Here is a 61,919-nt window from a genome sequence, read left to right as displayed (position 1 = left end):
TGTAATGGAAACTTTTGAATAGTTGGAAACCAAACAATATGGTTCTACGTCAATCTTGAAAAAAAAACAAACCGATCGATCTAAGCATACTTACTACCACGTTTCGTTCATAAAACATGAATAGTTTGCGCGGACAGTTTCAAAACGAGCATCTTCTGTCTATTTTGTTCGAGTTAAGCACGGGATCATTGAAATTCGTAAACAGTATGCAAAAATGGCGAAGCGTGTACGGATGGAGAAAGATTTTCGAAATTTCGTTTTACATTTTCTTTATCACTGTCTACTATCTCGTTCCAGTATAAGTTACGTATGTCGACGTTCTTATGATATTCTTTATTTCTTTTCCACTCGTGATAGCGGTAAATTTAACGAGATAACGGTCCCTGGCGGATCAATTTTCGGGACACATATAGAAAACGAAAGAACACGTGCAAACTATAGAATTCGAATAATTTTATCTTTTCTTAAATACAATAATACTATAAATAATACAATGTGAACAAGTACAGTGTTTCGAGGTCTGCTAACAAATTCTGTACAGTGATTTTTTCAAAAGCAGTACCGCCGACCAAATACCGCTACAAAATCTCGTGTTTGTATACAATGAACTATCGATATCGTTGTTATCGGTTGATCGATGATAACGCTACTACACCAGAAACGGAATAAAATGCACACGTATAGAGAGAGAGAGGGAGAGACAAATTTTGTCTTCAAAATGCTTTTTCCAATTGTGGAGTTTTGTAATTTTTTTTTTTTTCATTTAGGTGACAGCCACCAGCAAGAATAATCTTGATTCGTTTGTTTATGATGACCAGAATAAGAATTATCGTACCAACCATGGACATATATAAATTCTATTGTACAGATTCTTTTGTAAGATGTATTGCTTCGTAGAAATCAACTATTCATGTATAAAAAGATTCTCACAATTTGACAAAGCGTGTATAAATGTACGTATAAAGTTTGAAACTGTTACATCCAATAGTTTCCTTGATTAATATTTCCTTGATAAAAAAAAGAAAAATATCGAATTTCATTCAACCTTTAGGGCTGGTAACGAGGCAGTATACGTAACTTTTGCATAAAACAACGCCACGGGAAGTTGATTCAACGATATCGATTTTCGTGCTGTTCGACACGATAACGTAAGGAAACTTAACGATTATCTCTCGGAATCAAACACCATAGAACACGAAAACTGGACGCGTTAATGTCCGAAGCAAAGTATGTTATGATAGATTGACACAGTTCCGATTCGTCGAACGACCTCGTTACGATATTCGATTTCGAACCATCGCGTATCCCCAGCGGAAAACTTCCATTATCGATAAAGTTGTGGTACCAAATGAGCACGATGTAGCACGTAACTCACCTTCGAGTTTAGTTTCAAACATTAGCGTTTTGGAACGCGTTATCGCGAGCTGTGGTCGCTTATAAAATTTGATCTTTCGACATTGCACATTCTGCTTCTATCTACGATACGTAGCGTCACGTATGATTAAATTTGTTGAATTCAATCATGTGGATCACGAAGTAAAGCGATGTTGCTGATGTTGATGTAATCGGGGTATTTAAACGAGCTTCGTTTCTACGAGATACTAGATTCGAGATACTATCGTTCGATAAAACTTATTGAACAGTACTAGGTTGTTCAATAAGTTTTATCGAACGACAAAGCTTATTGAGCAACCTATTACGTCAGTGCTCGACTGTATGCAAAAATTTTGGTCGAATATAAACGATGGAATCATCTCTACCACTGTTTATATTTAAATATATATTTCTTCAGTTCGACGAGACTTCGACCCAAAGAATAAAGATTATATGTCGACAGGATGATTTTCTTTCCCTAATGAAAATTTGAATTTTTCATATTTCACCTTGTATCTTTGTGAAAATGTTGTCAATATTGATTGCTGACGTGTTCTCGCTGAAAATGAACCCAAACACGGCTCCTGATTCGAACTATAATTATATGTAACTAAAAGATTTTCAGAAATAATTCGCGTAGAAATAAAACTACAGCTGATCCAATGAGACGAGTCGGTAAAGAAAAACAGAGCACGTGATCGATGCTGCGGTTGCAATTATTCGTTGCCAAACGATATTCAATTGTTTAAAATGAATTTGTAGCTGACACTTGCTGGAAGCCCTTGCGTGCAAGGTCAGACAGAAATCTTAATATTTTGTATATCTGTAAAATGTCTGTAAATGGTCGTTTGGAATAAATCTCGTTCCATTGTTAACTCCCAAGTTTGTACTTTTAAATCAAATAAAATATATGAAGATTACTTAAACCGTTTGAGTTTTATTCAAAAAGTAAATCGACCGGTGATAATTGGAACACACTTTAGACAATTGAACGAAAACTCGTGTTAAATTAAATTGATTTGTGTTTGCATTATAATCGATTTGTGCTTTATTTATAGAATACATACCTGTTTGACATTTAAAGAAACAGTCTCTTTGGACACTCGTTTAAAACGAAAGAAAAGAAATTCTGCATGCCGTTTAAAATGGAAAGAAAAATTTCTACCTGTAATAACATTTCTGTATTTCGTTATGTTTGCTGAAACCATTTCGAGATACGAAGTAAATAAAATGCTCGGAGCAGCATCGTTTAAAATCTTTTATTATACGCTTAACATAATTTTACGATTTACATTAGGCATTAGAAAAATAGTAAAATACTGCGCGGGTTTTAATACTTGCTGACTATCGCTTAAAATACGATTTTCGAGCCACGCGAAATGAATGAAATTTGGCAAACAACTCGATACTTGATCAACGTGTTCGAACATATAGTATGTATCTGTATGAATTTCAAGTAAGCACCGGCGAGTATTCGTATTCATTGGAGAGAAATGACCAACAAGTCGATTCGTCCAAAAATGATTAGTGTTTGTCGAATCTCGCTCATCGATATCCAGCATGTGCGATATGTGTTACAATTAGCTTTTCGTGGATGCAAAACGGTTGTACGATGTAATTGAATTATTTCTTGGCCATGTATTAATGCACACTTGTTCACGTGCAGTTACATCAAACTGGTAGTATCTTTGCAACACTTTGGGTTCATATCAGGTGATACGCACTTCAATGTATCGCAATCGAATAACAAATTCGAATCGCAATATTCGAGAAATTCTTTTTGTCCATCCTCAGAACACCTATAATATTGGTTGCATTGACACTCGTGGTGTCTAGCTTCTCCCGGAACGCATATCTCTTTATTGCTCCAACAGTGAGCATACTGACGCTCGACGCACTTCTTCAGTATGTAATCGTATAACAAATTATCGCGGCACCTTTTAAGTTCTTTCTTTCCATACTCGTTACATTCGTAGTATAAATGACAATTACACGGATGATACGTTGTATCTCCCACGGGACACTTTGTCTGGTTGCAGTCCACGTATTGTGGCAAATCGCACATTTGCTTGTTCACGTTGTACAAAAGACCCGGAGAGCAGCTCATTCGCGTTTTATAACCATTTACACACCGATAATAATGAGAACAGCTTTCCGTATCGGGCAAAAGTGTTGTACAATCGGATATAGGGCATTCGTTACCGTGTCCTGTTGTGCAGTTCGTGTTCCTGGGCAAATCGCAGATTTGCAACAGATCGTTGAAGTAATGACCTTCCAAACATTTGGCCAGTTCCTTTACACCGTTTTTGCATTCGTAGTAACGTGAACAGTCGTATTCGTGAGGATATTTCACAGTGCCCCAAGATGGACATACTCTTCCAATTGGGAACCCCGTGTAATCGGGGCGATTTGTAGTCGTCGATAGAGAGTACGTGAATTTCGAAGTGGTCGATGATGTGTACGTTGATTTTGGTGTCGTCGATGGCGAGTACGTTGATTTTGGAGTCATCGGTGGTGGTATGGGCCTGACACAGTGAACCGTTTCCGGTTCGCCGCAAACCTGATGGATGTAATCGAATTCTTGACCTTCCGGACAGAACCTTCGATAGGTAACCCCGTCTACGAAACGGTAGTACAAGTTACAAACGCAAGGGTGCGGCAAACGTAAAATTTCGTTAGAACTCTCCGGTGTGTAAATCTCGTCGATTGTACTAGCAGCGTTCTCTGTCGGTGACGTTTGCCTCGTGGATCTTGAGCCGCAATCGACGTCCTTCCACCAAGCGCACATACCCATTATCTCGTCGAAGAAGAGCCCGGTTGTACATCTTTGTACGGTTTTCACACCATCCTTGCAATTGTAATACAGGCTGCAGTTTCTCTTGTGCGGTAAACGCACAGTACCGGTCGCCGGGCAAACCGTGTTCGACGGTCTAGTGGAATTACACACCGCCTTTTCACTCGGTACGCATTTACCGAGATTATGGTCGAACAGCTCGACGGAGTTGCAAACCTTTAGGATCAGTTCACCGTTCGAACATTTGTAATATTCGTGACAGTTGCACTCGTGCGGGAATAGTACACCGTTTGTATCCGATGTGCACTCGTTGTTGTTCAAAGGTTTGTCGCAGTTCACGTCCTCCTCGGGTTTACAGGACAACCGTTCGGGATCGAACAACGATCCTTTGTCGCAGCGCACGAGGCGTTTCTTACCTTTGTCGCAACGATAATACAAACTGCAATCGAACGTGTGGGACCACACGAATCCATCGTGACTAGAGACACACTCCGGATCCGGTACGTTGTTGCACGTTACGTTCCACCTCCAATCGCAAACCTGCGTTTCCGGATTAAAGTATAATCTATCGCCGTTAACATCGAGGGCGCAGTCTATTTCGTATTTCTTGCCCATGAAGTATTTGTAGAACTTGGTGCAATCGGTTTCGTGAGCAATGTGAACAGCACCGGACACAGGGTTACCGTTCGGTGGGCATACCGTTGGAATTTCGACGGAAAGTACACCGACCGCCATTGCTGCGATGACAACGGCCATTGGATACGACTCTAGAACGAATTAAACGAGATTAGTCGTTCGAACGAACGGTATCTTATACAGCGTGTTTGTACACTTTCTCAATTTCGATTCTCCGAACAGACATCGAACGATCACGAATTCCAATTTGGTCACGGTCGAATTGTTTATTCGATGAATGAACTTTATTGTGCAACGATAATCAAGAAACTGGTAGGGGGTCAGAAATCTAATAACGAACACCGTATCTCTGATCGTTCTCGTGTTTTTCTACAGAGAAGAGGAACAACGTTCAACAATTTATCCGACTCGTGGGATCGATCGTTCTTTAATTCGGTTAAATTAAGAGTTTATTGGTTAAGAGATTTGTATGCGTTCGAGAAACGAACGATCAGAACGATGATTTTAGTAAATTGTTTTTATTAAAATCTGAACTATTTATTCCTAGGTAGCCCCTTGTTTACCACGCGTCTCTCCTTTTAAAGATATTGTTCAACTATTCGGATATGCACTTACTTTTCATGATGTATAAGGTATTTCCTATGTTTATGAACAATGCACGTTACTCTCGGTTATTTAATACGTACTGACAAATCAATGCACAAAACGACTTTTATATGCGATATAGACCTTATCACCGAACGACTGCGCCGGTTATCATATCTAGCTAACATTTCTCATGCTGAAAGATACCCCCTTTGATTCTTTTAAATCATTTCTGGACACCTTACTTTCTCGCGATTAATGCGTTTAGTATGTTCTTATTAATGTTCCATATTTCCACTAGCGCGTGTATTTAAACGACGCTAATAAATAAATCTGATTCCTTTCTCGATTAATAAATATTTTATATATATATATATCTACACAGACACACATATATATATAAGTTAATTGTCAATTTATTGCAATAAGGCTGACTGTAATTTTTAATTGTTAATTCAATCATGTTTTATCATATATATATACAAAAAATTATGTCGATACTAATTCCTACGGCTTGTACGGTACAAGTATAAAACTGATAAGAGATTTGCTGATCCGTCACCTTTGTTACCTCCAAAATTGGCGATAAACCATACTATGTATTACATATTTTAACGTGGTTGTAAAAATTTGATACCACATCTGTTATAATGCAATCCGATAAAGGTCTGTTTCGATCTTGATAAAAACATGATTGAATTAACAATCGAGAATTACAGTCAGACTTATTGCAATAAATTGACAATTAACTCTTCTAATTCCGGTTACGGTTCCGATACAATTGTTGTTAATTGCGATAGAACGGTTTTGAAAATTATTTGTTCAATTGTTTCAAAATGTAATCCATTAATGCCGATTTTCAGTAAAACGTAACTGACAAAGGGTATTGTTATTTTTAAAAAATCATTTTATTATTCTTCGTGTATATATGATTTCATATATAATATTGTGACCTTGCGTTGCAGATCTTATGTTGCGAATTGCACAGTGGTGATTATCGAATTTTATTTAAAATTACCTTGCCCCCTTTACACAAAGATGCCCCCCATGTACCCTACATGGATATTAAATACACGATAATTTTTAAGAATTAAAGTTTTAGAACAATGTGCTTGATGTTTTACCCTCGTATCCATGCTTAAATAAAACAGTACGGTTAAAGAAATTAGGAAATTTTTAGAATGCTACATCGATAAATATCTACGTGAGTCTATGGAGAATCTACATCGTAGAATAAATCTTATTGATTATCGAAACTTCAAGTGTATCACAAATATTGGGAAACGTTGTCAAAATCGTATCGATCGAGTTTTATTAATAAGTACTTATTAATAAAGTATATCGCACTTATTAATAAGAGTACATCGTATATGGTTTATATAATCGTTAAAAATATACCTTTCTCTTGTGCGAAAATAATCTGACTTCACACGATTTAGATTACATTAGTTAGATTATCTTTTAATAAGGTGACGCGAAATCCAAATCACGAGCTTTGTAATTGACCGACAATAAAATAAATGGTACTCGTTCGTAGCAGATAAAAAAGATCATTAAAAGTATTGTTCGACATTAAGAGCTATCGTAATTTTCCATTGAAATTTGTCACATATATACAGTCATTCGAAACAGTTTTCGTACACTGCCTTGGAATTTCTTCAACGTTGAATAACTTTAACGGAAATGCTAATAAATAAATAATTTTCACGTTATTATATTCATAAGCGTAACAGGAAAACAACCATAACGAAAATGGGATCGAAGAAGTCTCTACCCACGTAACATTATTATTTATAATTTTGTAAACTAATCGTCAGTCGAACCTTCTTTTAATTTTATAATTTTCTACATTCTCTTTTGTATTGTTTGAACTAATTTTTTAATCGCACTTGGTTGAATATTGTTCTATTCGAACAATATTTTAGATTTTAAGTCCTCTTTATTCTTAATAGTGTATTTTTACAACTACCTTTTTATTTCATTCCATAGATGCTCAATTGTATCGATTTCGGAATACTATGGAAGATTATGCAGTTGTCTCGAGACGTTGTATTTCAAAATGTCATTTTCTGACACGTATCCTCAATCGAAATATTAGGATAAATATTTCGATCCATAATACTATCGATGAATACTAAATTTCTAACTCCACCATGCTGTCGTCTCTGTGTGAAAATGTTTCTCCACACTTTTGTATTTACGTCCTTAATTAAAAATATTATATAAACGTATACTTTCGCAAATTCGAGACGTTCATTTTCGAATACGTTAGTCAAGTTTGGTGCACTTGTTTGTAAATCACAACTAATTGTTCGTAAGATTGCTCGTACATGATTCGAATTTAATTTTTTACAGTCAACCTACACATTATTAATTTTGTATATATTTAATTTTATCGTATTTTTCGATAATGTATCGTACAAAAGAATGTGGATTTTGCTCTATTTGCGTAATTTTTCTAATTGTTAACCGATCGTTTAAAACATCTGTTCTTTTGCTGACAGCAACTAAGTTAAACTCACTTTCGTTCTGTTCACCTATTTCTATAGTTTATTCGTTAATAAATGGATGTGACGTTTGTTTCTTTGCACCATTAATAAATGTTACGTTTCCGAATATAAGAACGTGAAAATTATTTATTTATCGATGGTTATTTAATGGTGATACCATTCTCGTTGAAATTGTGTAACATTAAGTAAATATTACTGCTTTTTTAACCGACTGTATATCCGATAAAGTTTTACATGTCCGATAATGTGCCAGAAACTGTTAAATTAGCGAAAAATATATAATTGCGTGGTGATATAAAAATATGCCGAAAAGAACGTGAAATATGATGTTCGTAGATTAGTAGATAGATAATCATCGACGTACTTAAACCTGATATTACGTAAGACGATTTTCCAAAGGTACGTACGTTACACATTTACTGTTTGTATTCTTATTATCGAATTTATTTACGCATATTGACGTCAATAATTTGATTCGATTATTTGCGTATCTGGCTACTGAAATATATACATACCTGTTGTCATTGCATTATAATCGGTACGGTCCAAGTATTTCAAATGAATTCGAATATATTTACTGACACACTTAATTGCGTATTCGAGACCTAAAAAAAACTTGTTCCCTTAAATTCTTTGACAAAACTTTTGAGCAAAAACATTATAAATGAAAAAGGTACTATTACAAATGATCAAATTACATAAAAAGTAAATGAATTCAAATATATTTACTGACACACTTAATTGCGTATTCGAGACCTAAAAAAAACTTGTTCCCTTAAATTCTTTGATAAAACTTTTGAGCAAAAACATTATAAATGAAAAAGGTACTATTACAAATGATCAAATTACATAAAAAGTAAATGAATTCAAATATATTTACTGACACACTTAATTGCGTAATGGAGACCTAAAAAAAACTTGTTCCCTTAAATTCTTTGATAAAACTTTTGAGCAAAAACATTATAAATGAAAAAGGTACTATTACAAATGATCAAATTACATAAAAAGTAAATGAATTCAAATATATTTACTGACACACTTAATTGCGTATTCGAGACCTAAAAAGAACTTGTTCCCTTAAATTCTTTGACAAAACTTTTGAGCAAAAACATTATAAATGAAAAAGGTACTATTACAAATGATCAAATTACATCAAAAGTAAATGAATTCAAATATATTTACTGACACACTTAATTGCGTAATGGAGACCTAAAAAAAAATAGTTCCCTTAAATTCTTTGATAAAACTTTTGAGCAAAAACATTATAAATGAAAAAGGTACTATTACAAATGATCAAATTACATCAAAAGTAAATAAATTCAAATATATTTACTGACACACTTAATTACGTATTCGAGACCTAAAATAAACTTGTTCCCTTAAATTCTTTGATAAAACTTTTGAGCAAAAACATTATAAATGAAAAAGGTACTATTACAAATGATCAAATTACATCAAAAGTAAATAAATTCAAATATATTTACTGACACACTTAATTACGTATTCGAGACCTAAAATAAACTTGTTCCCTTAAATTCTTTGATAAAACTTTTGAGCAAAAACATTATAAATGAAAAAGGTACTATTACAAATGATCAAATTACATAAAAAGTAAATGAATTCAAATATATTTACTGACACACTTAATTGCGTATTCGAGACCTAAAAAAAACTTGTTCCCTTAAATTCTTTGATAAAACTTTTGAGCAAAAACATTATAAATGAAAAACGTACTATTACAAATGATCAAATTACATAAAAAGTGAATGAATTCAAATATATTTACTGACACACTTAATTGCGTATTCGAGACCTAAAATAAACTTGTTCCCTTAAATTCTTTGATAAAACTTTTGAGCAAAAACATTATAAATGAAAAAGGTACTATTACAAATGATCAAATTACATGAAAAGTGAATAATAAATAATCCTTAACGAAACTCGAATCTATTTGCGTGGAAAACTATTAGCACTTAGTATCGCTCGAATCAACGTCGGTGTAACACTGGGTCTTTCCTCTATCCTTTACACGAAGATATATAGAAATTATCAGAGCGTCAACTCAAAGATCAAACGAACAATATGGTAAAGCCACCAATTTAACGACGATTGTTTTGATACCGGTAGCGAAGTACTGAATAGTTATAGAACTGATGAGACCGATACGATTAGAAATTAATAATACTTCTATGATTCGTAGCTCAAGTATATTTCAACGCGTTTAATGCGAACGAGTAACAGAGACGAAATCAAACGATCGGTTGATGTCTAGTATGATCAACGAGTGTCATCTAACACTACTTGAGATAAGTAAGAATTGTAGAAGCTCGCAGTGAATGAAACGTTTAATTAGAAAAGTAGATATAGCCAAGTTTAGATGTTAGTTTAGTTTTAAATTGATTACGAAAACTACGAACGAAGATGTATCTTCTTCCATGGGGTAGAGTTAGCTTTAACCTTAGTCTAAATCGGTTTCGTTACTCTTTGTACTCTGTACTTCGCTTTATAGTTATTAAATAAGCAGCTTCTTTGGTTACTCGGATTTTCATGTTTCTCGCTACGATCGTCACTGCTTGTTGCAAAAATCAAACGACTTTTGCGGAAGTCGCCAATTCAGGAGGACCCTCTCTGCTGTTAGGCGTTCTAAGCCGTGTTCGCGTAAGCGTGAACCAGATAAGTCTGGACCGTGGCTGAACGAACCAGTGAAACATAATATTTGAACATAGAAAACTGTTGCAACGCGTAAGCGTAGATTGAATTTGAAATATTTAACGAAACGTAAGAACGTGGATGTACAAATTTGATAAGGTCGTTTCCAGTATCTATTCTTTCTGTTCTTCTTTGAACGAAACTTGTTGTTACAGTACTTTCTGAATCAGATTGAACCACAAACGATCTACAAGGTGTATAAAAATATTGCGTCTTGAATATCAGGGAATGGTTCCAAACCTCATCGAACAAATTGTTTCGCAACATTGGCCTTTATTGATTTCTTTAAGATCAAATTTCTCTACAATTGCATAGTATTCTACTCATCGAGAGGTATAAACTTGCAAAAGGAACCTAATCGTTTTCGTGAAAAATGTTTAACAAGTTTTATTATAAGTTGAACCGATCTTATCCGGGTAATTGCATTTCGAATAAATCACGTGACTTATGTTATCGTGCCATTGCCTCTTAACACAAATTAATATTGCAATTACGACGAAATCGAATGTTTCGGCTTAAGTAATAACGAAACTTTTTTAACATTTTCCACGAGAACGATTTGGTTGCGACCTATGGTTTCCTTTTACAAGTTTGCTCCTCTCGGTGAGGGAAATACGATACAATCGTACAAAAATTTGAATTTAAAAAATCAATGCAGGTCAATTTTGGGGCAAGGTTTTTTGACAGATCTTCACCCACCAAGAGGTACAGAATACCCCCTGGATGGTCGAAACATTTTTATAAATCTTGTACAGAGTTGAGTTTTCTACGTTTACTACCTTTACCGACTTCGATGGTTCGTTTGTTCTAGTTTCAGGAATGATCGTTCTGAAACGAAGAGGTCGCTCCAAAACTATTCACATCTTACCAGGTCGGTATTTCAGATTCTGTGACACCTATTTTCGTGAGACGAACGTTTATCTATATCTCGCTTTATTAGTCTTATCGTGAATTATAGACACCGACGTTTGAATACCGAAGAGTAATAGAGCCGATCCGATCGTGATAAGTTAAATTTATAAGTTATTGTACAACGATACGGGCACGTTGTACAATAAACGTGAACTCGAGAGAACTCGTCCCAACTTTTGATCGTTAGTCGGTAAAAATTCGAATTACGAACGGGAACTGATCACGGCGTTGCAACGATTGTCGGTGGTGCAGTTGCATTTGCGAGACGTTTCGCGGGTGCAACACCAGTGCCTCTGGTGTCGTTGCATCGGCGGTGCACGATTTCCGTGTCGTTGTCGCGCTCCCTCAAAAATAACGATCCAATGAGAAGCGTGTAAACAATGGTTGAACGGCGCCGGATTGGCGGCGCTGTCGCCAAGTCGGCTAGGTGCGGCCAATAAGTGGCCAGGAATTTCAGTTCCAGTGGAATGTGCATCGGTCGTCCTTTCCCCCCACTACTAGTGACGGCGGCACGGCTCATGTTCAGTAGACTCGGCCATTTCTCTTGCGAAGCGTAGCAACTCGTTCGGCCGCGACATTTTTTTTCCCCTGACGACCGTGCGGGTATTCCCGGAAGCTTTGCAAAATAACGCGACGCAAAAGGATGATACACTCCGGGCGCACCAGGCTCGAGGTAAGTCAATGCATCATCTGACAGTAAAGACGGGGCTGGCTGACTGTGGAAACGCGCGTCAAAGTCACCACACAGGGGGGGTCGTGCGTGTGTCCAATGTTGTCATTGCCGAGGCGAACAGCTGATCCGCTCCCCTGGCCACCGTGATGCCTGGCAACGATTTCTCGCCCGTATCTCGGCCTCCTGTCGCGACAACGATCCACGAAAGCCGACGGTGAATATGGTTTGGACGGTCTCTTGTCCTCGGGACAGTTATAAAGGCTTCTTACATTTTGATCGCTACCATTCCGTGTATATCTCCCTCTCGCACTCTTTCCCTCTATCTGTGTCTCTATCGCTGCGCGTTCTCGCACACTCTGTCCCTCTCTATGTCTCCGGTCTCTGTTCCTCTGATCGACCAACCAACCAGCCAACTCCATCCTTTGTTCTTTCATTCTTTGTTTCTGTCTGCCTTCTTTCGTTCTCTGTTTTCGTTCCCTCGTCTCCGGTAACACACCATCGTCGTCGGCATCGTTGTGTCGTCATCCTCGTCCTCGTCCTCGTCCTCGTCATCGTCGTCATCATCATCATCATCATCGTCGTCGTCGTCGTCGTCGTCGTCGTCGTCGTCGACGTCATCATCGTCGTCGTTGTCGTCGTCGTCATCATCGTCTTCGTAGTATTGTCGTCGTGATCGTCTTCCTAGTGTCATTGTAGTCATTGTCGTAGACGTCGTCGTAATCGTGGTCGTTGTCGTCGGCGTCGTCGTCGTCGTTGTCATCGTCGTCGTCGTTGTTATTGTCGTCGTCCTTGTCATGATCGTTGTCGTTGTTATTGTAGTCGTCGTGTTATCATCGTTATCATTGTTATCATCATTATTGGTGTAGTTGTCATCGTCGTTGTAGTTATCTTTGTCTTTGTCGTCATTATCGTTGTTGTTGTCGTCATTGTCGTCATTGTCGTCATTGTCCTTGTCGTTGTCGTCGTAAGCGTCCCTGCAACTTGTGCGTTGTCCTTTTCTTTGTTCAATTCATCGTTGAGTAATGTTCCGAACAACGGATTACGGTCTCATGGTATCGTTTCGATGGCTGACGTGACGTAGTGCTTCTATCAGTCTTCGACGGATTGATATATATACCTGCACAAACTTGTCCCGACGAACCATCTTCATTGTTGTCGTCGTCGTCGTCGTTGTCGTCGTTGTCGTCGTTGTCGTCGTTGTCGTCGTTATCGTCATTGTCGTTGTCGTTGTCGTTGCCGTTGTCGACGTCATTGTCGTCATTGTCGTCATTGTCGTCGTCATCAACGGGATCCACGTCTCCCGTTCTCTCTCCCTCGGTCTCTCGTCTCTGTCTATCTTGATTTATCTGTCTGTACCTCTTGCGCTCTCTGTCTTTCGCCTTTCTTCGTTTCTACATCTCTATCCTGCCTCTATCTCGCTTTCTCGTTTCGCGATCGTTACACGCTATTAGAATGTCAATGAGCATCGTCCTCGCCGGTTAACAGTCGAACGTCACACGAAAATCGACTCTTTTCGAACTCGTTTCGTCTTTTTGTCTCCCTTCCCGTCTCCTCCGCCTTCTCCGCTGTCTGTATGCCCCCCTCACCCTCCTCTCCTCTTCCTTCTTAGTTGCATGTGGGTGCTTCAACGTACACGGACCCTTGCTCCGTGTCAAAGTCGTGGCTCGCGGTTCGACGAATCGTAGTGTCGGGATGCTCGTCGCAGGACATTGCCGCGCGGCTACGTACTCAATAGCGAACGCGAATTGCAGCCGATTTGGAGGGAAAACTGACTCTCCAGGCTGACTAAGGCTGTTCACGGTCGCGTGTAAACAGAAACTGCGCGCGCCGTGGATCGCGATCTACGAGCCCGCGTTTTCCTCCCGATCCCGACCAATGTTTTCATTGGACGAATTTGACGGAGAACGACTCTCTCGGTTTCGTATTTCACCGTCTTTAATTTTCGGTTAATACTGTTCAACAAGGAATTAATATTTCTTATCAAACAGTATTAGAAAGTTCTCTTTATTTGGACCGCAGATAGAAGTATTTTTATTCGAAACGAATAAGTTTTATTACTGTTTACAGAATCGAAGTAAAAAGCAAAGAATATTTTATTAGTACAAAACAATGTTGACGCGATCATACGAAACAATTTCAACCATCCGAACGTTTGGGCTTTTTATTTTCCAGTTTCTTGATTTCTGTGACAGCGGGAAGTCATCTATCGAGTGTTTTTTATTTTAGTATCTAAATGAAAATTTCGAATAACGTATAAAAGGTACACTTTCGATGTGTCGATTCTTTATGTAAAAATTACAATCGAACTGCGTTTTAATGAAATTCTTATACGTCATCGATTTATTCGAATTAAATTCTATAAATTCATCGTTTCGCTTCAAAGGGGGATTTTTCCTACGAGAAAGTTTACGCGTTTCGAGTTTGCGCCGGTATTATCGTTACGAATTACGTAAACAGAGAAATTATGTCGTCGATCGAGTGAAATTGTTCGCGTCGAGTATCGAACTTCCGTTTCATCGAACGCGATACGACGAAAGGCAACCCCGTTTGTGGACGAAAATTCAAATTGGTTAACTACGGAGTAGTTAATTACACGAGAACGATAAAAAGAAAAATAGACGTATGGCGACGCTGCAAAAAAAAGAAGAAAAGAAATACCTCGGAATACTTATACTATTAGGTTGTTCGGAAAGTGATTTCGTTTTCCAAAATGGAGAATGTATAGTTTAATAAAATGTTTATACGCTTTAAAAAAATCGTTTCATTTTCACCAAAAAAAAAAAAAAAAAAAAAAACGAAATGACTTTCCGAACAACCCAATATTTTCGATTCAGATCATTTCTCGGATGAAGTATCTGCGTATGTTTACCTAAATCTCCCTGTGATCATATATCGTGTTCAACGTTAAACGCAAAATGCCGCCCATAATTGCGTCGATCTCTCGAACACTGGAGCGGAAGTGAAGGACTCTAAATCTTCGGCTGGGCTCGTTTTATCAGTCGTGGAACAAAGCAACGCCGCGTTTTCGAAAATCACGGCGATGATACTTGCACGCTGCAATTTAACATGCGAATTACGTTAATCGTTTTATCGTTTGAAATTGTTGAAACGTTAACAGAATTGACTCCAGATTAACCACAGAGTGGTCTGGTTGAAAACTTGTAACGTTGGTCTACTTGATCTTGAATACAATTTTTATAATTACTTTTTTTTATCATTTTTTTTTTTTTATTGGAATTTTCCAATTACCGTACGTCCAGATCTCGCAGATACAAGGTGTCCCGATCATTACCGGTCGATTTGAATTTCGCGCTATTTTGAAAACGTTGAACCGATTAACTTGAAACTTGACAAATATCGTCTAGACAGATGGGAAATTAATTATGGATTAAGTATCCAGTAGTATTACGAAAAATTGGGATCTTCAATGCTAACGATTCGGGTGAAAAGTAAACCGGCGATGATTGTACATCTACATTACAAGTGGAAAAAATGCACTACGCATATTTATTAGTCGTTTTACACCTCATTTTATGATAGAATGTCATATCTATGTACCTATTGACGTTGCATCTGTGCATATTTGTTTGAATTATCGATAAATTTTTCACGTTACGAAATCATGGTCATAGGTGACATGATAAAGTAAACGAAACAAGATTTCGATTTATACGCAATAGCTTTCCACTAGGAATAAATAAGTACAAAATAATGAATGCAAATTATATGAAAATAGAGAAAAATTACTGGCGTAGAGTTACATGAAATAAGGTGAACGTATCAATAAGTCTAACGAACGTAACATATCTATACATTTTTATATTGCACAGCCATAATTGAAAAATTCTTCTTTATTTTAGTATCTAGATGAAAATTTCGAATAACGTATGAATTCTTTATCGAATATCCTTGTACTGAGAATACACAATAACATTTTATAGAGTAATTTATAAGAATCGTGACAATACTTCTTAATGAAATTTTAAACACGTCAAAATATTTCATAATTATTAAACAATCTATGATACTGTGAATGCGTTCACACCTGCATAATGAGTCAATTGAAGAACAGACGAGAGGTAGTGCATTAGGTGTTAACTATATTTTTATTGGTCGTAGATCAATATTTAACGATTGGGATCCGTCAGACCCCGTCAAATTACTCTAGAGTTAACACTAAATTTACCAACCGGTAAAAATTACTAATTTCAACTGCTTTTATAGTAAAATTTATATTAAATTGCACGGCATGTTTCCTAAAGACATTTTATGATTTTTCTATTCTACGCATGTGATCAATTATATAAATTCTTCTGTTTCCTCATCGATTGATTTTCTTTTAGATATATATAGGGTATACCTTGATATTACGAAATCTGTCGATAGTTCTAGTGTTGATGAGACATCGTAAATAAGTGTATGGGAATAGCAGTGAACAAACACAATCCATCGAATTATTCATTTGCGAATACCTTTTACACTCGAATTATACAAGGTAAATAATTTTAGTGAGAACTTTCAATATTTATTTTTCAATTACATACTAACATGCCATAGATCTTTTAGAGAAGAACAACGGTATTATTTTAAATAAGGCAGCAAAGGGTTAATATAATAACAATAATATTCGTGTCTATTATTGCGATAATAATCTTTATCGCACAGAAATATTCACAAGTAAAAGGAAAAAGTAAGCTGGAAGACAAATCTTGAATAATGTGAAAAGTTAGCGTTAAATATAACGTAAAGGACAAATTCAGTAATGAAAATATTGCATTATTGTTACAAAGTATACAAAAAAAACAACGATAAAATTATAGTAGAATAAATGAACAGTTATGACGGCTATTTCAATGTTTTTCATAAAATATGTAACGTGTAGAGTACATTTTAATATTACAGTTTATAAATATAACTTTCCATAACTGTCGTCGAGCTATTATAACTCAAATCATTAATTACAAAAAACTGTAACTGTCTGAGATTCACGATAATTTGATAAATTTCAATGAGAACTATACGTAGGAAAATATTCAATAACTGATTTCATTTAAATTGTTTTCATCTTTCTCGTGCTTAAATTGTACCTGTGATAAGATATCAAATACGTATATCTTATATACGATTATAGTATTGTTGTTGTTGTTTCTTTTTTTATATACAGACATCATATTTTATATTCAGAAAATAAAAATTAAAAACGTTGTTCCTAATTGTTCTTTTTGTAACGTTATCATAGTATAGATCTAAAATTTTAAGGGAACAGTCCGTTCGTGCAACACGAGTGGCTGGAATTTCTTTTTTAAACATACCTCGTTTTGATTCTGAGAAAATAAGTTTCGAAAATAATTTACGTAATACAATCATCTTAAATCGACCAGACGGTTGGAAAAATATCCAGTAAGGAATTCCGTTAATTTTTCTGCACACTAGGATTGTTATCGATGTAATAAATTATCAAAGAAAACAAATCTTTGAATGTAACCAACCTCTAGAAACAATATCGTTCTTTATCGAATTTTACTTGAAATCACTAGACAAATACTTTCGTTGCACTGCAAACGTTTACTTGCCAAAAGTTGCATTTTCATAAATCGACGCCTATGCTATGAAATGTTAGATTATAAACTGGGAACAAATAAGAACAACACGAACCTTTGGAAAGAAAACATTCGCCAATAAATAAAAATAATTCACATCGAGTAGTTTCTAAGCATTTATTTACAGTTTAACGTTTTCGTTCGACATAAAGATTTTTTAACGTTCTCGGATGAAAATAATTAAAGAAATATAAATTTCATTTCCGAAGACAACCTTATCATTGGCTGAATTAATTGGTGGTAGGAATAAGTCACTTTATCGAATTAATTTCACAATCTCTTTTTAAATAATTATACCTAAAAATACGTTTGAAAATTATATAAAGAATTAAAAACTCTTACAAAATTATTCACCGAATCCAAGAAGTTTATATCACCGGTGGTAAGAATAAGTCACTTTATCGAATTAATTTCACAATCTCTTTTTAAATAATTATACCTAGAAATACGTTTGAAAATTAAATAAAGAATTAAAAACTCTGACAAAATTATTCACCGAATCCAAGAAGTTTATATCACCGGTGGTAAGAATAAGTCACTTTATCGAATTAATTTCACAATCTCTTTTTAAATAATTATACCTAAAAATACGTTTGAAAATTAAATAAAGAATTAAAAACTGTTACAAAATTATTCACCGAATCCAAGAAGTTTATATCACCGGTGTTTTCTTTAACTTGAGCGTTTCGAGTAATATTGTGACCTGCCCTCGAGTATACCAGACTGCAACAGTTAAAAGGTTAATCCTAGAGTAGTCTGGTGGGGTCTGGCAGACCCCAATCGACAAACATTGATCTACGACTAATAAAAATATAGCGCCTGGTATACTGTACCTTTTGTCTATCTTCCAACTGATTTATTACGCAGGTGTCAATGCATTGTCAATCTCCTACGAGCCGATATATAGTATTGTATTCTATCCAAAAGTAATGAGATAGTTACTAACATTTATACATATACATATATATATATATATATTATTGTTATGTTACTTGGAACTATTCTATAAAATATTGGGTTGTTCGGAAAGTCATTTCGTTTTTTTTTTTTTTTTTTTTTTTTTTTGGTGAAAATAAAACAATTTTTTTAGAGTGTATAAACATTTGATTAAATTATACATTCTCCATTTTGGAAAACAAAATATTATTGTACATTTTTGCGACGAATCTGTTCGACAAGAAACCAGTCAAAAACAACTATGACGATGCAACATAAAAATTTGTATACCTTACGCTCGTCATTGTCCGCATTACTTTATGCAACTGTACTCTCTGCCCCGTAGATTGCCATATCCTCTATCCGAATTATTGCGGCGTTTCTTTATATCGAGTGTAAAAGCTATGCATACCAATCGGAATCTCGTTTCACCTACTTGATCGTAACGCGATCACAATTTCGTAAAAATGGAAACAAAAACCGTGTAAAAAGGCCAATAAATTTCCTTTTCGCTTGTTGTGCGTTCACGAGAGTTGTACAGTCGGCAATTAAAAAGTTACAACATAGATACCCACACACGTGTAGAAACGTTAGATACAACGTTTTACGTTAGGAATTTTACCCGATCAACCAGATCGGCACGGTTGAAGAAGTTTCGTATCCGGTTCTCTTTCTCCGCGAAATCGATCGATCGTTTTTTCAGGTTTCGCGAGTAAATTCTGGCCCGATCGCGTGGGGGCGACGTGTACGTAACACGGATCGAAAACACGGCCTCGAGGTTGGAATCTTCGTTCCGCGAACACGAATCGAACAGTTTTCCTTCCGATAATGAAGAACGGCGCCGAGGCGCGATTACCAAATCCCGTTTTATTGTGCGCGACTCAACGGCGCGATCACGCTAATTGCGCCGATCCCGAACGCTCGGCGGCCGCGTTGCGCGAGAAATCGCTGAAAATCGATCGCGGAGCGTTTCGCGTTGCTTCGTGCTCGTGTGTAACCGCTTTCGCCCCGAAAACGTATGAAAAAAACACCAACGGGATCAATCGTTGCTTATCGCGCGAACAAACGATTATTATTTATCATCGTCGTTCGACCGCCATTGTTTAGAAATCGTCACGTTCGAAACGATCTCTCTATACGTTGATCCTGTCGCGAGTATGCGTATTGCGTGTAACGCGGTTGGTATTATTCGTGCGATAACGTGGATCTTCTTGTCGAGTTCATTGAACCGATTGCAAACTGTACTCCCGGCTGTCTTAAATCATTATCCTTGGAAATTTATTCGTGCACGCACTTCTTTATTGTGCACACATTTCCTCGTTGATGTTTGTTTATCCTGAATGTACAGTTACCACGAACGACGTTCGAATGTACAGTTACACCACGAATGATCTCCGAATGTACGGTTACTATAAACGACGTCCGAATGCGGAGTCGCTGTAAACTCGTTTATCTGTTAATTAATTTCTTACCGCGTTCACATTTACCACGACGATTTTAATAATGGTAACGATAATAGTAAACATAATAATACTAATAATAATAATAATAATAACAACAACAATAATAATAATGATAATAACCCAGACCTATAATAATAACAACAATAATAATAATAATAATAATGATAATAACCCAGACCTATAATAATAACAACAATAATAATAATAATAATAATAATAATGATAATAATAACAACAATAATAATAATAATAATAATGATAATAATAACAACAATAATAATAATAATGATAATAACCCAGACCTATAATAATAACAACAATAATAATAACAATAATAATAATGATGATGATAATAATAACAACAATAATAATAATAATAATAGTAATAATAACGATGGTGACGATAAGAACACGCAACTGGATTTACGCATACTTGTGTACAATCGGAGTGAAAAGAATTGATCGCACACGCATACACAGACATCGTAATTATATTAACCGAGCGATAAAAGTGATACGGTGTTCGCTCGCATTTGTTGATCGTACGGACTTCCTCTAAACAAAGAAACGATTTCGGAGAAAAATATCTCCGGAACGACCGATTGGGAACGTTGCTGCAAGCGTGTTCGAACGAATCGACGAACACTAAAACCAGATTTTCGCAGCCCGATTCTTGGAAATTGGGCGGATGCGATCATCTTCGAATTACGAGGATCTATGGACGAAAAATACACGTACACAGGTGTTTCGTACGGTATAAAAACAATCGATTCGTAGCAGATCATCTTTAACCCTGTTCTCGAAATTATTTAAAGAATACGGAAAAAATATTTCTTCGCGCTATTGCGCGCTATTGCGCGGGATACAATCGATTCGCGAAAAGATTTCGACAATTTGACGTTACTTTCGCGCTTCTTTGTTTATGTCAATTTTATTGCGAATATACGCGCGCATCGTTTGCTTAGCTAAGAACTCTTATCAACCAAGTGTAACGCCATCCGTATGACCGATAATAACGCGTTGTATTTTCCCGTGAAAGTTGTAAATATATTTCAAAATGTATATCAACAACGTCTGAGAGTACGAAGTAAAATCAACCGATATGTACACTCGCGAATATGAAAATACAGATAGCAGTGGTATTCTATTCCAGAATTCGGAGATCAAAATAGATCGACAAGGGTCGAAAAAATTTCAAAACGAGTTGAACGACCTACGGCACAAGGTCGCAGTCATTCAAGGTCCCGAGCGTTACAATACAATGATTTCGAACGTTCGATGTGCGAGTACACTTGAAATCGACGATTTTATCGCCCGTTACGAAAAATGACGGATGTGTGTACGCGTGTATTTACGTTTCAATGACTTGGAACAACCTTGTATCTTGAAAATTGACGTCGCGTCTACAAATTAGTCCCTCTGCGAATCGAACGTTTCTCGAACCTCATTTTGAATTGTTCAATGTTCAGCGATCTTTAAAATACTCGATTTGTAAATTCCCTTGTACACCGAGTATACTTTATCTATTTCTCTCTCTCTCTCTTCTTTAATCTCTATTCTCTGTCTCTCTCTATAATTTTACATGCTTCTTTCGTCCGTTTTGCGAAATCTCTCATTATCCCTATCGAAAGATATATCTCGTCGAGGAAATAAATGAAATGAAATTGAACCTTCGTGGATGGATCGTATCGACCCGTTTAAGAATCACCTAGTATGGAACATTTCGTCCAAGGACTCGGTGAACTCTCTCTTAGAGGGGTGATAAAAATGTTAGCGAGAAATTGAAACATAGCTTACGCCGACGAGGGTGCAAGTAAAGGGTCGACTCGATTGGCTGAACGATAGCGTAATTACTCGGTCCAAGGAGCGTTGTCGAAAAATCGACGCCACGAATCGCGAAGCTGCATCAATCCCGAAGCTGCGAAAGGGTATTTATAGAGAAGATCGATACGAGGACCGCGCGTTGCGATTACTTTTTAAATACCCCCGCTCGTGGCCGTTCCATTTTTTTTTTTTTCATGCGCTTTTAGCAAATCCACGATGGAAACATACTTTTAAATCTGCTCCGACGGGTGCAATTTACTTTTATTTAAACCTGCATCGCGAATCGATCCATCGAAGGTTCACCGTGTCGTTTCGATTCGCGTTCGACGCCACTTCGTTGACCGGAAACTCGTGTCGTTCGATTTTCGTGAATCCTTTTCTTTTCTTTCTTCTCTCTCTTTTTCTTTTTTCCTTTTTTTTTTTTCAAATATCGTCTAGCGAGAGGTATCTCCTCGCTGGAGAAATTCACGATTTCCACGGGCTGAAAATTATTCGAGCGCGTCGTTGAAAAAGGAAAGGGAGGAAAAGAAAAAGAAATGAAACATTTTCTACGGCTTTACGCTTTCGAGCACCGCGTGCTCTTCCAGCGACATGTTTACACATTTTCGGGGAAAAAGGGAAGGGGGAAAGAAACAAGAAGAGAATCTTGTTGTTTCCTGTAGTTTGTCTTCGGCGCAAGATCGTTCCCTTTTGGCGAGTCTTGAACTTATTTCGTCACGGGGGATGCTCGTAAACAAATTCGGGCTGCTTCGTTTCGAAGATACGCAAGGGCGGTGGCCGGAAATGCAAATCCATATAATTCGATTAATAATGTAATTCGATCCACAGAGTCGATCCCTTGTTAATACGTAATTCTGAAAGGTACGTGGTATCTTTGTTTTCTTACTGATATTTGTTTCCCCTTCACGAGGGAAGATAACAAAAAAGAAATTATTCGTAAACGACACAGTCCTCCGTTTCAGTGTTACGTTCGGTCTACCGCGCTGGACTTCGTAACGCAATCGGTTGGATCATTTTTGAAACAATTATAACGATAGAACAAGACGAAAGATCGTCTTTGGAAATTTTACGTAGTTAAAGAACCAATCGGCGAGATTGAAACAGTTAACAATCGTATCGAACGGAGACGTATGAGGGTAATGTTAAAATTATCCAATAACAATATCTTCGTTACGCTGTAAAAAAAGAAAAGAACGTATCTACCGAACGATACTATGCTTAATCTGCGGTTACGTAGAGAAAAGGGGGATAAAAGTGCGCGTTGTCGGTTCTGGAATAGATGTGTGCGAAGAAAATTGCATTAAAATAATGTATTTGAAATCGACGGCCGACAGTTGTGAAAATCCGTGGCGCGCGCAATGTGTCGTGTAATTAAAAATACTCAGAATCGGGTCGTGTTTGGATTCATTTTTATCGGGAAAACATCGCCGATACGTAGATAACGCTCCCGACAAGACGGAAGAACGACAAACACGAAAACATTTATCTTTGCCGGTGGATGAGGTTTACGCTACCGGTCCGCGTAGCTTCACTCCCGATAACAACGATCGAGAGTAAAACTCTCCAAAGAACGCGTAACGTTACTCTCGGCAGCCGTGCTAGTCGAGAGGTCGCTCTACGTCGAATAAACAGAAAGAGACCGGGGAAAGGGAAGGGTTTCATCAATGCGGGGCGAACGCGATTGCATACAAGCGGGGTTACCGCAGTCGTAACGTCTAAATGTCGTCTCGGTGTACACCGTTGATTCCTCGAACGCTCGTAATTGTTCGTACGTTCAACGTTCGCGTTTATTACGCATTGCTCTCGCGTCTGTAACAGACGCAACGAAACAAATAATGGGTTGTTCGATAAGTTTCGTCGTTCGATAAAACTTATTGAACAGTACTGTTCAATGTAGTACTATTCAATGTAGTACTGTTCAATGTAGTTCTGGTCAATATAGTACTATTCAATGTAGTACTGTTCAATGTAGTTCTGGTCAATGTAGTACTGTTCAATGTAGTTCTGGTCAATGTAGTACTGTTCAATGTAGTTCTGGTCAATGTAGTACTGTTCAATGTAGTTCTGGTCAATGTAGTACTGTTCAATTTAGTACCCTTCAATGTAATACTCTTCAATATAGTACTATTCAATGTAGTACTGTTCAATGTAGTACTCTTCAATGTAATACTCTTCAATATAGTACTATTCAATATAGTACTGTTCAATGTAGTACTCTTCAATGTAATACTCTTCAATATAGTACTGTTCTATGTAGTACTCTTCAATGTAATACTCTTCAATATAGTACTATTCAATGTAGTACCCTTCAATGTAATACTCTTCAATATAGTACTATTCAATGTAGTACTGTTCAATGTAGTACTCTCCAATGTAGTACTGTTCAATGTAGTACTATTCAATGAGGTTTTTCGAACGACAAAACTTATCGAGCAACCTAGTACTACACTGTTCAATAAGTTTTATCCAATAATAACCTAGTACTGTTCAATAAGTTTTATCTAACGACAACCTAGTACTGTTCGATAAGTTTGATCTAACGACAACCTAGTACTGTTAAATAAGTTTTATCGAACGACAAATCTTATTGAACAACCCAGTAAACGAATAATCTTCGTTCCGTAAAATTGTCGAGAGTATCGGCTTCTACGGTCGCATAGACCGAAAATTTTGGCAGATCGACGTTGCTCTCGTCGATGGTAGCGAGTAACTCGGTTGTTCGATCGACGAGGATCGGATCTAACGATCAACGACGACGCGCGAGGAATACAATCGCGCGCGAAACAAAAACAAAAGTATCTCGTTTCGATCGCGAGGAATAATTTCGTCGTGATCGGGGAGAGCTCGTTTGTCGGGATTTTTTCACGAAATGGGAAAGGCGTTGCCTTTGTTGTAAGAACCTTAGAAATCGGTCCCGTGAACGACGATGATGGTTGTTTTAGAAAAAAGTAAGTCGCGTGGGCGTAGGAGGAGGGGGCCAGGTCGGGCAAGGGGTGCAACCGGTCGAGGAGTCCGGTGCGAGTGGTCAGTGGTGGAGGCAACAACATCCATCGTATCATCATCATCATCATCACCAACACCATCACCATTATCACCATCAGGCCGGTTATTACACGTCGCAATCGCACACTCACAACAACCCTGTCACTACCATGAAGCAGTCTTACATGCAGGTGGGTCATCTTGTACTCTCACGCATGCCATTTCTCTCGTTTCGCGTAATCATCGAACCGAGAGTTCCCGTCATTCGAACGCTTGACCCACGATTCGTGTTTCTCGCGACTTACGTCGCATCGTACGGTATCCTCCCTGTTCATTCGTCTCTGTTTCGATTTTTGGTTGCAGCTAACATGGGTATTTCATGACGACGAGGCGCAGATTAATAAGAAACTGCCAAAAGAATTGCTGCTTAGGTACCGTAAGCAAACACGTACAACTTATTAGTTTCTTTTCTACGTTTCCTGCGTTTCAACGATCGTTTCGGTCTTCTTTTGCGCGACGCTAACGAAAGAATCGCGCGAAGTGATAACTCTTGTATCGTAACGGAACTCCGTAAGTGAATCGGGAAACGAAAAATGTGTGATCGATATACGAGCGTAATTATCGAAGACCAATCAATGGTTTACAAGATATTTGACAGTCAAGCTTGCTGAAGTAACTATACTCGAGGCTTCGCGATAGCGTTGCTTCAACGACTATCAAAGTCACTGATTCTTCGCGCGTTCAACAGTGATCGTAATCTTTATTATTAAATATCTCGTCAACTATCGACCGTTGATATAATTACGATCGAATATGAATCAAATGTTATCCGTCCACTGAAGAAGGACAAACGTTTTATCTGGATAAAAGTTACGAGTAACGAATAAAAGACGAACAATTTCATATATATATTTGTTCTTAATCGAATCACAGAATTGGATATCTCGCAACGAACGAATAAAAATGTAACCGCAAAATCGAATACACGCCGCGAATAAATCGTTGTTCGGTTTCATTCGTTAGCTTTTACTCGAATAAAATTTTACTCGTCTCCGGCTATCCACCTACGAAGTTCCATTAACCTTTTAACTGCTGTTCTCGAGTATACTCGAGCGTGGTTAACAATATCATTCTAGACGCTCGAGTTAAAGAAAACATCGGGTATATCGACCTTTTGGTTTCCATGCTCTGGAAGACATTTTTCATCGTTACTTCATTTCTTCGCGTATTCACGAGTACTCGTTACTGGTAAATAATTCAACGTTGAGACTCTTCCCATCGATTCGACGACGAAACGATTAACCCTTTGCACTCGAGGATTCTATCGGAAACCGACGTCTCGAGGCAATTCCTTGACTCGCAAAATTAATCTAAAATGGAACATTTTCGCATACTTCGCGTACGTGCGTTTGCACACCACGAGAACGTGATGCTTCAATTCCAATTTGAATTCCAAAACCACGTTTCCCCGGATCGAAAACAGTACACTGAATTAGGCGGTGATGATCTCCACTCGAGTCCAAAGGGTTAACAATCCGTGGGTTACATTTCGCGCGATTCTCCGTTAAATAGTCGCGCGCGTTATTTATCGTTTTTCTTTTTCTTTCGTGTGTCGTGACCCGAGTAGATTTTTAAACGGGTCGTTCGACGAAAGCGAAGTAACACGATTGCCGTACAATTGATAGAATTCTCTCGTATCTGGACGTGGTGTCGCTATGCCGGTGCGCGCAAGTGAGCAAAGCCTGGAACGTGTTGGCGCTAGACGGATCCAATTGGCAGAGAATCGATCTCTTCGATTTCCAACGAGACGTGGAGGTAAATCGAACCTAACCCAGAACCGTTAACGCATTGCTTGCCGCGAATAATTCGCAGGAATCACAACGGATCCTCGAGTTCTCGCTTTGTCCGATTCTCATTCTCGAATCGGGACTCGAGTTTACCAGCGTTTCGGTGAACAATCGGGAATAAATTGTAAAAATTGCGATATACACGTTACAAACCCATCGGGTTGTCCGGAAAGTCGTTTCGTTTTCTAAAATGGAAAATGTATCATTTAGTAAAATGTTTACACGCTCTAAGAGAATCGTGTTTCATTTTCACCCTAAAAAAAAAAAAACGAAACGACTTGTCGAACAACCACGATGTTCAATCCTTTCGCTACGATGGAACTGACCGACTGTACGCCATCGTTCGTCGAGACTATAAGCGGTACTCGAGTATTCGAAATCATCGATACATTTTCGAGCGAATACTTTCTACCGGGAACGTACGAGTGCTACATATCGAGCGTATACAGAGCGAATCGCGTAAATGATTGCAAACACTTTTTTCGAGAATCATCGAGTTTGAACGATACCGACGTATAACTTTTGTTTAACGTCGCGAGGATCGATGTGTCATTTTATGTAATATATAGAGTACAGTTGATAAACCCCAGGAGGGGTTATACACCCCACTCTGCACCCTCGTTTTCAAACGAAACGTTACGTAAACTCTCGCGGTTGGTGCTTCGAACAACGAATAATATACCGAACAATTTGATTACATTTCGAATAATCGACGAGATACAACGAAGAATACCACTCGTTGGTAGAACTTTGACTCGAGGTTCAAGTTTCAAGGGTATTTCGTCGTTTCGTTGATTCTTTGAAATGCTCTCCGCGTACTTGTGAACGTTTATCAATTTTTCCAACGAACGTACTACCGAATATTTGAAAAACAAAGTATCGACGCAGAAACGGCACGAGTTTGTCTTTTACCGTAGCTTCTTTCACGGAGTACTTAACGATCTCGTTACTCGGTTCTTCGGATATCTCTGTAAAAAGAAAATCCACCGGTGACTTAACAAGGTCGTTATCTACAACGATACTTTTGCTAATATATTCAGAGATAGAAAATACTTATCGGTAAATTGTTCGTCGTATCGCGCCAAATATTCCAAAACCGTGAATAAACGATCCAAGTAGATGTTCTAATTTATTATTAGAAGCACTCTGTCCAAAGCTGGAAAAATTTCTGTGATATTCGTACCCTGGTGGTTCTCGGTGGGGCTCCCCAGGGTTACTCTATACATCGCATAAAGGGACCCATCGATCTTCGTGATAATAAAAAAAAATTTATATCGCTATCGCCAATGGTATAAGAGAAGTGTTTGCAGTCGAGTGTATATTGGTATACACGGTTTCGTAGTGTAAGAGCGTTTCGTAGCAGGAGCGTGTATATACGCTCGTAGTGACAAAAGGGTTGAACGTGTAACAGCCCCGCGGCAAGGGATGCGTTAATCGCGGAACGATCGCTACCGACGATAGTTCGCAATAGAGCTGTTCGAGATCCCGGAAAAGAAAACAACGCGAGAGAGAATCCCGTCCCGAGTAACCGGGATTTTGCTTCTTTCGGGAGTCTCGTTTCTCGCGAGGCTACGGAATGTAAACCGGGTGGACCTCGTTCCTTCCAAGGTTCTCGATTCTACGGAGCCGCTCGTGTACGATCGGAGTGCTTCGGGTTCTCTCGCGCGGACCGCGCGCGCTCCTTTCGAATCTCCCGAACGCGTTTCGAGGTTTCGCCGTATTTCGAACGACGCGAACGTTACTCGGACAAATTTCGCTCTTCGAGACTCGTTTCTTGTTATCTGTCCAGAGTTCCGTTTCCCTTGCGCGTAAATGTTACGTTCCGTAAAACGAACCGGAATTTAAAAAAAAAAGACGATCGAAACGCGAACAGAGACCGAGATTGACGCGACGATTCATTCTTTATCGTATTTGACGAACCGAAATTTCAAAAACAAAAGAGACGATCGAAACGCGAACAGAGACCGAGATTCACGCGACGAATCATTTTTTATCGTATTTGACCTTCAGGGAATAAGTATAAAAAGAAAGTGACGCGTAATAACGGTAGGCAAAAGACATAATTCTTGTTCGGTTTGAAAATACGGGAAACGTGTGGATACTATTTGCCGTTAACCGTGTAAAAACAAAGGATCTCGGAGCACGTTCCGATGAAAATCGAGTTTCGCGGGTGTTCCGCGAAATACGCGCGTTGCTCGGAACGCTCGAATCGCAGATCGGAACGCGTCGTGGCGGCCGAGGAGGAATCGCGTTTCTCCAAAGATACCCGAGATATATCCCGATTACGCGCGAGAGCGGCTCGGAAAAATCGAGAATCTCGGAGAAAGCTAGACACCGGTTTACGTCCCGTTTTATTTTTCTTTTTTTTTCTCCGTACGGTTTTCGTTCCCGTTCTCGAACGTTCTCCCGATCGATCTCGAACGCGTTGGCGTTTCGTTAACGCCGATTCCCCGTTTCTGAAACTCGTCTCTAACCGAACACCATTCCAAAACGCAGGGACCAGTTATAGAAAATATATCGAGACGATGCGGCGGTTTCCTGAGACAGCTCTCTCTCAGGGGTTGCCAGAGCATCGGGAATAATTCCATGTGCACCCTGGCGCAAGCCTGTCCCAATGTCGAGGAGCTGAACCTGAACCAGTGCAAAAAGATCTCAGACGCCACCTGCGCGGCTCTCAGCCACTACTGTCCGAAACTCCAACGACTGAACTTGGACTCGTGCCCCGAGATAACGGACATCTCTCTGAAGAATCTCTCCGATGGTTGTCCGCTTCTCACTCACATCAACCTGTCCTGGTGCGAGTTACTTACCGACAACGGAGTCGAGGCACTGGCGAAAGGCTGCAAGCAACTCCGTAGCTTTCTGTGCAAAGGCTGCCGTCAGTTGACGGACAAGGCTGTCAAATGTCTGGCTCGTAGCTGCTCCCAGTTGGAGGCGATCAATCTACACGAATGCAGGGTACTTACGGAACGAAATTGCCGCGACTTAAATCTTTGCGCTCGTACGACTTTCAACCCAGTATCTCCGCTGCGCGCGATTCCGACGAGAGGAACGTTTATTTTCACTTCGAGTCGTATACGCAAATTGGTACAATACGCATTTAGTTACGACGACCGTGCCATACACTGGGTGTCCCGCGGGAAACGGGACACCGGTGTTCCTCTCGTTCACTTTTTCAAATACGAAACGAACACTTCGGCCATTATATTCGATCGGTGAAGGGTTCCGAGGGAATACAAGCCGGGTAATTACTCGGTTTCTGTACTTTTCAAGGTTATTGGCTTCTCTTTGATTTTTTTTTTTTTTTTTTTTTTTTTTTTTTTAACACGAAAGTATATGTACGTTTCGTTCTCTCGTGACAGACGTTAATGTGTACTTAGCCACGCGTAGAGCGCAACTTTGAACTCGAAAGAAGAAAGAAAAATTATTCGAGCTACGAAACAACGTCAGTTGTAACGGGAGACAAGTCGCATTTTTAGTTTTTTCGTAACGATGTTTCGAAGCAATTATTCCGTTGGAAAAGTCGAATCGTCCTTTCAATGATTTCTGTAAATATTCGGTAAAGAAGACTCGGTATATTGCTTTGCAAAATTTAGATCACGGAAAGCCAACGATCGTGTACGTTTTCTCAATAATTGTACTCCTGTAACTTAAATCTCGCCATGTGTATCCCCGTGGCTTCAATTTCGTCAAAGATGTTACAAGAAATTCGTTCGTCAGCTCGCGTACGCGCAATTTGCCGACAGATACACGTTACGTGAGTTTAGCGATATCGTTGCTCGCCGATGGAAAATTTATCGGTAAATTTTGGAGTTCAAGGTCGAGATTCGTTTGTTTACGTCGTCGTTCCGATACTCGAGCGACGTAAACGTTCGACTGGGGATGACAAAGAGACGAGCGCAGAGTCGACAGGTTGAGCGTCGCGATAAACACCAGAGTCTGGTCACGATACTTGTCTTCTTCGGCATCGCGGCTGCTGCGACGTTTGCCCTTCGAGGCGTCGCGTCATCGACGACTCGATTAACATCGACGCGATTTCAACATTTCACATCCGTACGATATCGCGAACACGCGTGCTTCGATTCGATAAGATGCATCCGTAAGATAGACGCACGGTAATCGTTTCGATAAAAGAGGCCCACCGTTGGGTCCTGTGCTTGTAAAGGGGGACGGTGGCGAATTTGTTCCCGAAGTCGAGCTTTCGTATCGCGCGTACATCACTCGACGATACGTGGAAGAAATAATGCGTATGTAAATTACAAATTAGCCTACTATCGGGTTGTCCGGAAAGTCGTTTCGTTTTCCAAAATGGAGAATACACGATTTAATAAAATGTTTGTACACTTTCAAAAAATCGTGTTTCATTTTCACCAAAAGAAAAACGAAACGACTTTTCAAAGAATATATTTGTAGCGATCGACGTATTGTCTGTGATGCTCGTTTAAATTAAAATAAATCGGGAATCGAAATAATCAGCGAAACTGGTAGCGATTTTGTCCCAAGAAATCGTCTCGAGCTCGAGGGCCCCGAATCTCGCGAATAAACGAGAACAACCGAGAAATAAATAGCGCGTGATCGATCTCGAGCATTGGAAACATTAAAATTTTTATTACTTTTACAATAACGGTAAAATGCAATATGCAATAATGTGTCGAGCGAAAAGAACAGAGTAACGGTAAAGTGTCTCGAATTTACATCGTATTTGGATTCATTTTGATCGTGAGAACCTCGCCGATCCATCAACACCGTTATTACAAAGATAAAGCGAACAATGTAGGAATTGAATTTTTCTAATCGAATGATTCATCGTAACGCGCGCCGCGGTGTTTCTTTCAAGTGCTCGAGCTCGTCGTCCCTGATTGGCACGTTATTTCCTTCTCGCTTATTTTCACCGTATCTGGTCACTGTCTCTGTTCGCAGGATCAGATTGCGTTCAGCTCGTGACATCGAACAGTGGGGGGAACGGTGGGGACGGATCGTTGAAATTTAGGCGAGACACCTTTATTGAAACTTAAACGAGCATTACTGCGTTTACCGAAGAAGTCGCACATGTTAATTGGAACGAACGACGAAGGAAATGAACTAATCGATAACGGAAACAGGTGGAGTGAACGAGGTACTCCTCTTGTCCCTGTACAGTCACTCGTACCGTCGAGCGATGTACGCATAGTACGATCGGGCCGAGATTATGCTACGCGCGAACGCGGCTCGTGTTACGAGCGCTCGGTCACCGATCTTCGAACCGACCACGCTAACGCGCACTAACAACCTAAGTATCTCTCGTTGCATCTTCGCGAGACTATTATCGATGGATCGGCGAGGTTCTCCCGATAGAACCGAGACGAAATTTTTCGAGTACGTAGAATCGAAAAGTACGGTTGCGTTTCGATAGATTTACGTCGCGAGAGTCGCGCCATTAATCGATCGAAAATACTTCCACGAATATCGGAACGAGAAATATAAGAATTTTCAGTTCGCGTTTCGGGTCCATCGAAACCGATACACGGTTTTGCCGCGAAGGAACGTAAGCAACGGTGGGGATGACTCGATGCGTTTTACAGAGGGCAAACGGCGGCCATTTATCGAGGGGTTTTCCGTAATTGAAAAATCCGTATCGCGGATCGGAAAAATCGGCGCAACTGTTTGGACTCGGGTCTTTGTCGATGTCGAGCGATCGATGTCGCGCGTCGTTGGTAATAGTTGTTCGAGAAACGCGTCGACTATACCGAGTAAAGTGAAGATCGTCGATTGTAAGTTAGTCGCGGCGCTGAATCTGTCGATGGGACCGTTTAATGGCAAGGTTCACGAGAACGAGACTCGTTGCAGAATATAACGGACGACGCGGTCAGGGAACTCAGCGAGCAGTGTCCACGGCTGCACTACGTCTGCCTGTCGAATTGTCCCAACCTGACGGACGCGTCCCTGGTCACGTTGGCGCAACACTGTCCACTCCTCAGCGTCCTCGAGTGCGTCGCCTGCACACACTTCACCGACGCGGGCTTCCAGGCTCTCGCGAAAGTGAGTTCTCGATCCGTCGACGATCACCGAGATCTAAACGTCGCTGGTCCGTTCAACGCCTCGCTTTCGACTTTCAGTACTGCAGACTGCTCGAGAAGATGGACCTGGAAGAGTGCCTTTTAATAACGGACACCACCCTGATTCACCTGGGCATGGGCTGTCCCAGATTGGAGAAACTGGTAAGGCTGGTTGGCCCCGATGATTTCACGTTCAAACTAATTCTTCGTTGGTTACAGAAATGATTACGTTTAGATGTTCGTTACGAACGATACACGATAACGGACGATAAAGCCACGGGCTGTATACGATGCAGCGAAATAAACACGAACGAACTTCAAGCTCCAAATATCGAACGAACGTACCGATAAGACGGCGAACGGTGTGCAATACGCTTAGACGTGGACAATTCAACGCGGGTAGAAGCGTACGGAACGTTTCCCAAACGCGTCGAATCTGTCGTTACTGTACGAAGTGTTATCTCGAACCTCGAAACAACAGTTTCGTCCGTACACGGAAATCAACCACACGGAAAGTACTGTCCAAAGATATTGCGTCTCGCGAACCGTTTCCCGTTGACCATTCTTTGGTCATCGCATCGTTTCTTATCGCTAAGCGATTACACGTTGCAGCGTTATTTCGAGTCGTAGGTGTACATTAACGAGTCTGCAACACCGACGGTATTCCGAGACAATACTCGAGTACGAAATTGCCGCGATAAAGCTGAACGTTTAAAACAAACGTGGAATAACTTGGTTCATCGTTCACGCAACTGTGTAGCCTGTTACGACCATCGTTCAAGAATCATAATACACGATATACCATATGCTTCGATAGTCGTCGTTCAAGAATCATGATACACGATAATACTGTACGCTTCGATAGTTTCCTAGATTCGAGTGTTATTTACAATTCGGTACTTGGACGATTACGGTCGTTTGAAATTCGTTCGATTGTTTCGTTACGTTCCGTATTAGAAACTCGTTGTACCTAGGGAACACGATACGAGGGAAAAGAATTTTCGTATTTTCGGAGCATTTCCTGGATACGTGACCACGCGTTTACAGTTCCGTTTACTTTGCGTCACGGATCCGGTAATTTGGATCCATCGGTAAGGTTTTTTTGCGCAACAGATCCTATCTTGTACGTTAAACTAACTTCATTCGCTGCTCACGAGGCACCGATAATGCACACATTCGCGACGAATAAATCGATGTGCACGTTACATCGTTTTATTTTATCGATGTTCAGCGTACATCGATAAACGACGGATACACGAAAGCTAATCTCGTGAATCGATGCTTTGCACATACAGAGTCTGTCGCATTGCGAGCTGATCACCGACGAGGGTATCCGACATTTGGCCCTTTCGTCCTGCGCGGCGGAAAATCTGGCGGTGCTGGAACTGGACAACTGCCCCCTCATCACAGATGCCAGCCTCGATCACCTTCTACAGGCCTGCCACAATCTCGAGCGCATCGAATTATACGATTGTCAATTGATCACCAGAGCTGGCATACGTAGACTCAGAGTACTGTGTCATTAGTTCTTAATTATTACCGTTCGTCTACGGTGGAGTTTACGAAACGATCGAATTCACTGACGAGGGGGAATCAGAATTGAGATTTACGATTAAAAGTATTTCGTTATCGACGAATTGCACCGAAATTCATCCATCCGATACCATCTGCTAACGCTTTCAGATGTACAGGATGTCCCTAAAGATTGGTGTCAAACTTTGGGGGACATGCACTCGTTGCGATAAACAAAGAAACCTTAATGGGTCATAACACTACAGTGTGTCTGTCCGTAACTTAACCAGTAAGTCGTTAAGCCGAACAAAGTAAACATAATACGCACGAGTACGAGTACTACGTAGTTGTACTCCAATGTCATTCAGCAACGGTAACAGTCACTTTAGTATTACAATGTAATCTAGTTCGTGAACGTGTAGAGTTTCAAATTTCCCGATTTATCTTTACCTTGTGCAATAATGGTTCGTTATGCAAATTCGGAAATGACGGACACACGTTTCATTTACGGTATAGTAAAAGGCAATATTAAGCGAGCAGAAATTAGTGTGTAATTTTAACTTAGAAAAAATGAACAAATTGAACTCGTAACTTTCAAACTAATGATATTTGTACAGAGCTTTTTGCTCGGTTCGATGAACACTGAATGCCTCCAAAGTTGGATACCAATTTTCAGAGACACTCTGTATATACAGTAGATGTATATACATAACATAGATAAAATTATGGATACATATATTTACATCTGTATAAAGGTTGTACAAATTAAACGGATAAAACCGTTTATACAAATTAGATGGATGAAAAGTTTCTTAGACGTAACCGAGGAATGTTTATATAATATCGGTATTTCGTGTTTCGTTGTAAATCTTTACTCGCAAGAAAGTATTCGAAACCTTTTACAGTTTCTAACGATTAATTCTGTCCACCTTTTCGTTGATAGTATAATAATACTACCACTTACGAAGTAAGTTGAAACATCAATAGCCAAGCTTTGTTTCGTTAGAATAGTGTTTACAACGATACGCAGAGATACCGATATAGTGCAGTAATGCTTGCTTAAATTTCGATAAAGGTGTCTCGTCTAAATTTCGACGACCCATCTCCACCATTTCCCCACTACTCAGTGTCTCGAACTGAACGTAATCTGATCCTATGAACAAAGACATTGAATAGATATGATAAAAATAAGCGAGAAAGAAATAACGCGTCAAGCAGAGATGATCAAGCTCGAACACTTGAAAGAGACATTACGGCGCGCAATACGATGAATCATCCAATTAGAAAAATTTAATTCCTACATTGTTCGCTTTATCTTCGCAACAACGATGTTGATAGATCGGCAAGGTTCTCCCGATTAAAATGAGTCCAAATACGATGCAAATTGAAGAAATTTGACTATTATTCTATTCTTTTCACTATGTGACATATTTAAATTCATCGTGAATAAAGTTTATCCGATTTACGTCGTGTACGAACACATTTTTATCGGAAGGATCTCATCGATTCATGGATACCATTGTTACAAAAATAAAGGGGAGAAAGTGAACAATTTTTATTTTTGTAATTGAACGATTCATCGCAGTGGATACAACGTTTCTTTGAATTGCTGGATATCGATCACCTCCACTCCGTACACTATTTCTTTTTCATTTACTTTCGCTACGTTTGTTCTCTTTTTTTATCGAGATGATCCCTGGAATAAAATCTCTATCTTCTCTGCGATAATTTCAGCGAGAATCTCCGGTGTGTTTGAATTTAAGCGAGCATTACTATGTACAATGAAAATCATCGGCCAAGGTAGCAAATGGTGTTTCTTAAAATGGGACCAAAGGTCTCCCAAGTCGATTCTTTCGTTGACTCCATCATAGGTCTGTCTACCCTCCACAGAGTAATTCTTAACACTTTAACGCCCGCTTGTTTTAGCCAAAGCTCAATTCTGAGAGCCGCGTTCAACCAGGGATTGTAACCATTGTCTAACCCGAGTGAAAAAACTGGGTTACCAATGTAAGGTTAGTGTGACCCGTGGTAATCACGAACCAACATTCTCAAATAGTATACAGAGCAGGGTAACCCGCTCAGTACTGGTTACAAGCGATACGATACGTAATCTGATTATACATTAACCATTTTCTCGAGAAAGGCAGTAAGTATATTTTAAATTAACATATGTTGTAAAATAAAATAGGCACATCCACCGATATACACTGTAGAAGTGTTGTACGAGATTCTTAGAAGATTTACATATTCGAGGAATTAATTACATGTGTACAAAATGTACAAAATACTAGTACACTCTTCGAAACTGATCCAAAATCATCGTTTCGTTCGTTCTGGTGTACTTTTCGTTTACATTTGTTTCACAAGAATTTAACTCCCTTACATGTAATTAATTAATCTCACTTGTTCTTGGAACTACGATTCCGTCTAAAATATTAAAACTCGATCTTGTTTGCCGATCGTAATGCATAAATTTTGATACGGAAAGCAACAGTTAAACCAATGTTCGTTCAGTTAGCGCGCAATTTAAAATATTTGTAAGAAATAGATAAACGATGGAGAAAAAGAAAACAATGTAACCTATAGATTGCAGGTATTGACGCACAGATACGATCGGCTGTAATAACGATTTAATCGGGTTACTGCATAACACGATCTAAGTATAATTTACTTATTTGGATTAATGAACATTAACAGCCGAATTTGGTTTTGGTTACGGTTACAATCCCTGGGTTCAACTACGTAAAACCCAACGCTGGGAGTCGGGGAATACGATCGTTAGAAATAGAATTAAAACTGGACGATTGTTTAATTTTCAAATACCTTTTATTCGAAGTAGGTGACTGACTAGATACTTATTACATATCAATGATCTGAAAATGAATAGACATAGTATTAATTTTCAAATTTCTTTCTTGCATTAATTCCTTCGCGACATCGAAAACTCAACCGTGACCATTGTACACCACCTTTCACATTCTACGCTAATTAACGTTCAATACTTACAATCACAATTAGTACACACTTATAATTATACTAGAAATTGATCTTTGCAATCTTTGTAAGTTTGTTTCGCTTTCTTTCGCGTACACGACTTCACATTCCACAGCCGTGGATGGTTAAGATTAACGAAAAAAGTTCGGCGGGCAGGGTAGAAAATTTGTCTCCGTTATCGTAAAAAAAAAAACAAAAAACAAAATCCGATATCGTTGTGCGAACAAAATCCCCCAGCCTCGCGTTACAATATCTCTGTTTACACGTATTAAGTCCCGTTTATATTATCGACGAGTGGAACTCGGATACACCGCACTATCGAAACACGAGTCGATAATGTGTTGTTATTGCATATTTACACCGGACGTGGACTAATCGAATTCGTTGAAAATTCTTCCTAAAGAATCTTACCCGAGACTTGTCCGGAATAAATACACCACGGGCCGAAATTCGTGGCACGAACTGGACCAGAGAAATTCTACGGCCCCGAACAAGACGAAACCATGGAATAAGAAAATTAAATATGGGAGTACTGCGTTAGAAGAACGCATTTCGAAGCCTCGATCTTGTTTCAAGCCGTAGAATCTCCGTGACTCGATTCACATCAGAAATTTCTGATGAAATTTCTCGATACGCAATCGAAAAAAAACGACGAAACATTATCGACTCGTATCTCGACGGTGCAATCTCGTCGAGGTCGAGAACTAGGTAGTACAAACGGACCTTAAAGTGTAAACCGATCGTTTGCACAGACGTCCGCGCGTCTCTTACCGACGCCTGACCGGACGAATAAAAGCAACGCTCGGTACGAGATGCACGGTGCTCTGTCGTCCAGGTTGTTAATTATTTCGAAGAATCGGTGCTTCACCAGTCCCGTATCGCTAACGAGGTGTTCGTTGATTCGTTTCAGACGCATTTGCCGAACATCAAGGTTCACGCGTACTTTGCTCCCGTGACACCACCGCCGAGCGCTGGAGCGTCCCGGCAACGATACTGCCGGTGCTGCGTCGTTCTGTGATTCCGCATTCAAGTGACTCTGATGTAAATCGTCCGACGTACCACGCTAACGGTGGACATTGTTTCGGTGATCGCTGCGTTGCGGCGATTGTGGGACCCTCTTCTCTTCTCTGGCTCGCCAGGCCGAGACTACTACGGCTGGCCGCCTGCGTCGTCAACAGTGAGAGAACGAGCCTCGTCGTGAATAATCGCGAATTCTTCGAGAAATCCGTTCGTGCTACACACGCAACGAGTACAGTACGTCACCGTCACCTAACACACACACACGCATACACATACACATATACACGCATACGCGTAAATCACGCGGAAGACAGATGCGTACACACACACACACACATACAGGTATACACGCGCGCGCATACACAAAGAAACAGCCACAGCCGCTACTGCAATTAACTACTAACTATTATTGCTGCTACTTTACCCACTAGCCCCACTACCTATATTCGCCGTTGTTTCGCGGTCGTTTATCGTTTCTACTCGATGACCCACACGTTGTTTTTCGATAGTCACGGACGATCGCCGCGGCGCTCCCCGTGCATTAATCGCGCGCGAAACATTCGCGAAGGAAAGAAATTCACGGGTCTCGTTGAACGATCGCTTGCTAATTTTTCCTCGATCGCTCGTTACACCCAACGGCGATAGATGCACGCACGATCGAGCGCCGTCGCGCGCGCGTCTACGTAAAGAAATGCATCCGCTCCTATCCAGATCGGGGCGACGACGACGACGACGTCGATCGAACGTCCCGATTTTCTTCGCGGTTGGATGTTCCACGTGAAACGAAAACAGATGAGAACACACAAATGAAAACGATAAGCATACGTGTATATAAATATATATTATATATATATATATTTTTTTAGTACGACCGACGCATCGTCTCTTCTGCTATAGACGCTATTATCGAAGAGAAACGCGCGCGATCCGTTCCGAACGACGACGGGGGCGTCGTGCACGCGTCCAACAACGTCATACTTCTCGAACATCCCGGGGAACGATAATCCCGTTCCGTACGTGTTTCGAGTTACGTAGACAACTTGGTTTCTAATCGAAGATTCATTGTGTATGTGCTTTTGCGTGTACGTGTGCGTGTGCGTGTACGTTTGTGTCCGTCTGTCTGAGCGCGTTCCAGTAGCAGTTTCTCAACGAACACTGCCTGTTATAACGTTATTCGTATAAAGAAGCAAAGAAGAAGAAAAAAAAAATAAGAAATACCGAAAAACAAAATAGAAAAAAAAAGAGAAAATAAAAGAGGAACACGAAGAGAATACACGAGCGTACGTAGAAATCGCAGATTTTTTTGAATCTCGTCGTGGAACCTAGTAGACATTGTCGTTCGTTAGAGTACATTGTACACCGTGTCTTCGACAAAATGGAGAACAGAGAACGTTTCCTGGCCGCGTCTAAGCAAGCTCGACTATCTCGTACGCGTGACTTGTAAGCGACACTCGGGAGTTTCTTTCCTAATCGCGTGACGCGAACGACACACTTAACGAGAACAAACGCGGGCACGCTGATCGAAACATTTAGCGCACCTGTCGACTTCTCGAAAGAGAGAGAGAGAGAGAGAGAGAGAGAGAGAGAGAGAGAGAGAGAGAGAGAGAGAGAGAGAGAGAGAGAGAGAGAGAGAGAGAGGAGGGCAGGGACGCTACGGTCGTTCTCGAAACTCGCGTTTAGTTGCTGCTGGCGTTTAGGCGGTGGCACGTTTCAGATGATGCATTTTACAGCGATTCGCGAACAGTCGTTCTGCCCGTGAATCCAGGCCCTTCTACTCCTATCCTCAGGCCCCTTTCCGAATGGGAAGAAAAAAAAACAAAAGAAGGCGAAACCGTATTTCTCCTCGACGGCCCGGCATCTCGATACTTGTTCTCATTAATTTTTATCTCGTTTACTTTTTTTCCCCCCCACGCTTTATTTCTGTTTGCTTTTTCTAATTATTTTTGTTTCAATTTGTTGTTTTCTTTTTAACTCGTCATGGACTAGGAGAGCACAGACTGACCAAACGAATCAAAGCGTTAATACGTCGTACCGATTCACTTCGGCCCAGCGATCGACTCGCCGGCCCTCTCTTTTACTTTTTAAGCCTAGGTTTACGGAACGGTGGCGGTACGAGGACCGCGAACGCGGATCGACGAACCTTCGAGTTCTAGTTACCCTTATCGAGGGACGTTCGCGAACGTTCGACGATTGGCGACCACGAGTCGACCAAACAACGAGGAATTTCGTTCGTCTCGCCCTCCCTAGACCACTACCCTCCATCCATACTCTGTTCCCCGTGTGAACGTGGGTGTACACGATGCGCAAATGAAAAAGTGTAGCGGATAGGGAAACGATTCGCGTGACAGGGACGCGACCACCTTTCGTCGTGTAACCCAATAGGTGAGGTTCCTTCGGGGAAGAATTCAATTCCAAGAACGATACCGGGTAACCGGAAAGTCTAGACCGCTCGTGGTAGCGTACTCTGTGACGAATCATACCAGCTACGACCTAACCTCATCTCTCTACACTTTTACGCGTCTGTACGTCGCGCGTTGCATTTCTAATCGCATACAGATCATACGTGAACGTTGACGATGACTGCTAAAAGCGTTTCGAATGTTCTCTGCGTTCGAAATGAGTGGAATTTTTGTTGGACATTGTTGGATTTTGTTAGACACGCGACATTTTGCGAGCGTGTAACGGGGTTGGAGAGAAAGCATGAAACGCGTTCTCAATTTCCAATCGGCGTGTAATTAGCCGTGACTCCCGGCAATACGTTTGTACAGTATGAGCAAGTTTTTTTTTTTTTTTTTGCTTCGAGTGTTTCAGCGCGAGATACTACGGTAATAGGTGAGAATTATGCGAAGAGAGAGAGAGAGAATGTGTGGTGAATTGGATCTTCGAAACGGAATGAATTCAGAATGCAACGATCGACTGTCATCGAGAGAAACTTAACCGAATCATGGTGATACTCGTTTGCGGATCGTAAGATTCTTAAAACAAAGTCTGTTCAATTTGTCTGTACGTTATTCCTACGATACACGATACGTGGTACCTCGTACCGTAGAACCTCTATAGTTGCAAGAAAACGGGGCCGAACGTTTCTCCGAGTATCTCGAATTCGTGCAATTATCGGTGTAACCAATTTCATGAGTAGATACCCTCCTTGCACAGTATACCCCCACTATTTACGATCCGTGCTTAACTTCTCGTGTAATCTGCTTTCCTCTAAAATTTCATTGTTCGTTGAGCGTCCATACGTTTCACTTGGCATCGCGATGCAATGGACGAGATTTTCACCTATCGAGGTTCTACCGTAACTAGTTCCTTTAACGCGGAGAAGAGGCGGCGAAAATGAACCGGTGAGCTGGCCAAACGGTGTAGTGGGGATAGTGACCTTCAGGTCGACATTTTTTGTCCCGATTGTAACAAGAGCGAACCGCGCGATGTTCGAGTGTGTTCATAACAATTGTTATTGAGCTCGTATTCTGCGTACAATTAGCAGACACCGTGATACGTACAATACGTCGTAAATCTAACGATCGGAGATGGACAGAAATTCGTTCGGGTAGAAAGTACCATAAATCGAGGTCTCGTCGATCGAACGGTTACACGGATCAGTTTTTGCTCGTCTGACGCGAGATACAATATCGTTCCAATTCTAATTGTGTTCGTCCGGTAACGAATCAAGGGTCGTTTTATCTCTTGTTCGTTACTCGTGATTTTTATCCGGACAAGAATTTTGTCCATCTCTGCCAACCGGTGCTCGAATGATTGTATTTGTCGTGTACAGAAATCGTCTTGTCTAGAAACTCGTGTCACGAAATTCCTTATCCGAGCGTATGTGAAAAATGTTGGATAAAATAGCTCGGTCAATAGAACGAGAAAGAATCGGAATTCGATCCATTTGTGGATTCGAATCCACAATCAAGATTCGCGCGATGCTGGCCCAAACGACCAGACAATGTCTCGTTCTAAATTATTGGCTACAAGTCGCTCGAGACGCATGGAATTCTTTCCTCGACTGCAATCGTACATATACGGTCTTCACGAGCGATACTCGACGTTCGAGACCGTATATACACGACGTCCCCGGTCAAAGGGTCAAGTACCGATACGAACCGATGATAAGAACCTCGCGATACACGGCGCCTGTTAATTGTACGCAAATCGAGGGGAGGAGACACCAAACTGTCGCGCGGTCCACTCGTAAACGTTTGTAACTAACAGTCGCGAGATAGTAAGAATTGTTTGCGGCGGGCGAGAGGAAACGCAAACAAGAATCTTCGACTGTGAGAAAGTTCTCATGACAGAACGTTCGTTCGAGTTCGCGATCTATGTGCGATTTATTTCCACCGATACGAACCATGTCGGCTGTACATATATGCGGGGTGTCCCATTTTGTCACGTACACCGCACACAACACGTCGACTGCCGCGCCCGCTTTCCGTGTCGAAGGATGCCCTTGACGTTTGTTCAAATTACAGCGTGAAAAAAAAAAAAATATAAATGTTCAATAGTTCAACGAACGTATGTACCTTATTGTTTTACAGTATTCCTGTGCCAGTTGTGTTATTCGAAAGTGTACAAGTATTAGGGGTTCGTTGTAAGTAGTTTTAACCGAAGTATCGCAGTATCATCGTAACCAGCATCGCAGTCAACGCGTTTAAGCGTCTCCGTCGCTGCGAAAGATAACAGAAAAAAAAAGAAAAGAAGAAAAAAAATTGACTTGCCTCCAAGGTCGACAAGTTTTTACACACACGGTAACGCCGATACGTTTTTCGTTGCGCGGCGTTGTGATCGACATCGGAGACGAGTTCGACGACGCGCGACATCCACAGCGACGGAGATGTTTTCAGGTGCTGGCGATAAATGGCTCACCCTGTGTACGCATACGTGCATACGTATATATTTTTCTTGTCGTAGCCAGGATACTCGACGAGGAAGGGCGCCTTTTTTTCCCCCCTCGACAAAGGCGAAAATTATCCGATACGGTCGACCGAGAGACCGTAAATAGGACGCACCGAAAGAATTTTTATCAAAACGGTCCATCCCGAAAGTGCAATAGTCGCGACACGCACTAACGTTTCTATATCCTTCCCGTTGTTTCGACGATGTTCCCGCGTAAGCCAGCCCACGCGCGCAACGACGACCACGGGGTGTTGTCGCGTCGAAGAAAAGTATCGATCGTTAATTCTTTGCTAGCGCGTAATGAACGTGCACTGCGTATATTTAATATATACATATATAGCGTGTAAACCAGAATACCGGATGAAGCAACTAGATATATATTAAAAAACAAAACAAAACAAAAAAAATACAAAAAAAAAAAGGAAGGAATTATATGTACGATGTGTATATATATACGTCTGTCTGCGGTACACGTATCCGCACACGCGCGTATATGTACATATCGACGAAAAAAAGGAGAAAAAAGCAGTAAAAAAAAAAAATAAATATATAGATAAGATATGTTTTATACGCTGCATGTCATCCCTAGAGGACTAACGTGATCGTCGTAACGTGTCGTTTCGGAGTCGAGTTTTGTTCTAGCGATTTAAGCGATACTCGTTTGTATGCACGATCGTAATTAAGCGACGCAAAATGGCGAACCAGGAGAAGGGTGAACGGTTTCCCGATCCAAGCGGGAGAAACGTACGGTACGTCACCGTTGCATTCGTCCGCGCTCTTCCTTCCGATGTTCCCCCCGTCGCGCGTGCTTTTTCGCGCGTAAATCGCCGGGCAGGACCGTGTCCAGGTATCTCGACGCCCTGGGCACAAATGGAAACCAATCCTTCGCCTATTCGCTTTTGCGGTAGACACGTCACACGTGCAAACCGTTAGTTTGCGTTGCGTCGTTAAAAAAGAATTTGATCTCGAATTTTTCTTTTTCTGAAAATACCCCGAGAAGTACTGTGCAGGGATCGTAAAATTGCCAACGAGTCGGATTTGTCGCCTACCCCCGCCACCTTGAATTACACGCGTTTTCGTTATTGGCCAAGACGATCGCACGTGTAACTATGCAAGTCTGTCGTGTGTCTCGAAGAAGAGGCGGAGCGAGTCGAAGCGATAACGAGCGACGATTGGAACGCATTGGCGTAGACACAAACCCAGAACATTAACTATCCTGTACCGTACAATTGTATTACCTTCCGTAATATAATTACGATAGATCGCTACCGAGAAGTTACTTCTTAAATAACTCATCTATCGCGTTTACGATAAATAATCGTTGGTTTGCAATTCCTTGGAAACTGTGAAACGATACATTATCGATGTTTTAAGACCCCGAGCCATGCACCTTTAATTACACGCGTTTTCGTTATTGGCCAAGACGATCGCACGTGTAACTATACAAGTCTGTCGTGTGTCTCAAAGAAGAGGCGGAGCGAGTCGAAGCGATAACGAGCGACGATTGGAACGCATTGGCGTAGACACAAACCCAGAACATTAACTATCCTGTACCGTACAATTGTATTACCTTCCGTAATATAATTACGATAGATCGCTACCGAGAAGTTACTTCTTAAATAACTTATCTATCGTGTTTACGGTAAATAATCGTTGGTTTGCAATTCCTTTGCAAATTCGAATCGTTCCTCAACATCCTTCTTCAGAGTGTGCTCAACTTTTCTTCGAATCCGTATCAACGATACCTTTACTTATATAAATAGACACGAAGAATTCTGTTACGCAATAAAATCCCCGTATCTGCGATTTTGTAATTTCTTACGGATACGGAGATTCTAACCTCTGCGATGTAACCGCTTAACACTTGTATACGAGAATTCCCGGTGGAGTTTGGTCTGGGTAAATGTCTGTCTAGTTCCCTGGTCCCTTTCTCGTTGAATTCTTCGGGCGATTCACGATCTCTGTACAGTAGATGTAAATGACGAATAGTTGATTTAATTTTGTCCAATTCCATGGGCGCCTGTGTGCTGTCCTGCCTAGTCACGGCGTTGATCGCGGGCCCACGGCTGTCGCGCACCGTACGACCGGACCTCGGCCCGAAAAATATGAAGTCAATCGCAGTGCCTGAACCGCCGCAAAAGTTGTAATATACACGTAGTCGAAATTACACACGGATCGCCGCCGTGCAGAGAAACGTACAAGATTTAGAGAAAAAATAAAAGAAAAAAAAGAAAAGAAAAAGAACACCGAGGAGACTCCCTCTGCGTCAGCCGTTTGGGACTCACCGAGTGTCTCTGGCTAAAAGGAAGCTTGGTCTCGTCGAACGAGCGACAGCCGTGTACGTTCACGAGCGATCGGCCGATTGTTCGGCGACGACGGACATTCGATACTCCAACGAGTCGGTCGGGGCATCGAATCTCTACGAGCACTTAGGACAAATCCGAAAAGGGACTTAATGTGTGTCGAGAGAGCGTCGAAGAACCACGGAAAGCTCGAATTTCGTCGAGAGCCCGAAGTGCGTAACGATACGGGCACGAAAGAGCGTTGAACTGTTATCGAGGTTATCCTTCGCGAACGTTTTTCGTGTAATCGAAACGTCGATCGTTCAGTCGAGAGATTTTATTAACGTTTCACGACCAATCGAGACACTTGGGGTTCGTTGATTGCAACCACCAGAAGTCTCTAACTTCGAGCAATATTCGAGCTTTCGCCGTATCGACGGTAATACTGTAACGAGAATCGAGTGTCTCTCGTACGATGAAACGTTGAACGTTCCTCGCGTCTTGAACAAACACGGCACGAGAAGTGTGGTTTCGGCGCCGGTTCGAGCTATTTTAACGAACATTCGACGACTGTCCACCGTGTGCGGGGAACGCGCCTAGGCGTTCGAACGTCACGATCAACGAGCCACTGTTCTTCGATCCCGCGCACGGCGCGGAGAGGTTTTAAAATTTTTAAAGTTTTAGAAGCGTAGCATTTTTTAAAACGTTCAAGACGCGGCGTCCGCTTTGGCATCGACAACGTTTCAATGTCGATCTACTTGCGTATGTGTATTTTATCGAATTACTCCCGTTTCCCTTCAGTTGAAACAGAGACTCGGTCTCGGCGCGGCGAGACCGCTGAATTAACTGTGGACATTTTTGAACCGTTCGAAAACAAAAGAAAAAAAAACAAACGAATAAATAAAAATGTTGAACCGTTCGTTCTATAGAATCGCTGAACACGGAAGAAAGGAAATTGAACGTCCATCGCTGTTGCGAGAATGTTGTTAGATCGATGCATAAGACACGTTGTTTCTCGAAATTGAACGTTAAAAGTACACGGACTCTTTCGAGGAAGAAAAAAACCCCTAAAAAAAACCGCGAAACTTTCGACGAGACGAGAAATTAAAACTTGGCGCGTTCAATGCGGAGAACTTTTACGATATTTTTTACACTTTCGACGACTATCTGTCAGCTTCGTGCGCCATTATCGAAGCAAGAAATTTTTGAACCACGAACCGGGATATCGGTGTTAAAAATAAGTACGCGCTGAAAATTAACGATAAAATATCACGACGGTGAAGAGTTCGGTATTCAACGAGAGAAACGACGTTTCGTGTGCATCAACCTTATTTTAGTAAGCCCTCTGATAATCGATTAACGAAGATCTTCGATGGTTTCTTTAACCTCTTAACTGCGGAGCGCGCGCAGCACGCGATTGTAAAACGACAAGCAATCGCGAAAAATACCGTGCGATGGATGTTTCGGTTGTCTCGATCATTTACAAAACGTACCGAATGGAATTTATTCGATTCGCGGCCACGTTTATATTTCTACGATAATGTATTACTTGTAACGGTGTTTATAATTGCATAGACATTGTAATAAATACAAACGGAGTGAATATTTTCAGCACCGAAAAGAACGCAGCTAAGGGGTGAACGATCGATTATCAACGACCGAACGAGATCGGTGAATCGACGTTGATCGCTACTGCGACGAATCGCGGTTCGAGTGTAACGAGAAATGTCGTCAGACCCGTTACGTCGAAATCTACGAGACGCCAAGAGCCTGTCGGGAGTCCCGTTGATCGGGCGTACTAGAGAAAATCGCGACGTGCACGGGTTGAAAATTTCGCGAAAGAAACGAAGGAAGCATCGTTGATAACAGAAGAGAAGAACCGTACGAGGGGAAACAATCGTTCCGCCGATCGCAGCGTTTGTAGTTTAATGGTAATGGTCGCGTCGTTGGAAGGCCCGATACCGCGAAGAAACGAATAGGTGAGGGGGAATGGCAATTGGAGATACGAGGCGAAAGGAATAACGAAGCTTCGAAGCCGAGCGATCGAGCAAGTGTTTGGCTGTGCAGTAGAATAGGAAAGAGACAGAGAAAGAACGTGAGTTAGCGAGAGTATGAGCGAAAGAGGGTGTGTGAAAGAGAGACAAAGATTCATATGTTAATCGAAGCCAGCGAAAGTACAGATACAGAAAACAGACACACAGACGTATTCTTTGCTCGTTTATTCGTTTTCGATTTACGAAAACGTCCGGCCGTAATTTGTTTTTATTTTTCGAAAATAAAAAGGGAAACAAAAATTGGACGAGTGAAAAATTAAATTCGATTCGATTCGATTCGATTCGATTCGAATGGGTGATATTCATCGATCGCGAGTAGTCGAAAAACTTCATTAAAACGTGCAACACACACGGCAAATGGTCTACGCGTGTCGGCCTACATTGTGCATCCCTGAATCGCGACGATCTCTCCGACGATCGGGAGAGGACGTCGTGTCCGCGATAAGTAACACAAAATATCGCACAGATCGGTTCGCGTACGAATACTGTGGCTGATTACATTGACAATTTCGCTGCTTCGACAAGCTGCAGTCTACCATGTATATATTTTCATTAATGTATGTATAATAAAAAGTATATTCGAGACAACGATCGGCTTTGTGTTTAGTGCGTGCTCTGCCGCTCTACGTGGACTTAGGATCGGAGACATTGACCGTGGGGGATCGATCGAACATTCGCGTTCCGGAGAATATTTTTGGCTTCTGAACAGTATATATATACATATATATATATATACATTTATATATATATATATATATATATATATATATATATATATATATATATATATCGCAACGACGTGTTTCTCTTAGAAATAAACCTTAATGAAGAAACTCCCCGTGAACTTCTTTGTATTGTGTAATAAAGGCACCTAATCGCGTACCACCTTCCTCGCTGGAAGGTTCTGTGTTGATGTCAATAAATTTTCAATGATTTTTAAGTCGTTCACCCCGTCTCGAATTTCATTCTACCGTGTTTATCACGGACTGGCGTGCACGCTACTTTTTCGGATAATTGTACTTTTAGTTCTACTTTCATATAGGGAACATTACGAACGAATTGCAGACAACATGGAACTAACCCACTCGGCTTAAATTACGAGTCGGACTCGTAATGCACGACCTGGACCAAAACGCACGACTACGAATTAAACTCACAGCGCACGTCTCGGATCGAAACGCGTCACTAAGAATCGAACTACTAGTTATTGATCTCGAACGATTTTCGATCATAGTTTCCATTTATATGTACCAAGTGGAAAATATTATAGTTACAACTGTAATATGTATTACTCTTATCTCGCAAACATTGAAGTAAAATACTGTAAAGAGTCATTTAGTCGATGTTTCGGTTCATTCGTGCGAAACACGGAGAAACTAAAGGCTACATGAGTTGAATCATGGTATTGTCATTAAGAAGTAAGCATGATTTAAGTTGAGTCGATTACGCGAACATTTCATTGCATTGAATTCGGATTACTATTTAATAAAATAGATCCGCAGAACCAAGTTTCCATATTAAAAACCGAAGGTGTCCGCTTCAATTAAATTATACTGAGAGCGTAAGTAATAGTAATGATGAATAAGCAACTCGGTTTATCCTGTATATACTTCCTGAATAAAGTTCTTGTTCCTTAATTCCGAAAGTAATGAGGAATTTTATGTCGATTGTCAACATAAAGAAGAATATCATCGTAGGGAGAAATTAAACGATGAACGTAATGGCACTTATTTTTTCTTATTGAATGAATTTGAATAAGTGCAATCTTTTCGCATCAGGCTAAGCACATTGCCTAGCAACGCTAGATTCGTTTACCGCATAACTGAGCTGATTCAGTATCGCAGCTGAAACTGATTTGCTTCTATTATGAAATAAGTGTTTTTGTTATTTTTATATGACATCGTTTATATTATTTCTATCATCCGATATTTTCGAAACATATGCAGTAAAATTATTGTCAATTAAACAGTACATTGAATTCCGTTTGCAATAAATACTAAAGAGGTTAGGTGAAGTTAACCTCAAATAGTCTTACCTTGTGTGTTTATGCTATTTATCGCTGAAATAGGACAAACGGTATAATTTCCTATAGATTCAGAATGATTTGTGATTCTAAATTTAAAAGAAAGAAATATTAAGATTGAATTTTTCTACACTATTCCCGTTGTTTGAGAAGAAGTAAATATAACCTGTCGTCAATAGTAAATACATTATGAGTAAATATAGGAGAAAAGAATCCTCGAGCGAGGATAGTGATAGCGAAGAAGAGAGACGTAAGAAGGATATCAAGGAAAGAGATGAATTTGCTATTCGTCTTAAAGCAAAAGATGAAAGCAGAATACGGAAGGTTGCTATGCCAGCTGGTTCGGGAGCAGGTAAACCAAATTCTACTATATATATGCTACTCCTTGAAGAACTAAAATGAAATAAATGCTATTGCATTCTTATTCATCTTGCCCCATTATTTTTAACATATTGATGTATTGCTTTTAAAGATTCTCTTAGATGGTGCAACTTATTACTATAAATGTTATTTTTTCGCATAGCCGAAGCAGCAAAGAGACTCAAAATTATGGAAACGGATATGCGGGAGAAATTGGTACCAAAGCTGCGAGTCGAATCTCGCAGAAAATATTTGGAAAAACGTAAAGAAGATAAAGTGGCCGAATTAGAAGCTGATATTATCGACGATGAATATTTATTCGAAGAAGAAATGTAATTTTTCTTCGACGTAACATAAGACAAAGTTGTATTACAAAAGTCAGTACTGGATTAACATTATTTTTAATGCATTAGATTGACGGATCGGGAAAGGAAAGAAAGGGAACATAAGAAACAGTTACTGCAATTAGCGAAAGAACATGAGAAAGCTAGGGAGCTTGAAAGAGTGCAACGATACCACATGCCTCTAGAAAAAGGAAAAGCCGAACCGGAACAAGATGTACATGACAACGAGCCACCGCAATCTGAACAAAGTAAATGGGAATCCGATCAAATGTCGTCTGCTGTTTTTCGTTTTGGTGCCAAAGATAGGAAAGGTATGCACTTTCTTACTTAATATATTGGAAGAAAACTTTATTTATACGTTGTAGTTAATATTCAAAATACTTTTTAATTTTTTCTTAGCTCAACAAGATTACGATCTCCTCTTGGAGGACGAGGTAGAATTCGTTCAAGCGCTGCGTATGCCTGGCAGCGAGAAGGATCGAAAACGCGAGGCGAGTCCACCACCGCAAGTGAAAGCACTGCAAACCATACAGGAAACAAAAAAAAGTTTACCAATTTACCCCTTCAGAAATGACTTGATCCAGGCCATCAAAGACCATCAGGTATTTTATATAATTACAAGAAGTAAGACGTTTCGCAATTATATGTTTAAGACTTTTCGTAAATATTGCAACCTCGTTGTAGGTGTTGATAATAGAAGGAGAAACAGGTTCTGGAAAAACCACGCAAATCCCGCAATATTTGTACGAGGCCGGGTTCGCAGAAGATAATAAAATTATTGGCTGTACTCAGCCGAGAAGAGTGGCCGCCATGTCCGTGGCAGCGAGAGTTGCTCACGAAATGGCTGTAAAATTGGGAAACGAAGTAGGTTACGCGATTCGTTTCGAAGATTGCACTTCCCACCGCACTCGAATTAAATATATGACCGACGGTACGTTGCACCGAGAATTTCTCAGCGAACCAGATTTAGCTTCGTACAGGTACCGAAAGTTTCAAAGTTTTACCGAAGTTTCGATAAAACCTCAAGCATAGAATCAAGGATTGCAAAGGTATTATGAAAAACGATATTCTTTACAGCGTCATGATCATCGACGAAGCTCACGAGCGTACTTTACACACCGACATATTATTCGGATTAGTAAAAGATATCACGAGATTTCGGCAGGACTTGAAGTTGTTGATTTCGTCGGCCACGTTGGATGCAACAAAGTTCAGCGAGTTCTTTGATGACACTCCCATTTTCCGAATACCCGGTCGACGATTCCCCGTCGATATTTATTACACCAAAGCGCCCGAGGCTGATTACATCGACGCTTCCGTTGTTTCTATCCTTCAGATACACGCAACTCAACCTCCCGGGGATGTACTCGTGTTTTTAACAGGCAAGTGGTTTCATCGCAGCAACACAAACGAACCGTTGGTTGAACCGTTCTATTGGCGTAAACGATACACAATCTCTAATAATGATGTAACTAAAGTTTTTTAAACAGGCCAAGACGAGATAGAGACTTGTCAAGAAATGTTGCAAGAAAGAGTGAGGCGATTGGGATCGAAATTAGGGGAACTCTTGATTTTGCCCGTTTATGCGAATCTTCCAAGTGACATGCAGGCGAAAATATTTCAACCAACTCCGTTCGGCGCTAGAAAGGTATCAGGATAGAAAATTATTGAACAAAAACGAATACGATTATTTTTTTATAATTATTATTACTATACGGGTAAAATATACTCTTTGGTAACAGTACATAAAAAATATATAGTGAGCAAAAGCGGTTAGACAGTGCAAATAAAATTATGTATAAATTATCTTCACAAGTTTCGAAAGAAAACTAGTGACCCAGAACAAACATCTAAGACATTTGTTCCCTCTTCTTACAAGCGTGCTTTGCTTTATAGGTAGTTCTTGCAACCAACATAGCTGAAACATCCTTAACTATAGACAACATAGTATACGTGATAGATCCTGGATTCGCGAAGCAGAACAATTTCAACTCCCGAACCGGCATGGAAAGTTTGATGGTGGTTCCAATCAGTAAAGCCTCTGCCAATCAAAGAGCTGGTAGAGCCGGTAGGGTAGCCCCGGGGAAGTGTTTTCGACTGTACACGGCCTGGGCTTATCAACACGAGTTAGAAGACAATACTGTGCCCGAAATTCAGAGGATTAATCTCGGTAATCACTTTGAAACATTATTGAATTATCCAAGTTATTCGTTCTGTTAAAAAAAACATCCTTATATAATTCGAATAATACAATTTCAGGTAACGCTGTACTTACTTTAAAAGCATTGGGTATAAACGATTTGGTTCACTTCGACTTCCTCGATCCACCGCCGCACGAAACGTTGGTTTTAGCGTTGGAGCAGTTGTACGCTTTGGGGGCTTTGAATCATCGCGGAGAATTAACGAAACTCGGACGAAGAATGGCCGAGTTTCCCTTGGACCCGATGATGGCCAAGATGTTGTTGGCTAGCGAACAGTACCGCTGTTCGGAAGAGGTAGCCACCATTGCTGCCATGTTATCGGTAAACGGAGCGATTTTCTACAGACCAAAGGACAAGATTATTCATGCAGACACAGCGCGAAAGAATTTCCATGTACCCGGTGGCGATCACCTTACCCTGTTAAACGTGTACAATCAGTGGCAGCAAAGTGACTTCAGTACTCACTGGTGTTACGAGAATTTCATTCAACATCGATCGATGAAACGAGCGAGAGACGTCAGGGAACAATTAGTTGGATTGATGCAGCGCGTCGAAATGGAACTCGTGTCGGGGATCACGGAAACAGTGAACATCAGGAAGGTCAGTGATTGATTAGCTTTAAAGATCGATATTAGAAAAACGTGTCCAGTACAGTATAGTTTCGATTATCCGTGGTACAGTAAAAGTTGGATAACTGCAAGAAAAGATCTACGGCATAACTACGTGCTGTTCATCTCCACCAATGAGAGGGACTCTTCTTGACACCTTGTATTCCCAGGTAACTCGGTTATACGAGTAGTATTTTCCTCTAAGAAGAAAAGTAAATCGAGATCGTTTTGACTTTTTTTTTTTTAACGAAACCATGACCTTCCCTTCTATTTGTGTTGCAAACGACACGGAGTTAAATTCAGTGGCGGCGCACAGTGTCATTTTTAATAATATTTAACGAAAAATTAATATCTTAATGTCAATAGCTCGAGTTGTTCGAACATGGACAAAGATATTTTTGGAACTTTGAATTGTTCCCCACTTTGTTTTGCTTTCGTGGAAGAATAAATTCAATACAAGTAAACTTTAGTATTTTTCGCAAACCTGATAGCTTTCTGTTTCTCAACCGAAAGAAGACATTGACGTAGAAAAGTAGGAGTCTTTCTCGTTGTGATCGACAGTGAGGAGAATTGGTCTTGAACAGTCGGTAGAATTTATGAACATTGTGGTACTCGTTTCCTGAAAGGAAGAAATTATTTTCCGTTAAGTTATTCTTTGGTGTTCGTTCGCATCGGTCCAGTGTGGAATTCAAGGCGTCCTTTGTCTGGCCTTATAGATTAACTTGTGTTTTTTAATGGTAAGAAGAAAAATAAAATAAAGCAGATTTCGTTTGATTTCAGTCAATCACTGCGGGTTACTTTTATCACGTTGCCCGATTATCAAAAGGGGGTCATTACAAGACTGCTAAGCACAATCAGACTGTGTCGATTCATCCGAACAGTTCACTCTTTCAAGAACTGCCACGTTGGTTGCTCTACCACGAGCTGGTTTTTACCACAAAGGAATTCATGCGACAGGTATGTTTCTTAAAGGGTATAAAAGCTCTCGACGCTTTAGAATTGATTTGAAACAACGTTATATTTATTAATTTCAATTGTCATAGGTAACAGAGATCGAAAGTAAATGGCTTTTGGAAGTTGCTCCTCATTATTATAAGCCAAAAGAACTGGAGGACTCCACGAATAAGAAGATGCCGAAAGTCGCGGGAAGATCGCGTCCGGACGGAACCAATTGATTGTACGATTAACCTAACTGATTAAATGCTTGTACAATTTATAGAATTTGTATGAAAGTGTATTGTACAAAAGCCTGCGATCCCATTGTGACATTTACAACACTATTTTTTAAACCAGATTCTTCCACTGCGTGTGGCGTAAGATATTAAATATTTGTATTTGTTAGCTATAATTACTTAGGACATTTGTACCTCACGGAACACTTTATAGCAATAAGCATCATGTAAAATACACACACTTGTTACTAACAAATACATTGATAACTATTTGTACTTTACCGTATATAAATGCACTTTCTATTAATAGAAAACAGAAATGGCTTTAGGCACACTGGCGCCATATGCGAACAACTTGAACGCGTCGCCATTCCTCTATTTTTATTCTATGACAAATATTTTTGCGCTAATTAAGTTACTTGAAATTAAATTTCGTTTATAAAATAATGATCGATTATTATTCATTACCCTTTACTCGCTCTTGAGCAAGATAAATATTTATAACACAATTTGATTATAAATCACTTGCCAATTATATCAGGTTGTTCGGGAAGTCGTTTCGTTTTTTCTTGGTGAAAATGAAACACGATTTTTTCAGAGTGTATATTTTATCATTTTATCAAATTGTATATTCTCCATTTTGGAAAACGAAATGACTTTCCGAACAACCCAATAGAAAGCCTCGATTTTAAGATCACTCCTAACGTTGTTTACGTTTTCGCTTAAAATCGGTAAGAGGGGCATATTCTGACCCTTTCCTTGCGAAATAAATACATACATTGCGCTGCGCCTCACGATGATTCTCTTCTACCAAACGTTCCCTTGCAAAGTTTTCGCTACACAATCATACCGTTAAATAAATAAACCGTTCCCCTTACACGACATCTCGGTAACATGTTAAAATACCGAATGGATCTAAAAAAAAAAAGAACGAGACTCTCGCGACGAGATTCGTAAATATTTAACCATTACTATATAGTCATGTTGCGAGCTACCAGGAATTATGATAATGATACGTTGCGCGCATACGACGTTGAATAAAGCACGAGTATCTTTTGCGAAAGAAATGCGAGTACTGCTTACCAAAGATATAGACGTTACGTCGGCGACAGTATTTTATGAAATATCGTTCAGATATCGCGTCGCGAAAGTCAATCCGGGAAATATGTCTGTTCTGGTTCGTCAACAACTGTCGACCGGTATCGTATTCGAAACTTTCTAACGCGTCGATTTCTACGTTGAGTTTTCATATTTAAAAATATCCTAGACATTTCACCGAACGAACCATAGCGCGAGAAGTATAAATATTCGACAGTTTATTATATACCGCTGGTAACGTTGCTCGTGCACTACTATTCATTGTATTATTCATACGTAAACGCTTTGAAGAAACATCGGTAAATTCGTAGCACGTCATCAGTCACCAACGTGGTACGCAACGCATTAAACAATATGGATACGAAGAAGCAATAAGTTTCTTCGAACGCTTCGAAGAATTTCGATCCATTCGCATAAATCTCGCGTCGAGAATCATTTTCAATTTTTTTTGTTCAACGAGAAAGTATTGTCGAGCAATATCTTCGATACTTTATCGTTTACATCTCGCGAATCCCGTTGTTATGGGATGAAAATCGGTGTCGATTTTCTCGATCGAAAGATGACTATTCTGCGACCAGCGTTCGCCATACTGACTTGTTGCGGTTGTTGGAGACCGTGTGGATGGTCCTCGACCAGCAAAAGGTTACTATACGGTTCTTACACGGTATTCGTGTTCCTTCTGTTGCACACCTTCTGCGCTTCGCAATTTCTGAACGTAATCCTGAACGTGAAAACGGCGGACGAGCTCAGCGACAGCGTCTACATGTTCATCGCGACTTGTCTGTCCTGTTGCAAGATCGTCGTGCTTCTGACAAATCGTCGAAACGTGATGATTCTTAAGAGTAAACTCGAAGAGGAGCCTTGCAAACCGATGGACGACACCGAAGCGACCATTCAGAAGAGATTCGACAAACGAATCGGGTAAACGAACTGGTTTCTTGCGTGATTTTCACGATTCGAGTCGGTTCTCACGACGAACGTATTCACGAGCGTGGCAATCGTTCTAGAATTCATTCATGTACATCTTTGGATGCGTATGGTTGCAAAAGTATGTGTATTTTTCATTTACGTTGACGATACTAGGTATCAACGACGCGTTGCCAACTACCATTTCTACAATATTTTTTTCTCAACTTGAATTTATCATTTTCAAACCATCGACACTTTAAAGCGTTTCTCCTTTCGTTCGTGCATCCAAGATTTTTGGGTACAACGTACTTTTAGAACTGTATTATTCTTCTCGTGAATTTAAGTTGGAAACTAATGGTTGTTCGGAAAGTAATTTCGTTTTCCAAAGTGGAGAATGTATAATTTAATAAATTGTATTATACACTCTAAAAATATCGTGTTCCATTTTCACCAAAAAAAAAAAATTAAATGACTTTTCGAACGACCCATATATTGACGGAATTTTATATATACAGTAACATGTAGTTTCCGAAGTATATTATACGCTACAGTGACCAATATTTGAACATTTATAGTCACATTAGTGCTGCTTGTAAACAAAACGATGTTACGTGTTGTATTTGCACTTCTTTGGACGTGGTATAGTGAACGGATGATATATTTCGAACGTTTACAAAACGATAACATTGGACTTTATACAGAATGTTCCCGAGTAATATGTAAAAGAGGGCTGGAGGTGATTCCTTATGAAAAAATCGGAAAAATAAAGAGAATAAAATTTGTTCCATTTCGACTTCGTTTTTGAGATAATCAAATTTGAAAATTCATTTCGTGATATTCGCACTTACCACTAAGATACGATTTGCTCGTCGAATTATAGTGTTCATCGTGTTTGTAAACAATGTTTCGCGACTGTTGGTATGATTCTGGAATCGTCAGTACTTCGTGGACACTCGTAGATTGTTACTTGTTCAATCGTAGATTGTGGTCCATTTCGTCATCGAAGTTCCAACACGAAGTGAATCTTCGAACTTGATTATCTCGAAAAAGAAGTGGAAATGGAACAAATTTTATTCCTTTTACTTTTCTTCTTTTCTCATAATCATCTCCAATCTAATTTCACATGTTATTCGAGAACACCCTGTGTAAGTATTCCATTATTTTAAGCAACCCACGCTATTCTTTTTATCTATTGGGTTGTTCGGAAAATCGTTTCGTTTTTCTTTGGTGAAAATGAAACACGATTTTTTTAGAGTGTATAAACATTTTATTAAATTATATATTCTCCATTTTGGAAAACGAAATGTCTTTCCGAACAACCTAGTACGATCTTGTAAACGTTTTCGACTGTCGATTACCAGGAGATGAGATCAACGTGTTGCAATAACGCGATTTTCGAACGATCTTGAATTATGGAATTTTATTTTAGATCGTTACTCTGTATAGAGACGAAAGAAAGAACGTTTATCGAGGATCGCGAATCGATGCGACTGGGTTCCGAAGAAATGAATTTCGTAAGTTGTGAATCGATCGACCAAGGAATTTTCATAGACTGTTTGCAGGTCCTTCACGATTTATTACACGATTATGGTGGAGGTTACGGTCTTCTGCATGATTCTCTCGTCGTTGTTCACCGATTTCCGTAACGGAAGGCTGACGTACAGAGCATGGCTGCCTTTCCATACGACCGACCAGAATCTCTATTACGTTGCGTATAGTCATCAGATCGTGGGTCTGATAGCGACGTCGCTTATGAACGTTGCTTGCGACGTGACCATGATCGGTCTGTTCGTTCACGCGAGCAGTCAACAAGAGATCTTGAAGTATAGACTGAAGAGAATCACGCGAGAAACGAGAACCGAGCTTGGGCAAGTTGTGAGTTTTCACAACTTCCAGTACAGGTTAGTTCCGTTTCCAAGTGTCCGTCAGAAACGTTTCCTTTTAAATGGTAGATACAATTATATCCGTTGGATTATTCAACGGTTACGACGATTAGCGATGTACAAACACTTCTAAACACGAGTGTTCAATTATCGCTTTATAAAGAAAGCTTAAACATCGCTTCGAAGCTTTAGAAAAGTTGATACATCTCGATGTGTATGTAACGTTTAAATTTACGAAATATTCGCTATTCGAAGCTCAGAAAATATCGAATACCGAATATCGAATATCAAATACAAAGGCACACTGCAAAATACGCGCGAAAATGATTCGATACGTTTTACAGAGGGGAAACGACGACCATTTATCGAGGTGTTACCGTATTTGGGTTTAGTTTAACATCATGCGTTTTTTTTTTTTTCACGAAAAAAATTTACGAAATATTCGCTATTCAAAGCTCAGAAAATATCGAATACCGAATATCGAATATCGAATACAAAGGCACACTGCAAAATACGCGCGAAAATGATTCGATACGTTTTACAGAGGGGAAACGACGACCATTTATCGAGGTGTTACCGTATTTGGGTTTAGTTTAACATCATGCGTTTTTTTTCTTTCACGATCGTGAAGTGGTAACCTCTACGAACGCGAAAAGAATATGTACAGTCGGGAGGTGGAAAGATGACTTCCGGATAAAAATGGTGTAGTTTAAGCGAAAGTAGATAATCTACCGGTCGTAAATTTTCGAAGACCGATTAACCCTTTGCGGTCGTATTAAATTTGAACATGGATGACGTACTGATCGCAATTAATTTCCCTTGAAAAAACAGTGATACGTAACATTTAAGATTACGAAGGATAAACAAGATTTATTAATTCTTTTGTGAACTTTAGATATACGTTCGTACAACAATGTGTTTCAATGTAATGTTTTTATGTAGAAATTATATTTTACAGTTCTCCATCGTGTGGTATCTTTCAAAACAGTCTCCAACATAGAGTCCTGTATGTCCTTTTCGACTACACGTATAGCAAAAATAATTAGTTTGGTGTCTTCCGCCCTTAATATTTCCGTTTGAACATACAGAACAATCTTTACTTTTTACATTTTCATAGTGCCGCGATATATACAGTTTTCCATTAAGACTTTCTCTAATAGGAGCACCGAATTTATTCGTGAACAGATTCTTTAAACATTCTGGTTCGTTCGGAGAAAGTGTAAACTAATACACAGTTGAATAAAATTCCTTGCTGTGGTGGCTAAGAGAAGACACACGAGCGTAAAGGGTTAATACGTCCGAGCCGATACGATTCACAATTTCTTCCAGAGGTCAACTTCTCAGCTCTGCACAGTATGTATAACGCGCGAACGAGAAAAACGCCATTGAAGTTTAATCTTCGGTTGCACATGGTTGTAAAAGTATAGCATACGTATTTTTCATTTACGTTGACGATACTGGGTATCAACGACGTTTTGCCAACTATCGTTGCATTTCTACGATATTTTTTTCTCAACTTAAATTTATTTCGTAGACCGATATGTATATTTATCTGCGTAAACTATATCCACTCCGTGCACAAAACCATGGGATAACACCTGAACGAACAGGACCCGTCGTAACTCCGTGTACAATCTTTCGATTCACGTACTATAGTTTGAAGTAATTCTCCGCAAGGTGTTTTTCAACGACTGGTTTCGTTTCTCGATACAGGTACGTTTTCGCGTTGCAAGAGAAGTTTAAAGCGATGCTCGGTATTCAGCTTCTGTCTAGCACTCTGGTGGTGTGCTTTATAATGTATCAATTGGTGAACACGCCGCCAACGAGCCCCAAATTTTTCGAATTCGTCATGTACATGATCTGCATGACCACTCAGATCTTCATCTACTGCTGGTACGGGAATCAACTGAAACTGAAGGTATTAAAAGGTACTGTAATGAAAGACACGGTCGCGACACACTCGACACTCATCATCGAGAGAGGTACGTAAGCGAACTCTCTTTCGATAAATTCTCTGCAAGCTGTCTCGAAAAGATTAATTTCCCCTCGGCAACAATTTACGTATTTTTTTTTACGATACAACGACTTTTCTCTAAATCCGATTTAGAACATTTGTTCGTGAAGAAAGCAACTATATTATTCAACGGTTACGACGATTAGCGATGTACAAACATTTCTAAACACGAGTGTTCAATTATCGCTTTATAAAGAAAGCTTAAACATCGCTTCGAAGCTTTAGAAAAGTTGATATATCTCGATGTGTATGTAACGTTTAAATTTACGAAATATTCGCTATTCGAAGCTCAGAAAATATCGAATACCGAATATCGAATATCGAATATCGAATACAAAGGCACACTGCAAAATACACGCGAAAATGATTCGATACGTTTTACAGAGGGGAAACGACGACCATTTATCGAGGTGTTACCGTATTTGGGTTTAGTTTAACATCATGCGTTTTTTTTTTTTTTTTCACGATCGTAAGAGCAGAGCGTCGAAATTGTTGGTACGATTTCTGAACTGGATTGGTGGAACTTCGACAACAGCTCTAAGAAAGCTTTGATAATGATCATGAGACGAGCGATGAAGCCCATCGAGTTCACCAGCGCGTACGTGGTCACGATTGATTTGAACACCTTCGTCAGAGTCAGTGAAAAATTAATTAGATTTTAATGGAAAACAATAACGCGCCTCTTCTTAATCGTGCGTTATTCTTTTAGATCCTGAAGATGTCTTATTCGACGTACAATTTACTTCAGAGGACGAAAGAATCATAGTAAACGTGACGGGTGTAGTAATGGTATTTTAAAAAATACTTAACACCGTATTAACCTGAGTAGAACGCAGTGTATTTAGCGCACACGTTAATACAATTTTGAAAATAATTCTATTTGTATTGTACATCGAAACAAAATTATCATATAGATTATCGTATTGTTCGATAAAGTGAAAAGTATAAAAAGAATCATTAATGGATTAGTGATCACTAAGTGTTATTACCGGACGAAATAAAATAAATCTAGAGGCAAAGAATGGAAATAAGAAGTATTGTTTATTCTTCTCTGTGCGTGGATCTTCTTCAGGGTAAACAATGCAATTCAATTTACAATTGGGGAAACAATGGAGTTAACTTCGACTTAAAATAGAAAATAGAAAAAATACTATAAAGAATACGAAACATACTGCTTACTGAAATTCAATCTTTAATACAAACAGGAGATTCTACATACTATAGGGTCTATAGGGTTAGCATCGTCGTTATACTTATTTAATTTCAATTAACGGTCCGTAGACAACATACTCTTACCGCGTGGTGTACCATATTCGTCTCCATCAATCGTTCCCCATAGGTAGTGTATATCTTCCAAACTTGACACTCACTGAAGTAGAAACCATGATAATTTAAACGTACACGGTCCCCTCGAATACGCTTTGGCAAAGTTTCTTTCAGATTGCTGAAGAAACAGCAAGAGAGAGTGCAGAGATGAGTGCTGCTTATGTAAAACGATTTGAGCCGGTTTTCCTGTATAGTCACCCAAAAGGGCCATAAATGAATTTTGCAAGTGCTGCAAAATATTGGGTTGCTCGGAAAGTCGTTTCGTTTTCCAAAATGGAGAGTATATAATTTAATAAAATGTTTATACACTCTAAAAAAATCGTATTTCATTTTCACCAAAAAAAAA

General features: G+C 39.9%; 4 protein-coding genes and 1 long non-coding RNA gene across 10 annotated transcripts; 3 read left to right on the top strand and 2 right to left on the bottom strand.

Moving 5' to 3' along the window:
• Positions 1 to 3,040: 3,040 nt before the first annotated feature.
• Positions 3,041 to 4,903, bottom strand: LOC143147413 (uncharacterized). The gene has a single exon (XM_076312659.1). It carries the CDS (start codon positions 4,901 to 4,903, stop codon positions 3,041 to 3,043), a length of 1,863 nt encoding a protein of 620 aa, XP_076168774.1.
• A 7,151-nt stretch (positions 4,904 to 12,054) lies between these two features.
• Positions 12,055 to 44,646, top strand: LOC143146750 (uncharacterized). 2 transcript variants are annotated; one of them, XM_076311350.1, is made up of 9 exons: positions 12,055 to 12,193; positions 25,362 to 25,429; positions 26,684 to 26,813; positions 29,342 to 29,803; positions 32,672 to 32,863; positions 32,941 to 33,042; positions 34,176 to 34,391; positions 36,319 to 36,404; positions 38,297 to 44,646. In XM_076311350.1, exons 1-8 carry the CDS (start codon positions 12,164 to 12,166, stop codon positions 36,370 to 36,372), a joined length of 1,254 nt encoding a protein of 417 aa, XP_076167465.1. In that variant the 5' UTR covers positions 12,055 to 12,163; the 3' UTR covers positions 36,373 to 36,404; positions 38,297 to 44,646. The 2 variants fall into 2 exon arrangements, with proteins under 2 accessions (XP_076167465.1, XP_076167463.1); XM_076311348.1 differs by lacking the exon at positions 36,319 to 36,404.
• A 4,811-nt stretch (positions 44,647 to 49,457) lies between these two features.
• Positions 49,458 to 54,779, top strand: L(2)37cb (DEAH-box helicase 16 lethal (2) 37Cb). 2 transcript variants are annotated; one of them, XR_012992175.1, is made up of 11 exons: positions 49,458 to 50,010; positions 50,182 to 50,350; positions 50,432 to 50,673; positions 50,762 to 50,964; positions 51,047 to 51,342; positions 51,440 to 51,744; positions 51,853 to 52,010; positions 52,259 to 52,532; positions 52,622 to 53,163; positions 53,244 to 53,341; positions 53,935 to 53,953. XR_012992175.1 is itself a non-coding variant. In XM_076312100.1 (11 exons), exons 1-11 carry the CDS (start codon positions 49,848 to 49,850, stop codon positions 54,344 to 54,346), a joined length of 2,661 nt encoding a protein of 886 aa, XP_076168215.1. In that variant the 5' UTR covers positions 49,458 to 49,847; the 3' UTR covers positions 54,347 to 54,779. The 2 variants fall into 2 exon arrangements, 1 of the variants encoding a protein (XP_076168215.1); XM_076312100.1 differs by lacking the exon at positions 53,244 to 53,341 and adding an exon at positions 54,215 to 54,779 and having other exon boundaries at positions 53,952 to 54,128.
• On the bottom strand, positions 52,075 to 55,692 carry LOC143147141 (uncharacterized). 4 transcript variants are annotated; one of them, XR_012992179.1, is made up of 5 exons: positions 55,122 to 55,692; positions 53,656 to 53,790; positions 52,980 to 53,371; positions 52,638 to 52,901; positions 52,075 to 52,575 (listed from the first exon to the last, which is right to left on the bottom strand). It is a non-coding gene; the product is annotated as an uncharacterized LOC143147141 (long non-coding RNA). The 4 variants fall into 4 exon arrangements; XR_012992178.1 differs by having other exon boundaries at positions 52,980 to 53,790; positions 55,122 to 55,258; positions 55,427 to 55,504; XR_012992176.1 differs by having other exon boundaries at positions 52,980 to 53,790.
• On the top strand, positions 55,646 to 61,093 carry LOC143147139 (odorant receptor 46a-like). The gene is made up of 5 exons (XM_076312101.1): positions 55,646 to 56,362; positions 57,913 to 58,251; positions 59,947 to 60,151; positions 60,727 to 60,882; positions 60,957 to 61,093. Exons 1-5 carry the CDS (start codon positions 55,968 to 55,970, stop codon positions 61,011 to 61,013), a joined length of 1,152 nt encoding a protein of 383 aa, XP_076168216.1. The 5' UTR covers positions 55,646 to 55,967; the 3' UTR covers positions 61,014 to 61,093.
• The last annotated feature ends 826 nt before the right edge of the window (positions 61,094 to 61,919 follow it).

This window comes from Ptiloglossa arizonensis, chromosome 5 (assembly GCF_051014685.1).
Source record: "Ptiloglossa arizonensis isolate GNS036 chromosome 5, iyPtiAriz1_principal, whole genome shotgun sequence".
NCBI classification, from domain to species: domain Eukaryota; kingdom Metazoa; phylum Arthropoda; class Insecta; order Hymenoptera; family Colletidae; genus Ptiloglossa; species Ptiloglossa arizonensis.
The sequence above is the reverse complement of the archived record's forward strand: the minus strand, read 5'-3'. Positions and strand labels throughout refer to the sequence as shown.

Bases quoted from the DNA above. Each gene is read 5' to 3' on its own strand.
- LOC143147139 (XM_076312101.1), top strand. From the start codon at position 55,968: ATGAAAATCGGTGTCGATTTTCTCGATCGAAAGATGACTATTCTGCGA. The intron at 56,363-57,912 runs GTAAACGAACTG...GACTGTTTGCAG, and splicing joins AGATTCGACAAACGAATCGG to GTCCTTCACGATTTATTACA. The intron at 58,252-59,946 runs GTTAGTTCCGTT...TTCTCGATACAG, and splicing joins TTTCACAACTTCCAGTACAG to GTACGTTTTCGCGTTGCAAG.
- LOC143147413 (XM_076312659.1), bottom strand. From the start codon at position 4,903: ATGGCGGTCGGTGTACTTTCCGTCGAAATTCCAACGGTATGCCCACCG.
- LOC143146750 (XM_076311348.1), top strand. From the start codon at position 12,164: ATGATACACTCCGGGCGCACCAGGCTCGAG. The intron at 26,814-29,341 runs GTAAATCGAACC...TCCAAAACGCAG, and splicing joins ATTTCCAACGAGACGTGGAG to GGACCAGTTATAGAAAATAT. The intron at 33,043-34,175 runs GTAAGGCTGGTT...TTGCACATACAG, and splicing joins GTCCCAGATTGGAGAAACTG to AGTCTGTCGCATTGCGAGCT.